Raw genomic sequence first — 64599 nt, forward strand, 5'->3', positions numbered from 1 at the left:
AAAGATTCCGGGGGGGCCTGACAAGCCCTGACAGCATTTGAACCAGGACTAAAGATAATTTTTAGTGCCGGTTGGTATTACCAACCGGGACTAAAGATCAGATATGCCCGTTACCCTTTTTAACCGGGACTAAAGATCAGGTTTTTGTTTCAACCGGGACTATCGTGGAATTCGGTCGACCGACGAAAGATGGTTTCTCCAGCAGTGCTTGCTCAATGTGCCAGCATGTGACGGCAGCTGGTTAATGTTGTTAACTAACATGCGCCAAAAGCTACAAGTCTGTTAAATTTCCAAGGTTATTCCCAGATCGAACTCGGCCCAATCAGCTCGCAGCTTCAAGAATACAGTACATGAAAAAGAAATGATGATTTGGCAGAGTGCCACCAAATGTAGTTTCGTCCTACTATATATGGCAACTTTTCTGTTAAATTTCCAAGGATCCCAGATCGAAGTCGGCCCAATCAGCTGGCAACTTCAAGAATACATGAAAAAGAAATGTTGATTTGGCAGAGTGCCACCAAATGTAGTTTCGTTCAACTATATATGGCTACTTTTCGCTGAAAAATTAAATGTCCATACTAATTAAAGCTGCTAATATTGAATTTCTTCTTCCTCAGATATATATATTTCACATCTATAGCTTGCGATTATCAAAGTCTAAGTAATGTAATTGTTCACGTTTAAAACTTTGCTAATTACTTGTTTTAATTAACTAACCTTTGCATCCATTCGAAATTTCATTAATCTTACAGAAACTTTTGTCCCGGGCTCCCGGCACGGTAATTCCTTGTGCATACATTGATAACGCTGCAAATACAAAGTGAGTTACACTGGAAAACAAAAGATCGAGATGGGGTCCTAAACAATTTGCTGCAGTTAAAAATACATGACAATACGCTAGCATGTTAATTAGTAGGAAAAAAAACTCTTGAGGTTTATTGTTGTTGCCATCCCTGTGAATGCGAAATACGCCAGCATGTTCATTGAGGATCCAGAGGATTGTTGTGAGCTCGCTGCCACAGGCGAGCTGCTTGGCATCGGAATCCCTTGTGCATCGGACCGACGCAAACATCAGAAGACGCACCCGTGCCATGAAGATATGTTCCAGCATGTCCGACATAGAGAAGTCCTCATTGTCCCGTTCTTTCAATACTGGAATCAATTCCTTATACCGGATCCGAAGGTTTTCGGTGTAGTAATGCTGATCCTTTCTCTGTATCGGTTTCTCATTACCCGACTTAGCGGCACCAAGGTGAAGCTAGTTCTGTCAGAGAGAATTATATTCTGGTAGAAAAGATCACTTGCGAATTCTGGCCTCGACTTGTGGGTACTATATCCTGGCCTCCCGCTGCTGATATTCATCGGCATCATTGGTTTGGGCTGTTCCTCCTTGTCTATTAGGAGTTGGGCGAGATTCTTCTTTCCTCCATGCACTTAACAGAAGATTGTAATTGGTTGCCCTTAATTTCGTTCAGAGCTTTGAGGGCACCTTCGTACAGGCTGCGTAGCTTAAGGCCTGGTAGCATGCTTGGGCGCACCACGACGAGGAACACCATGTAATTTGACAGCGCCTTGATCTCCCGTACATGTCACGACGATGATGCATATTCACCACTGATCAAGAGGAAGATGTCTGTGGTGATGTGCAATATAAGGATGGTCCTTTGGAATGCAGGTGCGAAGTCCAGAGCCTCTTCTAGTACCCGATGTATTGCTGGTTGCGGTTTCACCACCGACACCGCCGCTGCTGGTAGTTCCCCTTCCAATGCAGGCGCCATGGGCAGCACCTTGTCATAAATAGGTGGGTACGCTGACTTGATACATTCCCATATACATTCGAACAAAAGGTTCCTGACATCTGATGACCGGTAGCATAACATATGAAAGCCCATCGAGTTGTGGTATCTGTACTCCATCCAATGGTCATCCAGTGAAACTAATTCCAACATTGATTTGAATGTCTTCGACTTCCATGTCATGTCACGAGTGCACTCGTCAAACAAGTTGTATTGCCCACTGATTCCTAGCCACCTCCTGTAGCTAGTTGTTGGATCCTTGGAAAAGAACCTCGATGGATCTAGAGAGAGGATGGAACGGTGAATCATGCGCCATTTCCCTAAGCACAGAAGGGAATGGTGAAGACAGGAGCGTGGCCTATCATCCAAGAAGGAATAGGTCCATGTCGAGGCCACTGCTCTGAGAAGCCATTTGATATCCAGGATGACGGTGCCACCCAGTACGATATATGTGATCAAAACGTCAGGCTGCTGCGGACCTTCCCTGCTCTGAGACCAAAACAGCAAGAACATTGCAGATGTGACGAAATGGGAGGTGAAACAGATGGCATAACCACCCCATGTGTGGACCTTGACTGCCTGTCACGCCCGGAAATTCACTAGTAATTTCCGAACTAATTTGTGCATAAAATCCTCGTCCAGGAATCAGCCGAGGTACACAAACCGACAATTTAATATACCAATCCATCTTAATAATAACGTTACATACTTACAAAGAAAAGAAAACAGCAGCGGAATTAACGGTCTAGCGATGGCTTCAGCTCCATTCCCACAGGCAGCTCAACTGGGGTATAAGCCAAACGTCTTCTCCTTCTGGGTCCTTTATCTTCAACTGCGGTTTGATGATTATTGCAAGAATGAGCATATGACATACTCAACAAGCCACACAGCAAGTATGCAAGTGCACAAGGATACCAAAGGATGGCATAATATAGGCTCATTTGCAAAAGCAGCATTTAGCAAAGATTTAAGAGTAGTAAAACAGTAGAGTAATTAATCACCACTTTTAATCAACACTGAACAGCACACCCATGCTGCTCAGGCCCAACCAAACCTGAACAACCAACCCCGGTCGTACAGATCAAACCTCCAAACTAGGAATTATCCATTCCAAACCAGGAGTCAAATTAATTCTCACATTATTAACATTGATGAGTAGTGTGAAACTAATCACGAAAAACATTGCTCAACTCGCCCATAACCGCGGGCACGGCTATTCGAATAGTTTTACTCTGGCCAGAGGTGTACCACTGTACCCACAAGACACGATTCCACACATGTTGCCATGCCCCGAAATACCACCACGGCATTGCAAAGGGGGAAATCGTGACAATACCCTTTCCACAACACAACTCAAAACAGTGCACCATTCCTGGATCATAATCACCCCCTTATAAACAAGGCACGGACTCCCCAGCGACCCCCGTGGACTTCTCGCCACTTCTCAGTCTGGCGCACTATAATGAATCACCCTATACAAAAGATAAAACCGTTGCCCACGCTGGCTTGTGGTTGGCACGGTTAATGTCTCACAACAGTAGCTCGCGAACTGGTCCTTAATTGTCATGAGCACAACCATCAAAACCATATGCTCACAACCCACCTTAACCAGATTTTAATTATCAATTAATTAACATCACACGATTAATCATCGTGAGCTACCATTAAATATAACCATAATTAATAAGAATTATATAATTTAGATTTAACCCCTTTAGTTAGCTTATGTTTCTAAGCATGGCTAAGCAAACATATATATAGCATTTAGCTGAACCAATCCAATATATAAGGTTCATGCTAATCAATTTATTACCCAAGGTATCAAGGAATAGGGCATTCAATGCAAATTGGCCATAACAAAGGAATAAGTTCACACCACCCGGTGACATTCGAAAATAAATGCACAGTTGAAATAAATAGAGAATTTAAATATAGGATCAACATGCTCAAAGGATTGTGTTTAGGATCTGTGTGACTTGCCTTGCAATAATCGATCTTCAATTAACCTTCTTGATCACTTCCAACGCACTCACGAACCTTCGCAACGACGGAAACAACAAGCTAACACGCAAAACGAAGAAAAAGACTAATAAAAACCAAATAAACAATACATATAAAGTAAACAAACATGTAGATCATGATTTTAGATGAATTATGAGACTTGAACGGCCTTATTCTGACTCCAAATGAATTTATTATGAATTTTACAAGATTAAATCTAATTAAAGCCCATTTAAAAAGAATTAAATAAATTTAATTCAATTTATGGACAATTTTAATATGTAGATCTTTATTTTAGAAAAATTTAGCAACTTGAACCACCTGAAACGGAGCTACGGTTATTTAGTTATGATTTTCCGAAGATTTAATCTATTAAAAGAAATTGGAAAAGAGGAATCATGACGTCATGCTGACGTCATCATCGTCGGCATGACACGGGCGACGACCTCGCCGGCGATAGAGAGATCGGCCAGGCTATGCAAGGGCACCTACGCGTAGAGGACGACGAGACGAATCCGATGGTGCTCACCTATGCGTCCAACGACGACCGACGACGGCCGACGACGAGAGGAGGCGACGGCGGCGGCTTGGACCTCGCCGGCGGCGAGATACGGCGGTCGGCGGCGACGGGGAGGAGGCGGCCGGGCTTCCCCACCACCGTGCGTATGCAAAGGCGGCGACAGCAAGCGGCGGCGACAGCAAGCGGCGGCGACGGTGGACGCGGCGGCGCGGCGTGGCCGAAGGATGGCCGGCGACGGCGGCGGGTTGGGCGACGAGGCGGCGGCGCTACGGAGCACTAGAGACCACGGGAGAGGGGGCAAACGAAAGAGGGCGACGAGGTGGTCCTATTTATAGCCTTGGATTGAAGAGATCGGACTCCTCCCGCAAGAAATCGATCCGAGAAAATCAAAACTCGGTTTTGGAGATAAACTCGAAAACGAGTTTGATTCGGATAAAATACCCAACGATTTGCTCCGATTCTTGAGGGGAAAGATAGAGGAGGATGTGGGGATAAAAACCCCTCAAAAATCCAGAAGAAACGGGGCCGGATTGGAGCGGATTTGAGAGGAGAAGGGGGCGGCTCGGGCTCGACTAGGCCGGCCGGCCGGAGGTTGAAGAAGCAACCGACATGTGGGTCCCACATGTCGGTGACCCGAGGAGGAGGGGGTGGGCGGCGTCGGCTGGGCCGGCTTGGGCCGGTTCGGCCGCGCGAGGAAGAGAAGAGTTGGGCCGAAATCGGCCCAACGACTTAGGGGAGGATTTAAAAACTTTTCCAATTAAAATAATTTGTGAAATGATGTTTCATTTATTAAAAATACTTCCCTTGCTCAAACAATTCCCATAAAATTCTAGAAAATAGAGGAACAAGCAAAGTATTTAATAAAATTTTATCTAGCTCATTTTTATATTGAGATTTAACAAATTAAAATTAGATCTTCTCTTTTAAGCTTTTAAAATCATTTCTAATAATTCCTTTTAAACAACAATTTATAATTTAAGGATTTTAAACAAGAAAAGCACTTAACAATTATAATTAGACCATTTAATGATTAATTTAATATGTGGGTAATTACTGAAATGCTCTTTGTATGATTAAAATTAGGAATTGAGCTCCGAAAAATCCGAGAATATTCCAGAGAGTATAATTAACCATGGAGAATTTAATAAAAATTAAATCCATCCATGCTTTATATTTAGGAAATTTTATTTCCCACATTTAACTTCACTTGTAAACTAATGAACATTTAATATAAATTCTATTAATAATTTATTAAATAATTTATAAATCCTAAGACGAAAATCAGGGTGTGACACTGCCTTGGTGTACAAGATGTCGTACGTGAGGGAGAGCTCCATGTCCACCACATCGTACAGCATCTCATTCTCATTCCAGGTTTCAGGGCGAACAATCTCTTGTTTGTCGACATCATGCTCGTGCACCAAATTGTCGATGAAGGCGCCCTGATTTTTATCTTACACCAATTATTTCTATATATTCGTGGAGCTTAACTTTACCTATAAGCTATTATTATGAAGATGCTATTAAAGGATTTGTAAATTTATATTTGCTTAATATTTGGTGAGAGGTGGTGTTGTTAGACTTGATCCTTATGTCTTCATGAATACTTCCTAAAGGTATTTGGAAGTTTGTATGTGTTTAGGTTTGTGTCCAACTGGGTAAAGCTTAAGGTAGAATTGAGTTAATATGTTTTACTTATCTTTTATATTCATGAGACCTATTATGGAATGCATTCAAAATCCAAAAACACACAAAGGACTCATGGCACATCAGTACATTATGCAAATGCAAGCACTCACGAAGTTTTAGCTTTATCAGTAGGTTGGTAAGGAAAAGGTTTTAAATTATTCACAAATTTATTTATGAAAACTAGTCATAAATTTGGAAACACATTTTTATTATTTTAACGAAATCAAAATTTGAAAATCGAAATTTGGGTATGTTACAATTTCTCTCATAGCAACATACTCACCATACAACCAATTACTTCCATGTCCTGGATAGAGACTCCCATTTTAGTGCAGTTTATCTCATGAAATATTTTCATATTTAAAAGCCTACCACCGGATCTTCCATGGGTAGCTATATCCTAACATCTGAAGCAATTATATTGCCATATGTTTTAGTTCATTTTGTGCTAATGTTATATATGTGTGTGATGGAGTCAATAAAATATTAACTTTAAGAATAACACAGAAAAAATAATATATGCTATGGATTGATTGATATTTTGTGTTTGCAGGTAAGGCATGTAAATAGGCCCTGTTTGTGCATTTGACAAAAAAAATTCTGGGTTGTGTGCCCCATCAAGATCTTATTATTCTCTTTCAAAATTGTCAATGTATCAGTAGACAAACCAGCAGATGTTTAGGTGTTCGGTTATAATCTAAATGCCTGTAATGCTTATTTTGGATTGTAACATTTTTTACAGCATGTATATTGTACATTAAATCTACTGTAATATATTGAACAGAATTTGTATGTGTTGCATGTCATGAGCTCATTTCGATTCTATCCATGTCCACACGCAGCGTAGCGCGTGTCTCTTGCTAGTTAGTACTGATCCATAACGGCTAGAATCACTACACGATGGTCTAATTTACCAACCGACTTTTGTTGGCAAAAGGTCAGTTTAGACAACACATCAACTGTAGGCAAATATGTATAACAACGCCAACGCACTATGTGTCACACCCCAATCTGGTACCGCCGAACAACGGCACCTGACTGGAGCGTGTCGTAGGAAAAACTGCGCGAACCGCTTCCTATGAGACCGCGATATCGGTACCAGTCCAGGATATAGCGCTTATATCCACGGGGACAATAATAAATCATTGCAATCCTTAAATTAAATAGATGACTTATTTACCTTAACTTGAGTTGCAACTCTCGGGAAACTGACAATGCAATAGATGACACGAAAGCAGCAATAGCAGAAGCAGAGGCAACTGAGACCAACAAACTAATACCCAACACCACAGGCAACAGCAAGGAACCAGGATGAAACCCTAATCTTCACTTCACTTGAACTTCACCTTCGGAGCAGGCAAAACTATATATAGAGATCAAGGGTGAGTACTTACGTATTCAGCAAGCCAGGGGAACTTAGGTGGTTAATGCAAGTTTCAAGGGAAGGCTGCTATTTTGCAATCGGTTTTTTAATACCCAAAAAATTCGACCAATAAAAGAAATTCTAAAAATGCGGACCTTCGAAAACTTTATAAATAAATTGCATCATGCCGATTTTGTTCGATGATTTTATTAGATTTTGATCTCGGAGTTCATAGAGGAAAAATTAATTAGGAATTAACCCTGAAATTAGCTTGGTTAAAGAAATAAATAAATTATAATTTAAAATAAAGATTAGGTGTGGATTGAAATAAATAAAATATTACCACGACCATATTTGTATCAATTAAATTTAAATGCGATGGAATAAGAATTAACCCTAATTAAAAATTCAAATAAATTATATAAATAAAATATGGGTAATATTAGTCTAGGGTGAATTCATTAGTTAAGATAACACAAATATTGAGTAAAATCCATATATGCAAAAACTAGGAATTGTGGAATCAAATTTATAAAAGAAATAGACTAAAATGAGAAAAATAGGAAAATGCACTGTTCATTGCACTCTAGGTGGTCGACGTGGTCCCCCTAACCCAGCCCCCTCCTCTGCCGTCGTCATCACCGTCGCCGTCGCGCCGCGCACCATCGTGTTGCCGCGCATCTCGTTCCCTAGCCCTAGCCCCTCCTCTACCAAGCTACCTCGCGCCCCGTGCGCCGCGCGCCGCTCCGCCTCCCCTCTGCCGTCGCCGACGCGTCTTGCCGCCACTGTGACAAATGCTTAGAAATGCTATTCTAGAATCATGCATACTCATATTTATCAAATGCTATATGCTTGGGCAATTGCCTTTGGGAAGGTAATTGAGATGCGGCATGTGGAGACATGAGCACCACATTGCCATGATATTGATGACATGATTTGCGAAAGGAGAAATAAAACTAAACAACTGTTTTCGACTGGGGCGGACGGAGGATTTGGGTGGTATATGGAAAAGGCTAGTACCGTCCCCGGTCAATTAAGGACCGAGCCATGAAGTTAAGCATGAAACGACCCCCGTACAACCGCACTTCTCGTATGGGTATAGACCTAGTGGATTAGATAGCCGAGCGGAGGCAGTATCTCTGCATAGATGGTTCACCCCTGAGTGAGGCAGGTGCGCTACGGTGGGACAGCCGTTGAGGTAGGGCCGAGAGGCGTGCCCTACATCGGTGTCGCCATTGTTAGGACTGCCATGAGTGTGTGTGAGAGAGAACTTAACTTGAACCATAATTTAATATGTGTGTGAGACTTCTCTTTCCCGGGAGAGCCAGAACTCCTCTCACTGCTAGAAACATGGACGCCTAGAGTGCATGAGGATTTAGGTTCATGGAGCGGGTACTGCCATTGCAAGGTTATCGAAAAGCTTTGCCGTGACGAGTCTCATGTGTTGGGACGAGGCTCATGTGTTGGGCAGTCGTGGAGTGTGGGTAAAGTGTACATCCACTGCAGTGTGAATATCCTCTTAGCATTACCGGTAAGCCGAGCAAGCGTGATCAGCGCTTCTCAAGGATCATGAATAAAGATCCAAATTGCACTCCCATGGCTACGCATGGTTCTTGAATAATGTAAACAGAACATCCGGAATAATGAAACATGAATAACGTCATGAGTTTGAATATGGGTCGAAACACGAATAAGTAGCATAACGTCATAGCCATACAATCAGTAATAACAAGCAATTGAATAATAATTATGCAAGTAAAGCCAAACAAAACAACTCAGTTTTGTCCATCACATAAGTTCGTCTTGTACTTGCCTTAACTCATTCGATACTCCGACTCAACTCCTCCAACGTTGGAACCCTCCACACCTGTGGAGCAAAACTACACATAAACCACTATATTCAACTAACGATGGTTACAGGGGATATTTACTAAAATCGAAACCTATAACATATAAACCTTTTACCGATTTGTATTAAATAACCTATAGCTGTTCCATTACTGTTTTATGAGTAACTCACAAACCGTCTAACGGAAACTAGCAAATAATACAACTTCGGACATCTAGACAAAATTGTCTACAACTTTCATGCTGAGCACAAAAACAGATTATGCCTCTGAAAATCCCAGATTAAGGAAAAATGAACTGCTGTCCTGATTTCAGGACCCGGTCAGCAGTACTGTTTTTGCTGTTTCTCCTAAACCGTTTATCGGAATCGAGTGAAACTAGCACCGTTGGAAAGATATTGACAATGACTACAAACTTTATTTAGGACAACTAACCTGATTCCTGATGGTTTAATACCAAATTTGAAAATACGGTTTCTGCCTAGCGTTCGATATAAAATAAATTCGAAAAAACCGGAAACAGATCGTCTTAAATATAAATTAGAAACAACTATAGACTAAAACGGATTACCTAGCAGTACTAATGTATAAGGAAAACGAAGAATTTGGAAATATTCACCAAATTCCCCAAATTTCCCTTCTATCAAATTTCCCCTTCTTTCCTTCCTTCCTGTTCTTCTCTGCCTTCTCTCCCTCCTTCCTGTTCGTTGCAGGCCAACAGCAGCAGCAGCAGAAACGAATATCGGCAGCAACAGCAAGCCGTGCACCACCAGCAAGGAAGAGATCAGATCGGCAACAGCAGGGTTCGGCAGCAGCAGGGAAATTAACAGAAACAACAGTAGCTCACCCACGAACCGGCTGCGGACGACGACGGCTGTGGCGACCGGCGACGGCTGCACCAGCGGCGGCGCCGGCGAAGAGAGGAACAGCAGCGGTGGCGGCAGAGCGCAGGAGGTGCGGCGGCTAGGGCTACAGGAGAATCGCTCCTGTTTCTTTTTTTTTTCGTTTGTTTTTTTTTTGGTTTGTTATATAAAGAGACTAAATAAGATCTAACGGCTCACATCTATTCAATCCTCGGGACTTCGTTCGGACTCCGATTACTATAAATTTATAGTCTATTTTGCACTACTCGGCGAGCTCTAGGCATCCACGGTTCCCGATCGCCTATACGAACAATGGTTTAAAAGTTGAACTTTTACGCGTTTGCTCTAATATTCCGCAAGATATATTAATTTAAAACTCGGGGTATTACATTCTTCCCCCCTTCGATCGAATTCGCCCTCAAATTCGCCCAATCATACTCTAGAACACGGGATATTACATTCCTCCGTCCTTCAATCGAATTCGCCCTCGAATTCGTCCAGTTATACCTCGGACAAGTATAGAAAGGAACTCATAGGTAGGACTTATATAACTCACCAGACGTGAATAACTCTGGATACTTCTCCCGCATCTGTGACTCAAGTTCCCATGTGGCCTCTCGCTCGGTCTGGTGCGTCCAGAGAACCTTGACATACTTGATAGTTCTATGCCTGAGCACCCTCTCAGATTCCTCTAATATTCTTACAGGATGAGACTCAAATGTCAAATCTTGCTCAATGGTCATCGGCTCTACGGCAACATGATGTTCAGGGTCTCTCAAATATTTTCTCAACATGGAAATATGGAATACATCATGTACACCTTTCATGGACTCTGGTAACTCAAGGCGATACGCTAGGATTCCAACTCTTTCCACTATCGAGAATGGACCAATATACTTAGGGCTGAGTTTGCCTTTCGTTCCAAATCTCACAACACCTTTGGTTGGAGATACCTTTAGAAGTACTTGATCGCCCACTTCAAACTCTAATTCTCGTCTTCTGACATCGGCGTAGCTCTTCTGCCTACTTTGAGCTGCAAGCATGTGTTGTCGTATTTCTACTATCCGTTCTGTGGTCTGTTGTACCCAATCGGGTCCTAAAATAGTTCTCTCCCCTATGGAATCCCAACACAATGGGGATCGACACTTTCTTCCATAAAGTGCCTCATATGGTGCCATTTGAATGCTAGCATGGAAACTATTGTTGTAAGCAAATTCTACAAGCGGCAAATGATCCTCCCAACTGCCTTTCCATGAAAGGATACATGATCTCAACATATCCTCTAAAGTTTGAATAGTCCGCTCAGATTGACCATCAGTCTGAGGGTGAAAAGCCGTACTGAATTTCAATTGAGTATCAAATGCCTCTTGCACAGATTCCCAGAACTTAGAAGAAAACTTAGCATCCCTATCATAAACAATCGAGCGAGGCACACCATGTAACCTCACTACCTCGCGTGTATAGATCGGTGCCAAGTCACTCGCAGAATAAGTGGTGCGGATAGGAATGAAATGTGCCACCTTACTCAGACGATCTACAACCACCCAGATGGCGTCCTTTGCTCATGGAGTTCGAGGTAGCCCAACTACGAAATCCATAGCAATATCATCCCAAGTCCATACAGGAACTTCCAATGATTGCAACTTTCCAGCAGGACTCTTATGTTCAGCCTTTACTCGCTGACATACCCCACATGACGCCACGTACTTGGCCACATCCACTTTCATCCTCTTCCACCAATAGATCTTCTTCAGATCATGATACATCTTGTTCTCCCCAGGATGCACAGTATATGGTGTTCGGTGTGCTTCTCGCAAAATCTCTTCCTTGACTTTAGCTTTTTGTGGAACACATAAACGCCCATGGAATCGCACAGCTCCCGAGGAATCCAAAGTGAAATCTCCAGTTTTTCCTTACTTTACACGTTTCTTAACTTGTTGCAGCAACCGATCGTGTTGTTGGGCCTCTAGCACTCGTTGGGGTATGGCGGACTCAAGAATGACTCGTGACTCGGTACTTGCCACTCCAACATAACAATAGGAGATATCCATCCGTTCAAAATCAGTTATCAAACAACCCATAGTTGGAGGAACGACCTTATGGCTTAGAGCATCTGCAACCACATTCGCCTTACCCGGTGTGTATTGAATGTTAAGATCATAGTCTTTAATCAACTCTAGCCACCTCCTCTGCCTTAAGTTCAAATCCTTCTGAGTGAAGATATATTTCAGACTCTTATGATCAGTGAAAATATCACAAGATTCTCCATACAGGTAGTGCCTCCAAATTTTGAGAGCAAAGACCACTGCTGCAAGCTCAAGATCATGAGTGGGGTAATTCTGCTCATGCTTCTTTAACTGCCTAGATGCATAAGCTATAACATTGCCCTCTTGCATAAGAACACAACCAAGGCCTACTCGTGAAGCATCGGAATAGACAGTGAAACGTTTACCAGGTTGGGGCAAAGTAAGCACCGGAGCTGTTACCAGCCTCTGCTTCAATTGTTGGAAACTACACTCGCATTGGTCCGTCCACTGAAACTTCACATCCTTATGTGTGAGCATCGTCATAGGTTTAGCGATAATCGAGAAATCCTTCACAAAGCGTCGGTAGTACCCCGCCATACCCAAAAACTCCTCACATCCTTAACATTAGTCGGCCTTTCCCATCCGACAACAGTTAAAACTTTGCTTGGATCAATCGAGATACCTTGCTGATTAATTACATGCCCTAGGAAAGCCACTTCAGGAAGCCAGAACTCACACTTCTTCAGTTTAGCATAGAACTTGTTTTCTCGTAGGGTCCCTAGTACCATCCTCAGATCACGCTCATGCTCCTCTACATCTTTGGAGTAAATCAGAATATCATCAATAAACACCACCACGAAATTATCTAGAAAACTATGCAACATGCTATTCATCGCCTCCATAAAATAGGCCGGAGCATTGGTCAGCCCAAAGGACATTACTCTATACTCATAATGCCCATACCTCGTGGAAAATGCAGTCTTCTCAATATCCTCTTCTCGCACTCGAATTTGGTTATAACCAGATTGCAAGTCAATTTTAGAGAACACCTTCGCTCCCTTTAACTGATCAAACAAATCTTCAATACGAGGCAATGGGTACTTGTTCTTGATTGTCGCAGCATTTAAGGCCCGATAGTCCACACACATACGCCAACTTTCATCCTTCTTCTCAGTAAAAATAACAGGTGCGCCCCATGGCGACACACTCCATCGGATTAACTTCTTAGATAATAGATCATCTAATTGTTTCTTCAACTCTTCTTGGAAAGGACGAGCTAACCGGTACGGGGCTTTGGAGATAGGTTGTGTACCAGGAACAAGATCAATACGGAACTCTACATCACGCTCAGGTGGCATCCCTGGCAATTCTGCGGGAAAAACATCAGGATAATCTCGCACTACAGGAACATCTTCAATCACTAAAGGCTTGGATGACTTCTCGGCTAAGGCCCATAATAACCCCGTCTTTACAGCACGCTGCCCAGGAAATAACCTTGACATCACGAAAAGAGAATGCGGAGGCGCGCTCCCTTGGAAAACCATATCCTCGCCTGATGGAGCTTCCAAGGTAATAGTCTTCCAGAAACAAGAGATTACAGCACGATATCGGTTCAACCAATCCATGCCCAAGATCACATCAAAGAGCGGTAAGGGAATCACAATTAGATTTGCCACAAATTCCTCCCCATCAATAGAGATTGCACAACCTAGACATACTACTGAACTAGAGATTATACCCCCTAGAGAGCTGACTTGGACAGATCGAGAGACCTCTTGACTAAATAGATTAGCTCTTTTTGCAAACTCGATTGAAACAAAAGAAAATGTAGCACCAGAATCAAACAGAACTAGGGCATCATGCGAATCAACTTAAAGTGTACCTGTAACGACATCCGGGCGACCAAGGGATGAAGCTGCAGGCATGTTGTAGACTCCAGCCATAGCTGGGGTAGTAGAGGCTGAGACCTGCTGGTGAGGTGGAGCTGAAGCAGAAGGATGCGCCATAGGCGGTGCAGGCAACTGGAGTGGAGCACGTGGAGCAAAAGATTGAGGCATGGGCCAATACTGTCCTGGTAATGGTGGTGGTGGGTAATTATGTGTGAACTGCTGGTAAGGAAGTGGATAAGTTGTCATCATCTGAACGGCACCACGGGGAGTACTAGTGGATGAACCTGAACCTCGAGGATAGCTAGCTGTCGAAGAGGTTGCTGAATAGGAGCTCGGCTTTTGCCACTTGATGATAGAATTTGGGTTACGCTTACATACCAACTCCATGTGTCCAGCTTTGCCACACCCACGACATGCCCTAGTAAACCCACACTCTGCTGAATGGTGATTCTTTCCACACTTAAAGCAAATTAGCCCTTGCCCTGGAACAGGGCGAATCAACTGAGACTCCGTTGGACGTGAAGCTGCATTAGGCTGAGAACCCCACTGCCTAGGTTTAGATGATGGTTGAGTGACCTGATTTTGTTTGTACTTCTTGAAAGGTGGTCGCTGTGAGTTCTCACCCCCTTCCTAATGAGCTCTCTTCTGCTCATTACCAGTGACATTGCCAGAACGATTCTTCTGCGCAGTAGTAATTTGGAGCTCAACCTCCATCCCTCGAGCCTCCTCAACTGCATTGAGGTATATAGTAGGCGGGTTTCTTCCCATCACTTCTCTATACCGAGCATTGAGCCCTCGAAAGAACTTCCTAGCCTTCTCACGCTCATCACTTGCCACGCTAGGCACAAAGCGTACAATACTGCTGAACTCCCGTTCATACTCATCAACAGTCTTGCTTCCCTGTTGGATATTGTTTAACTCATCACTCATCTTGTCCCTAAATGATTCTGGATAATACTTAGCTCTGAACTGCTGAAGAAAAACTTCCCAAGTAATAGCACCACGATCAGGGTTCCACGCTTCAACAACTCCATCCCACCAAATGTCCGCCTAACCAGTCAACTGAAAAGGCATGAAAGTAACCTTCTCCTCAGGAGTCATTCTAGATCCCCTCATATACTTCTCCATCTTGCATAACCAGTCTGCAGCATTAACGGGAGTACCAGACCCATCAAATGTGTCTAAGCGCATGGATGTCCATCTAGTGAGTGTCATCCCCCGAGCAGCTCGAGGAGCATCATCAGAGACAGCAGCTGAGTGGCTACCACCCTCCACCTCTTCCATGTGCTCATCCTCCATCTGGTTCGAGGATGCTGCCTCATTATGGAGACCTCTACCACGACCTCTTCCACGGCCTCCAGCACGGCCCCTACCACGACCTCCACGATTAGGAATAGGGGATTCAGCAACCGAGTTGTTCCCAACCTCTTTATTATCCTGAGTATTTTCAACTTCTTCATTATGGTGGCCCCTACCACGACCTCTACCTCCGCCTCTCCCGCGCCCTCTGTTAGCCAACCGAACACTCACTCTAGGCGGCATACCTATATCAAACACAAGCATTTACACGTCATTAGTTTAACAATAGGTTAGACAATGGCATGCAAGGAAACACAATCATACACATATATATGCAGCAGAAACATAAATGCTAGGAATGACCCATGCTCCCATTCCTATTGTGCACCAGTGTGTCAAGTTTTTTTAGATGTTTATATATAACCCAAGTTCTACTCTTATTATTTCCTACCCTAAGAGAAAATATATTTTTTTAATTGGTTAGGAACTCTAGTTCAAAATTTTATGTTGATTTATATATCTCATTACCCAGTCACTTCCCATGGACCTACCGCCCGCTCTGATACCAACTGTAACACCCCAGGTAACCACGTACCTAGAATGCCACACCAAATTACACTCAAAAACTAAGTCCTAAAATTATTAGAAATTTCGGCAGAGTCTCCCCTAAAAATACGGACATCACGACAGGCAGTTATAAGAAAGGTCAATACCGATATAAACCACACAATCCAAACCATTCTAGCTCCACAAATCCCACGTGAAAAATAAGGATCAGAACCATAAATGACCTTTACAAGTTCTATGCAAAACTTATGCTGAGCAAAAATTATAGTCTAAAACTAATTTCAATTGTGCGCAATAATAATGTGTAGTCCAAGGGTGCTACTCCCGCCCCGTGCCGATCGATGTCATTAGGTACCTAAAAACCAAATTAAACACAAGAGTGAGTAAAGAATACTCAGCAAGTACAATCTTGAACTAGTAAAACATACGCATGATTTATGCATTAAGAAACCAACATGAAGGGTTGGATTTACTTTATTTTTAAACCAAAGAAGTCAAAAGATAGTAGTTCCCTCCCGGGCAGGTGTGAATATCCTCTTAGCATTACCGGTAAGCCGAGCAAGCGTGATCAGCGCTTCTCAAGGATCATGAATAAAGATCTAAATTGCACTCCCATGGCTACGCATGGTTCTTGAATAATGTAAACAGAACATCCGGAATAATGAAACATGAATAACGTCATGACTTTGAATATGGGTCGAAACACGAATAAGTAGCATAACGTCATAGCCATACAATCAGTAATAACAAGCAATTGAATAATAATTATGCAAGTAAAGCCAAACAAAACAACTCAGTTTTGTCCATCACATAAGTCCGTCTTGTACTTGCCTTAACTCATTCGATACTCCGACTCAACTCCTCCAACGTTGGAACCCTCCACACCTGTGGAGCAAAACTACGCATAAACCACTATATTCAACTAACGATGGTTACAAGGGATATTTACTAAAATCAAAACCTAGAACATATAAACCTTTTACCGATTTGTATTAAATAACCTATAGCTGTTCCATTACTGTTTTATGAGTAACTCACAAACCGTCTAACGGAAACTAGCAAATAATACAACTTCGGACATCTAGACAAAATTGTCTACAACTTTCATGTTGAGCACAAAAACAGATTATGCCTCTGAAAATCCCAGATTAAGGAAAAACGAACTGCTGTCCTGATTTCCGGACCCGGTCAGCAGTACTGTTTTTGCTGTTTCTCCTAAACCGTTTACCGGAATCGAGTGAAACTAGCACCGTTGGAAAGATATTGACAATGACTACAAACTTTATTTAGGACAACTAACCTGATTCCTGATGGTTTAATACCAGATTTGAAAATACGGTTTCAGCCTAGCGTTCGATATAAAATAAATTCGAAAAAACCGGAAACAGATCGTCTTAAATATAAATTAGAAACAACTATAGACTAAAACGGATTACCTAGCAGTACTAATGTATAAGGAAAATGAAGAATTTGGAAATATTCACCAAATTCCCCAAATTTCCCTTCTTCTATCAAATTTCCCCTTCTTTCCTTCCTTCCTGTTCTTCTCTGCCTTCTCTCCCTCCTTCCTGTTCGTTGCAGGCCAACAGCAGCAGCAGCAGAAACGAATATCGGCAGCAACAGCAAGCCGTGCACCACCAGCAAGGAAGAGATCAGATCGGCAACAGCAGGGTTCGGCAGCAGCAGGGAAATTAACAGAAACAACAGTAGCTCACCAACGACCGGCTGCGGACGACGACAGCTGTGGCGACCGGCGACGGCTGCACCAGCGGCGGCGCAGGCGAAGAGAGGAACAGCAGCGGCGGCGGCAAAGCGCAGGAGGTGCGGCGGCTAGGGCTACAGGAGAATCGCTCCTGTTTCTTTTTTTTTCGTTTGTTTTTTTTTGGTTGGTTATATAAAGAGACTAAATAAGATCTAACGGCTCACATCTATTCAATCCTCGGGACTTCGTTCGGACTCCGATGACTATAAATTTATAGTCTATATTGCACTACTCGGCGAGCTCTACGCATCCACGGTTCCCGATCGCTTATACGAACAATGGTTTAAAAGTTGAACTTTTGCGCGTTTGCTCTAATATTTCGCGAGATATATTAATTTAAAACTCGGGGTATTACATTCTTCCCCCCTTCGATTGAATTCGCCCTATCATGCTCTAGAACACGGGATATTACAGCTATCAACCCCTCAACGGAGTATTCCTATCTCTTGTGTTTGAGTGCAGTACCGAAACCTCTCCAAGATGGAGGTAGTTTCGCAATAATGCACCCGGCCACAAATTTGTCGGGTAAGACACACTTAAGGAGTTCGAGTTCCTTAGTCATGGTTTGTATTTCATGAGCCTGTTCGACTACAGAACGGTTGTCAGCCATATTGTAGTCATGAAACTGCTCCATGATATACAGATCATTGCTAGCATCAGTAGCACCGAATTTAGTATTTTGTGCATCCCATGACTCCTTAGCGTCGGTCATATGCATATACACCTCGACCAGACGATCGCCAAGCATGCTAAGAATGCATCCCACAAAGAGAGTAGTGGCCTCATCGAATTCTTTCTGCTGATCAGCATTAAGAACGCCCATAGGCTTGTCAGTACTCACCCAGAAGCATTTCATAGCTGTCAGCCACAGAGTGACCTTGATCTGCCATCTCTTAAAGTGCACACCGGTAAATTTATCCGGCCCCAGTGCATCGGCAAAACCAGCCATAGTAAAATCGCAGCGCCTATAATAAGCAGTAAAACATGAACAGATCAAATATGCGCAACATGTCGAACACGTACCGAGGTGGCGGAAAGACCGGTTGCTCGGCAGGAACTACTCGCGGTTGCGAGCGTCGACGAAGGCGCGCAGCATGCGAGCGGAGAGGAAGGCGAGCCGTCGCGGACGAACAGGGAGCAGTTGCGCGAAGCGCTTCCCAAAAACCTTATTGCCGCCTTCTCCCGGTGCAGGATGTCGAAGGCAGAGGTTCCGGAGACCTGCTCTCCCGATCGCCGGTGCATACTGGCGAGCGGGATGGAGTAGTCTACGAGCGACGGTGCAACACAGAGGAGGAGGCAAACCCTAGATTGATTTCGCATGTGTTGCGTGAAGGCGGCGGCTCGGTTTATATAGAGATAGGTCGCTTGATCAGGGCGCCCGCACGATCTCCACTTCGCGTAACCGAACCGGATAAATCGCGCGTAACTTATCCGGACTCCACGCCGTTTTCACGCACCGGATTTTTCGGAATGTTTCCTACGGTTTATATAGAGATAGGTCGCTTGATCAGGGCGCCCGCACGATCTCCACTTCGCGTAACCGAACCGGATAAATCGCGCGTAACTTATCCGGACTCCACGCCGTTTTCACGCACCGGATTTTTCGGAATGTTTCCTACAACTTATCCGGACTCCAGGCCAGGCGAGGCGAGCGAGCGCGCGCGTGTGTTCCCCCTCTTCTCTCCACCACACATGCTTCAAGTGGCTAGGAGGGCATCCTCCCTTTTAAGGAGGTCCCTCTCTCCTAGAATAAGTAAGGTGGTACTAAACTCCACATGCATGCCATCCCATGAGGTGGGCTTTTGTGATTTTCCAAAGAATTAATCTTCGAGTGGGCTAAGGCCCGTCCATTAATTCCAACACATCATGGGGACGATGCGGAGGATGAGAGTTTGGGACTGCATTCTGATGGAGATGATTATCATCGCTGTCCTCAACAACCTTTCTGCCAAGGTCCAGCTTCTATGGATAAGGTTTGTTATGTTCACCTTGACAACCGGAATCATCATGTTGCTCGTGTTCCATTAGATAAAGGGCTTTGTAAGATGAAAATCTCCAGGTCTTCTTTCTCAGGTTCTCGTGATTCTAAGGATTGTCTGCAATGGGAGATGTGTTGTGATAAGATCTTTAATAGTCACAACTTTCGGAGGATGAGCAGGTACGTGATGCACCCATTGAATTCATATATTATGCTTTGTCTTGGTGGAATCCATTAGTATGTGTTGGTCGTCCACATACTTGGCAATATATAAAAGAGGTTATGGCTTGCCATTTTGTTCCTGAACATTGTACTATATCATTGTATTCACGCTTGTAGCAACTCAAACAAGGTGATTTTAGAGTGGATGCTTATTATAAGGAGATGGAAGTTAATGAGCCGTGTTTTGGTAACAGAGAATGATGAAGCTATTATTTATTGATGGTCTCAATGATGATGTGAGAGATCATGTTGAGATATCATATTATCATATAAAGAGTACGATGCAAGCAGCAACTAAAAAGTTGTCACACTAGCCATTCCCGTTATTTTCAGTGAGACAGTGATGGATGTGTTGGTGGTAAGTCGGTCTATTTCAAGCTGACTACTCCATCTAGGGATGTATCTAAACCTGCTGCTATTTCGATGAGTAAATCCACATCTAAAATTGAATCTACTACTGCATTTGGTTCTAAATCGCGATGTGTGAAGTGTTATGCTTGTGGGAGAACAGGACACTATATGAGAGGTTGTCCTAATCTGAAAAGGGTGTTGATGACTTCAGAAGGTTATATTTTTGAGAGTATATTAGAAAATTCAGAAAAGGGAATAGCTTGATCATACTCTAACTACAGTATATTGATATATTGATGATTTATCAACGGATGATGGTATTGAACAGAAGAATGGTTTATCTATGGTTGCACGTGCAATACAATGAGATAGCTCTTACATTGATGCAAAGGGCAACACTGCAATATTTTTCAGTCAGAGTGCAAAATTCAGCAGAAGATATGTAAATTAATAATTGATGGTGGTAGTTTTACTAATGCTATCAGTTTAGATTTAGTGCATAATTTCTCTTTGTCTACGTGGAGGCTTCCAATGCCGCGTTATAATCAATGTACGAATCAAGAGGGCACACTTAAACTTACTCATAAGTTAAGAACTACATTTTCTATCGGAAACTATGTTGATTAAGTAGAGGAAGACCGTGCAGTTTGATCATAATGCAGCACTCGAGGGCCGAAGTAATCACTATTCTTCTATGCATCGTTGTGTTAAACATCTGCCGAAACCGTTACATGATAGTTCTATCAAGTTAGTAGTATTTCCTATCGTAAAGAAGAAGAACTTCTTTTGAAAAGAAGAAGAAAGAACTATCTCAAATTAATCTAAAGCCAAGGATGGATTTGTTCCAAGGGAGGGAGGATAACGTGAGCAAGAAAAAACTAATATGTTTCGTTGGTGTTTTACCCGTCGTCGTGCATCAAAGCATGGAACATGGTCAAACTTCGAGAACTGTGGAACAGAACCCAGTAAAAAGCAAACCATGTAGGCTACTAAGTATATATGTGTCGGTTAATTTATTCTTGTTGAGTTAGCTTAGCCTGGTTTCGAGTTAACTAGCCAAGGGTCATTAGTAAGGTTATTAGCGACTAGATTATCAAAGTAATTAGTATATTTTATTTTTTTATTTGTTGAGTCCGAAAAAGACTTCATCTGAGCCTGCCTGATCCCTTTATTAGGGTTGATTGACTGTGTAACAGAAGGGTTCTTTTGGTGTCATTCTGTTGAGAGTTCTCCAGGAAAGCTGATGGTGATCCCATATACGAATTGAGATTATTGCCGTTGCCGTGAAGGTGCGAGAAGAAGCTATATTTCCTTGATCTTGTTACTTGGTAAATGTTAGTGCCCTCTCTTCTGATCATGTTAGAAAGCACGGGTAGAAGATTATTTTATCTAGGATTTGATGTTCAACTATTGTAAGCGTAGCTCTCGATTATTTGATTTGTTTGCTGCTGAATTCTATTTATATAGACAAGTCTGATTTAATTCGTTGAGTTAATGATTTCACGCTGCCTGACAATTTTAAAAAGTTAACTTGTTTATTTGTTATTGGTACCACGGAAGAGGGACATATTCGGGTACTCGCTGTCGGTGCTCATCATCTATGTTCTTTGCAACTGTAAACAAATATGGGCATGCATAGAATCTAGTAGGTAAAGAAGTCGTATATATAAAAAGTGCTAGACCAATAAGGTGAGTATACTGATAGTTGGATTAACCCAGTTAGAAGGAAAAGAATGTGTGTTGCTAATTTATTGACATTGGTCCCCATGCTGGTGGTTATAAAATTTTTGGCCATCCCCTTTGTTAATGGGTATGTTCAATCTTCTAATACAATGCATGCACCTAGGGATTTGAATTATATCTTATGCTTGATCATCTACGAAGAGGCTCTTGCAAACATTGAACAGGTAATGAATGCCCAACAGAACATTCCCTAGATCTGCGTGCAGCTTCTCTTTTCTGTCCTGCTCAAGATAACGATGGCGAGCACTTGAGCGCTCAAACATGAGGACGATGGCCTCGACCAAGGTAGAGAACACAAGCAGCACCCTGAACTTGCATAATGAAAGTTAGCAGGTGGCACAACCAGAGCCTATTGTCCTCCTAGGAATAATCTGTGGTGTTGTCTGGGCCACCCAGGTGAAGCAATAGGAATGTTGTCCAGGATGCAATCAGCTGGTGCTCACCTGAGCTGCTGCTCGTGGTGATGGATAGCCGGCCAAGCATGCAGATTGCAGTGGAGCAGCAGATACATAGCAAAGCCAGAGGAGGATCCTTCGCAGTGTGTAACCTTTGCGCCGACGGATCCATGACAAGCGGAGGACGATAACTTGTAGAGCACAGCCTAGGATGACTAGTATTTGGATATGCCACTCTTTCCAAAGCTAGCTAGCTCTGCAGCCATCGCACCTCGGCTTAACTGCAAACAACATCACATTAATGAAATACTGAATCTAGAACCGGCCAGCCTTGCATCATTAGCTAAAATGCTCGTTTTTTTTTGTGGAGCTAAAACACTTGTTGTTCCCTGAAAGGAAAGAGGAACATTCTAGTAGCAATTTTTTTTAAATCAAATCAAAATAAAGTTTTGTGAGCTCTGAGCGATGTTTGAAAAGAGAATCCAAGCGCTAAAGATAAATATTTCCTTAAAATTTGAAAACTTTGTCAATCCATAATTTATTAAAAATTTTCTATTAATAAATAAAAAGGATAGAATCTAAGTTGAAAAATACTGTCATAATGTTATAAGTTTGTTATAATACAAATTTAACTATCAAAGATTTAAAAGCTAAATATTTTTTGGCTGGATATATAAAGTACTCCCTCCATTTTTATATTGTAAGATGTTTTTGTTATGTCCTAAATCATACTTAGGGTAATTGACTAAGTATATAGTAAAATACAATAACATCTAAACCATTAAATTAGGTTAATTAAAATCCATAATTGAATATGTTTTGATAATATATTTATTGGGTATTATAGAGGTCATCCTTATGTATAATATATTTTTCTCAAAATTTCAGTTAAGTTCAGAGTTGACTTAAAACATACTGTAACTACCTTATCGTGTTATCAATATATTTTTAGAAGGTGTCGCTCTAAAGTGTTACTAAATGACAACATATGTCCAACGAAATATATATACAGCAGCTTGCACGAGAGCTGGTAAAGTGGAAACCACACACCCAGTGGCGCGCCTTCGGGCGATCGGCTTGCTAAAGAACACCACTGGTCTGCTACCTTCCTGGAGCACAGGGCCCATGTATGTTCTCGAAGTCGCTCTCGACGATGAAGTCCATGTTGAAGTCTGGTAGTTGAAGCACTAGGGTGGTCATTTGGGCTAGCTGTAGTGCATGGAACGCAGTTCCGCCGCCTCTTCCTAGCTGAAGACCTCCTTGCGGAGTAGTGTTGTGAGTTGCGTGGCGATGGAGCCAAAGTTGCGGATGAAGTGACGGTAGTAGCCTACAAGCCCTAGGAAGCCACGCACCGCCCACGCCATCTTGGGGATTAGCCAATCCTAGAAGGCCTGGATTTTCTGGTGGTCCATCGGCACACGGAGCTTGAGATGACATGGCCAAGGCAGGCAATGGTGGTGAGGCCGATTTTGCACTTGGAGCGTGCGAGGTGGGAATGACGATCCTGCAGGGTTTGGACCATGTCGAGTTGTAGATTAGGATGTCATAAAAAACCAACATGAACCGTCGAAGGAACAGAAGGAGTATGTTGTTCATGAGCGTCTGGATGGTGGCAGAGGCATTGGTGCGGCTGAACGCCATGACCAAGAACTCGAAGAGACCCAGATGCATGCAAAACATCATTTTGTGGACATTGTCGGGGTGCACGACCACCTGGTGGTAGCCGAAGCGCATGCATGTTGAGCTTGGTGAAGAATTTTGTGCTGCGCAGTTCATCGAAAAGTTCTTGCGCCATCGGGATCAGGAACTTGTCCTTGATCATCTTGTCGTTCGGCATGTGGTAGTCGACGCGAAATCACCATGAACTATCACACTTCTTGATCATCATGGCCAGCAAAGAGAACTCCGACGCACTTGGACGGATCACACCTTGGAGGAGCATCTCGTTGCATTGACGCTCCAAATCGTCCTTTTGGATGTGGGTGTACTGGTACGGGTGCACGACGACGGCGAACTCCATGTGCTCTAGGCGGATGCTGTGGCACATGTGTTGTTCTGATGTTAGGCCTTGTGGTTAGGCAAAGATGTTGATGAAGTCATTGAGTAGTTTGTTCATGAGTTCGCCAGAGGTGCCGTCGATGGCCACGGAGTGGACGGGTGGTGGCAGAGTGTCGATGCTCACCTATGTGACGCGGTTATCGACTGGGCTAAAGGCGAGCAATTAGCAGGAGAATCCCACAAGATGACCCGAGCGTACCGAACCATTGTGCACCCAGGACGTTGTCATAGCCCCCAGTGGCAGCACGTAGAAATCTATGTCGAAGGTGCACCCAGGACAACTGTTAATTTTAACGCGCTGGGGCGGACACCGACCGGGCGACGTCACATGGTCTCCATTCACCATGGCGACACTGAGGCCGAGATAGGGGTGGAGCGGAACGTTCGCCCGTCATGCCGTGGTGTTGCTTATGAAGTTGTGGGTGGAGCTAAAGTCTAGGAGGGCGACGAGATCTGTCGCACCAGTGCGAGCAAGGAACTTGATCGTGTTGAACTTGGGTGAGTGCACGCCAGTCAAGGCATGCAACGATATGCTCGGTTCACCCACCGTGATGAACTCAATGACGAAGGACTTCTAGCAGCAATGTCTGGCGACGTACTTCTTGTCGCAATTGTAGTAGAGGCCCTCAGAGCGGCACTAGGCCATCCCTGCTAGGGAGAGACGCTTATGAGGGAGGGCAGTCACCAGGGGTTGCTTGCCGATGTGGGCAGAGGACGATGTGTCGGCTGGCGCGATCGCCATAGGCACAGCCACAGGCGCCGCAGGGAGTGCAAGCGTGGTGGCCGGCCCGCCCGTGTGGGAATGGGATAAGTGTGGACGCATTGTTCGTAGGCCCAGGCTAGCATGATGGCGTAATCCAGGGAGCGAAACCGACAGAGCGCGACATCTATCTTGAGCGGGTTCACAAGGCCTGCCATGAAAAGTTGAACGTGTTGATTCTCCGAGAGCGTAGCGTCGCGGTACACCAGCGCAAGGAAGCTATTGATGTAATCCTCCACCATGCCAATGCGCTACAACGCCATGAGTTCGCTAAGGGGGGCATCTATCATTGCTGGGCCAAAACGGGTGTGCACCAATTGGACAAATCGCCGCCAGGATGGGGCGCCGGAGTTGAGCTCAAGCCTGTAATACCACAACTAGGCATCCCCGATTAGATACAACAACACGTATCAAACCTTGCGATTCTCTAGTGTTTGTTGGCCGCGGAAGAACCTGTCGCAGCGGTTGAGCCACGGGAGCGAATGACCCTTGCCGTCGTACGTCGGGAATTCCAATTTGGTGTGGGGCAGGAAGTTGTTGTCGATAGCGGTGTCACCATCAGCACCGGTGGGATGTGCCAGGAAGGTATAACTGTGGAAGTGCGTGTCATTGTCCCCGGGCGGTGGGCAGCCATCTTGCACCATGTGCGACGCCGAGCCAGAGGAGGCGTTCGTTTGGGGAAGTGGCACGCGTTGGGAGGCCTCTATGTGCTCGATGGCGAGGTTGAGGGCACACACTTGCTCCGAATACTCTAACTCATTATCTCTGTGCTACCCCTTCTGTTATTGCCGATCTAAAAATCGACAAACATACTCCTCCTGGACCTCCTCGATGCATTCTGGCTCATAGACTCATCATGCTGGAGATAAAGACGGTAATGTTCAATCACCAACATGATAGCTAAGCTCTTATTTTCATAAGTAAACACAAACCCTGATGTCGTGGACCCAGTGCACGACTCAGAAAGGCGATAAGATGGTCGTTTTGCATCAGCACAGCCGCAATATCTTTATGGGATGCATCTGTCTCAACCACAAACAACTGAGAAAGATAAGGCTTAGGGCATAGCTATTACAGGAGCTGGAATGAGTTCCTGTTTTAGGGCTTGAAAGGCCTCTGCCACTACTAAAATAAAATGCTTTTTAAACAAAATTATTTTACCCCTTTTTAGATGATGAAAAGATTATAAATATTTTTTTTGCGGGAAAAAAGATTATAAATAATTAAAGTCTATAAGGATGAATTAAGTACGATATACTATGTTAGAAAATTATAGAAACAATACTGATAAAAAATAATTGTGGACAAATACTTTTGAAGTGTGGTAGGTGTTGTCTCGTTAATACACCATATTTATAAATGTCAAAAACTCATCCTACAATATGATACCCAAAAGACCCGCATAAATGTATCGACGAGACTACGGGTCGGGTGCCTCATAAAATTGAAAAAGTTGAGCGCCCTTCTCCGTGCTGCAATATCTATTTGGTGTAGCCGTCTCTGCATGCTTGCATGCTGCACTCCTTGTTCTCTCCTCTCACTCTCTCTCTCTCCTGTCTTCTCTCTCATGCGTAGGTTTGACGCACATCCATGCAATCTCTTTTATCAATTTTTAAATGATATTTCTCCTAAATTATTGATCTAATTTACAATCCGATTATACCATTATATTTATTGTAATTAAATCCTTATAACAATATCCCGCATGATCATATTATGAGTAAAAATGATTATATTTTTAAGTAAAATACTTTTATATACTATATAAAACATCGAGGTGCGATGGTTGAAACATTACGTAATATTTACTGAAACATTCATATAATACAATGTGCAACATTTTCAAATGAATCAATAAAACATCGGACTAAGTCACATCCACGTAACACACCACATGCAACATTTGATAAAAATTCATTGGAACATAAAAAGTTAAAATGTGCAACGTAGTTGGATTCCAACTGAAACATAAAAAGATCTTGTTTTGCAGATTTAATTACAATGAGTTTGGTGGTGTAAGTAGATTGAAGATTGGATGAGTAATTTCAGAGAAAAAGTATTTAAAACTTGCTAATAAATCTATCTTTTACACATAGCAAAGTCCTAAGGGCTTTCATAGCACGTCACAAAGTTTTGGTGGGCTTCACATGCCACCTAGACCAAGAACAATGTTAGCCACATGTTCCACAGTGCAAGTTCCTTATAGTTGTTCCCACCAGTACTACTTTACTTTTCACTTTTCCCCTTCCCTCTCTCTGAAATTTTTACATTTTGGTCCTTTTTAAAAACTTATTTTACAAATAGACCCCTGGGAAAACTTAAACCGGAAATGGTCCTTTTCGGGGCGCCAGAGTGGCTGACGCTGTACCCCAACATGGCGGCGCCAGCCATATTGGCGCCGAGCCCGTGCCACCGTGGCACTAGGGCTGTCGTGGAGGTGCTGACTAGGCAGAGGGGGGCGCTAGCCAGAGTGGCGCCGCCCCTCACACCACAGCGCCAGCATGGCTGGCGCGCCCCTCCTCTGCGGGCCCCACCATCTTCCCCCCCCCTAAAAATTTTCGCCAAGTCTATTCTGCCTCCGGGCAACGGCTAGCGCCCCCCCAGACCGCGGTGCCAGGGTGGCTGGTGCCGCCCTCCTCCCCCGCCCGAAACCCTTTTGCCTCCGGGCCTCGGCTGGCGCCGCCTCATGGACCACGGCGCCAGGGTGCATGGCGCCGCCCTCCTCCCCCCACCGAAACCCTTCTGCCTCCGGGCCTAGGCTGGCGCCGCCCTCATGGACCACGGCGCCAGGGTAGCTGGCGCCGCCCTCCCCCCGCCCGAAACCCTTCTGCCTCGCGGCACTGGCTGGCGCCTCCCTTCCCAGCCACGGCACCAGGGTGGTTGGCGCTGCCCTCTGCCTCCCTGCAAATTGAAGATCCATATTGCACAAATGTACCAATTCACAGTTCGCAATTCAAATCACAATTCACAGATTCATACAGACTAAAACAAGTTCCAATTGCACAAATCACAATGCCAAAAGTCCATCATATAGTCCTCACATAGTCCATCTCATATTCCACACATCAAACAATGCCAAAAGTCCATCACATATTCCACACATCAAACAATGCCAAAAGTCCATCACATATTCGACACATCAAACAATGCCAAAAGTCGATCACATAGTCCTCACATAGTCCATCACCTTTTATATCACATAGTGCACCACATATGTCATACTACCAACAAATAGATTAACTTCATACAAATCACTTCTTCCATTGGCGCCGAATTGCTTGCGAGCCCGGAGTGTACCTACATTTGAAAATACAATGTTTAAAACATATTAAAAACAAAATGAGGGAAATCAAATAACATTTTAGAATGGTAAGCTCATTTTACCTCTTTTTCGCTGCCCGAGTAGATCGCAAGTTGTATTGCGTGGGTTGCGTCCCCTGAGGTGCGTCGGGAAGCTACGACATGTCTATCTCCTCAGTGTCTGGTGCGACGTAGTCCTCATCCTCGTCGTCGTCGTCGTCATCGTCATCGTCGTCGCTAGGTGGAGCCGGCGCCTTCCCCTTTCCCCTCCCTTGCGGAATGCGTGACGATGATGAGCCACCAACTTCTTCACGCTCTTCTATCCTGATGGAGTGTCGAGCAGTACTTGGACGCGCGGATTGAGGTAGTGGTGGTGGTAGTCTCCACGGTTGGTACACGTCGTCCAATCCAACCGACCTGCAACCTAATCTTGCTACAAGTTTCCGGCACCTTTGACGAACTTTCTGCATTTCAAAAAAAAAAGAAGTTTGTTAGGCATAACTCAAGTAATGCAAAGTGCTAAATAAATTTTACCTCTAAAACATTGCGGAGTGTGTTCTCCGTGTCCTCACCAATAAAAAGGGGTTCTAGGGTTACCCTTCGATCTACAAATTCAACCAATAAAAACGAAAAAAAAGAGGGGGGAATGGAGGAGTCTACCTTTCTCTTCGATTTCTACAAAAAATCCCGCGAAAAACGAGTTCAAATGTAGTGGATTTGAGGTGGGGAGGTGAGGGGGAGAGAGAGGGGGAGAGCTGCTGCTACTCAGCTTGGGCTGGTGCTTGGGCGAAAATGGGAGTGGGGAGGAGAAAGGTGGTGGGGCCCACGGGGTTTAAGGGATCGGCCCACAGAGAAGGGGCGTGCCAGCCATGCTGGCGCCGTGGTATGAGGAGCGGCGCCAGTGTGGCTGGTGCCCCCATTCTGCCCAGTCAGCACCTCCACGACAGCCCTAGTGCCACGGTGGCACGGGCGCGGCGCCAATGTGGCTGGCGCCGCCATGTTGGGGTACGGCGCCAGCCACTCTGGCGCCCCAAAAAGGACCATTTCTGGTTTAAGTTTTCCCAGGGGTCTATTTGTAGAATAAGTTTTCAAAAAGGACCAAAATGTAAAAATTTCAGCCCTCTATCTCCCCCACAGAGAGCCGGGCGGAGACGGCGCCGGGCCGAGCAGCGACGGTGGTGCGGCCTAACACTCGCTGGAACACCACCCCTCCTCCTCCTCCCCCTCCCCTAACCGAAGCTCGGCGGCGTAGTACCGTTGGACGGCGAGGTCAGCTGGCGGCCGTCTGGGTCGGAGCACCACCTCCGCCATGCCTCCCCTCCTCCTCCTCCTCCTCCTCCGGCGTCGCGGATCGACTGAGAGCGCAGCCTCGACCTCGAGCTACTCTCCCTCTCCCCTCTCCTATCTTCGCCTCTGCCCTCTCCTCCACCCCCAACGACCGCGGCGGTGGCGTGGCCCTCGAGCTCTCATCTCCCCCTCCCCCCTTCTTCACCCTTTCCGGTCCTCGTCCGCGGTGGCAGCATCGCCATCGCTGGCGTCAGCCCGGTCCTCGTCCGCGGTGGCTGCGCCACCGTCGCCGGCGCTGGCCCGGTCCTCTTTCTCTCTCTTTCCGACGAGCTCAGTGGTGTGCATGCCTCTCCTCCATCTGTTTTTTGAAACTTAAACATATATTGTACAACGCCAATGGGTAAGGCTTAAGGCAAAGAGCCAACAAAAACCGCAGAAGAGAAGACTGCATTAAGATCACAAACTTCGTATTGAAACTAAGCAGCAGAGGAGGTGCAAATCGACAGGGAGCTGCGGCAATGCCGCGACGATTGCAACCTTCGGTCTCCTTTGGCGTGCAGACTGCTTGACAAACCTGTAATCCCCTTCAGTCGCCTCCACAGAAACTGCACAAATTGGAGATTTGATGTTGAGCCGTAGATTTTGGTGTAGGCTTCACCGGGCTCAACCAGAATTCACCATGGAGTTCGCCGTTGAATCTGAGGAGCTTGAGCTCAACCCGAACAACAAACCCTGCATGGAAGCTGCTACAAAAAGAAACTACGAGAATGAAGGAACCCAAATCTAGCCACTCAAAGGAAGTTAAAAGTTCAACTAATGGCGAAAGAACTATTGTCTTCTTGGGTCAACGGGCAAGGTTGGGGAAGAGGAGACCTGCAAAAGAGGGCTTGAGGAATATGGCTTGGGAGGGCTATCAACCACTGAATCTTGAGGAGATGGGTGGTGGAGGTTGAGCTTTGGGTGTATCAGAGGTGGGGTCAACAATGACATCGTCACAGCAGAGGGCGACCCGAGCCACAATGGCATCGTCACAGGGGGCGGCGAGCTGCAAGAACGCCGCCGCCGTCCCAATCTACCCGAACCACAAGCGGATCAAACCTCCTCCACACGGGCCTCCTCTAGCTTGGCCTCCTTCTCATTCTCCACGCTAGTCTTTGAGGTATGCAAGAGATTGAATATCCGGCAGCTGTAACGCCCCGATTTTCGTTCGGGATTAAAATCATTTAATAATGCATTTTCTAGAATTTAAATAAAAATTAAATCAATTTAATCAAGTGAATTATTGAGGAAATTAAAATTTCCTTTAAAAATCATTGGCTGGGAATATTTTGTAATATTCTTTGTGCCCTAATATACTCTCTGAAATTTTCCGCGAATTTTCGCAGCTCAAGAAGTAATTTTAATAGCACAAAGTTCATTTAATCAATTAAAATATAAAAAAAACCAAATAAATCTCTCCTTCCTCCCTTGGGCAATTTTCAGCTCAAGCCCTCCTTCTCTCTCCCGCGGCCCGCGTGCTTCCTTCTCTCGGGTCGGCCCAGCTCGCTCCACCCTCCAAATCTATTCCCCCCCTCTCAAACCGGCCTCTGCTCTTCTCAGGACGACAGGTGGGACCCGTGGGCCCCACCTGTCATCCCCAATCCCCAGCCATCCCAAGCCCAACCACGCCATGCCGCCATACCGCCCACGACGCCGCCGTTTTCACGACCTCTCGCTTGCGCGCTCGCATCCAAACCGAGAGCAACCGCAACCCCTCCACCTCCTCCACACTCTCCCCACATTTCCCCCAAAAATCGCACCGGGCGAGCTCCATTTCACCCACAATTTCGCCCACGTCGCCGGCCGTTGCCGCCCCAAAACCGCCACTCCTCGACCTCCCTGTTGCTCCCTCGCGCCATAAAGAGCCTCCCCGTGCTCTCCTCTCGCATTTCCCGTCTTCCCCGCGCCCTCTCCCGCTCTCCCCTCGCCAAGCCGAGCCGCCGCCGCCCGCCGGAGCTCCCCAGCATCGCGTCGTCGCCGCTTCCGCCGCCTCTGCGTTGCGCCAAAGTCACCTCTGGCTTCACCACTCCACGCCGCACACCGGCTGCCCCACCGCCTCCCTACACCATCCTCGCAGCACCGTTTCCACCGTGCACCCAAGGCCGCCGCCGCGTTCGTTGCCTCTAGCCGCGCGACTCCGCCTCTCCGGTTGACCCCACTCCGCGCCGCCGCCACCTATAGCGTCGCAGCGCCTCACCACAGCTCAGCGTCCCCCTCACTCGAGCTCCCATCGCCAGTGCCTCTTATGTATGTATTTACGCTTTATTTATGTTTGGATCTGTTTATCACTTGTTGTATTGTGTACCCTGGTTGGTTCTGGACAGGGATTTAATACATATAATAGTCTTGAAATATGGGTTAAATTTCTGGGCGTGACAGCAGCGTCAGCAGGACTGCTCCTCCTGCCACTCCTCTTCAGACTTCGGATCTAACTTGTCAACCTCGTCCTCAAGGTTCAGGCCGACGCTGACGTCAGCCGAAACCTGGCCCCAACCAGCACCGTCACCATCACCAACTCCGGCAACCATGGGACCTAGCCGGCAAAAACTTAACATGGGAAAAACCCTACTTGCAGGAAGAACCTGACAACAAGGAACTAATCTAACAACACTATACTAGTAGGTAAAGGTGGATGGACCCCTCCTCCAAGCTTCGCCGGTGGCGAACTGCCGGAATCGAAGGTGGAAGAGGGGACAGAGGGGAGGATTTTGGAGATTTACTGTAGCAAGGGGAAAGGGGAAAGGGGAGAAGATCAACCGTTGTTCCTCTCCTCCAATCCTCTCTCTCTTCCCAGAGGACACGGGACACGAAATTGTGTGGGCCTAGAGCAGTAGTTTTGACGAGGAACAAGTAGCATATTTTGGCTTTCCGTGTTTGGTGAATCAACCAAATGTGCTGAGGTGGAGGGGAATCTACGAGTTGGCCGGTTGAGGCTGAATGATACCTCAGTGCACTGTGAATGGCCTAACAGCAAAGAGAGAACATATGCAACATGAAAGAGAGAAGCACGCTAGCTAGCGCACGCTGCACGTGTTGTTACAGAGAAAAAGAGACTAGAGAGTAGAGTAGGAGAGCGTTCGAGTTTTTTTCAACTTGCATTGGATCAGTTGAACCGATCTGAAGTATTCTCCTAAGTGCACAGGTTACTTGGCAAGTTTTTTTTTTTAAAAAAAAAGGCAATTACATGATAAAGTGACAATATGAGAATGTGCACTCAGCACTCGATCAGCAGCTCTTGTAAGAACCAAGCATGCGTGCGTGCTTGCTTACGAGATATTGTCGAAGTGCTGGTCATGCATGGCTCATTGTATTGTGTCCCAACTCAGTCGATCGTGACAAGCATAACACTCACCCTGCTACCCTGGAATCAGCAGTGGTGCCTCATCACAGTCATAGCGATTGCCCGCCGCCGGCGCACTGGAGGCGTCTTCCTCTGTCGTTGATGCCAAAGTAGTGTTGACGACGATCAAGCTGTTAAGGTCAGGCAACGGTCCGTCACGCTCCAGGACATCCATAGCTTGCCGCATAGAAGGTCGGTGTTGAGTCTGCAAAGCAGAGCACCAGAGCCCCAATACGATGACACGCTCTATCTCCCTCATATCAAGGCCACCACCCATGGTTAACCTTGTATCCGCCGCCTCGACAACATTGCCACCGCTTCGGTATAGGTCCCAGATTTGCTCCCTGTGCCTCCTTGCACAGGCGATCTCGAGAAGGGCAATGCCGAAGCTGTACACGTCTGAGCTACGCTTGAATGGGACCTTACCATGTTTCAGACACTGTGGATCAAGGTACCCTTCCGAGCCTATGGCAGTTGTCAGCAACGTCGCATTGTCTTGGTTTGCCATCCTCGATAGGCCAAAGTCGGCGAGCTTGGCGTTGAAATTTTCATCCAGGAGTACATTGCATGGTTTGATGTCTCTATGCAGGATATGTGGGTCGCACTCGTGATGTAGGTAGAGCAGGCCCGATCCAATGTCCTTGGCTATTTTGTACCTGTTTGATCATAGTTAGATAGCTACATAGATTGGCCATAAACATTCTTAGTTAGTTAATTTAATGCCAACAGAAACCATACTTTCGAAGCAACATATTGTAGTTGATTTTAATGTTGTATTTGTCGATTTTTTAAGACAAGCCATGGTAGGATTGTAATTTATGATTTGTTAATAAATTTGTTGAGTGGAAGCTGCATTATTTAACTTTGACAAATCGGTGTGTATCCTATTTGGAAAAAAAAAGAAAAAGATATGATTACCTAAAAAGTTTTGCATATGATTTACCTAGACATTGTAATGTTAGCAAAAACACACAAGATAATTGATAAACGAACAAACTGAGTACAACTCCATACATATTAATTTAGAACTTTAAAAATTATTATATTATGAGGCATACTTAAATATGAGTGGTTCCTAAAATCTTGCATGCATTAAGAAGTGTTCCTCTTTAATAAAGAAGAGGGCACGAAAAGAAAAAAGTCATTAGCACGTGATTAATTAAATTTTAATTTCTATAAAATTGAAAAATATATTTATCTTACATTTTAAAACAATTTCTATACATATATAATATTTTCACACGAAACACGTTTAGTAATATGACAAACGTGCTAACAGAATGTAAGGTGCAGTATGTATTTGAGGAAAAGAACACCAATCTTAGGTGGCTGGTAATAAGATATAAGGGACCTAAGTGAACTTATTCCTATACTTATTACACTAGAAAAACGGTTTTTACGAACACCTCTAATTGATTGCAGGTAGGCTAATAGAACTTTTGTTTGTAATAAGATTTGGATGGTGTCTAGTAACAATTCATCAGTGAAAATGAACCTATTTTTCACATACAGGTCTCTAGTCAGGTCTAGTAAGAGATCCGTAGGTGAAAACCATTTCAGAGCACACGTCCTTTGCCATTTTTTTCTTTTTTAGGTCCTCCTCACTCACTCCCTTTCTCCCTCGGCTTCTCGTCCTACTCCCTCCACCTCCGCCTCCTCTCTCAGCCCCTCTCCTCTCCTCCATCTATCCCTCCTAATGGCCAAAGCGAGGCGAGTAGTAGGCGGATGCAGGGCAACGCCAAGATTGAAGCACCGGTGGGTGCAGGGCGTGCCGTGATAGGAGAACTGGGTCGGCGTGGGGTGTGCCGCGACGGGAGCAACTGGCCGGCGAGGGTCAACAGCTTGTCAAGCGGATCCGTCACCTCCGGCCCTGTCAGGGTAGATCCATCGCTGACAGCGAAGGGTTGGGGTGGCAAGGGCGGAGGGCAACCACGAGGATGATGGAGGGCTCAGGGGCGGTGGGGTGGTGCAGTCCACCGCAGCCAGATCCGACGCCGACAGCATAGAGGTGGGGGCGATGGGGCGTAGGGCGACCAGGATGACGGCGGAGGGTTGTGGGATGGAGGGGCGGTCCTTCAAAGCTAGATCCACCACTGCCGATGGAGCGGCGGGAATGATAGGGTGCCCCAAAGATCCCATGCAGGCGGCCTCGCGATGGCTGGATCCCATGGCTCCAGCACTTGGACTGGTTGATCCGCGTGGCACCAATGATGGCATCTTTGGGGCAGTGTTGTATTTTTCTTATTACTAGAGATGGGATATAGGGTTTGTTGGAAATGGGAGCTAGGGTTTGTGCATTATTTTTTTTTTTGAAATTTATTTTGCCAATTTAAGTTTTGCAGACGGGCAGCATAATGTACTCGCGTGCGAAAATCCCTTTTTCGCACACGGTTGTGTAAAAAAGAAAACCTTTTCTGCTAACACAAGCAGTTGCTTTGCCCACGTGAAAAAATGTGTTCGGCACGCGTGGAAAAATTGTTTCTCTAGTAGTGTTAATTTCAAATGTGAAAAATAATAGTTTAAAAAGGGAACTTAAAGCAAAGACGATTTGAAAAGATGAAAACAACAGAATATATGTTAGGATGAATATAGTATATTTTCTAAAATGCGCCGATGTCACCTTGTTTGCCAAGAAAGTACTTCTGATGACTCGCTTTTGTACAAGTAGTCGTTGAGGTTGCCGTTCGTCATCAATTCATAGACAAGGAAGAGCTCATTGTTCTTCTTACTCCAGAAACAGCTGCACATGAAACGGAGAATGTTCCAGCTGTGTCCCCGGGAGCACCAACCAAAAAACTTGACGAGATTCTTGTGCTTGGCTTCGCTGATAGTGCGGACTTCGGCGAAGAAGTCCTTGTGTCCTTCGCTGGACTCCCTCACAATTTTCTTCACAGCAACTTGATGGTCCAGCAGCTTCAGGTGTCCGCTGTACACTGCCCCAAAGGCGCCCTGCCCAAGCTTGCGATCCTCCGAGAAATGGTCGGTCGCAGCTGCCAAATTGCGGTATTCGAACCTCCTGGCGCCGCCTGTTCCCTTGTCGAAGACATTTCGAATCCTTTTCTGCTCCCAACAAGAGAGTAAGAACCACAAAACTAGCGCAAACACTAGAGCTCCTCCAATGATCAGTTCAACCAGCAACCGTGCTATATTGTGTGTATCTGCACATGCAAATCAATAGCAGTATATAAATTTCAATCAAGCTAAACATATTGGTAAGTCCAAAATTTCAGTGCTATGTTTATGTGCAATTTCAGTTTTCATTTGATCTGCAATTCTGTTATTGTCTATGGTTTTATTTTGTTTTATTATAAGCTTGATTACAACTACATCATCATCTAATTGTTTATCAATTGTAAATTTATTTCATGCTTAAGTTAGAATAATTTATGCTCAACTTTAACCTAAGAAGAATAGAGTTTGTTTATGAAGAGAATGTAGGATATGATTAGAGTTATTTGATTTTGATCCAATGGATGAGAAAAAACTAGTGCAATTTTCAAAATTTTCATTGAACAAAAATGTGGATAAGAAATAAACATTAATTCAAAAATAGGAAATAAAGGGGAAGCAGAAAAAGAGTAAGAGATAAGAAAATGCACATTGAAAAAAAAGGAGAAAAAAATTCTAGCTATATAGCACAAGGATCCCATCTAAATCAACTAAAACCACCAATAACTTAGAGTACCAATTAATTGTTTCCCCAAAAAGAACTAGGACTTCTCATCAATACCACAAAACTGTGTATTTTTTCTCTGAATTCCTCATTTGCCCTTACCTCATGTTCCTATTTGTCTTTCTTATCCCAGAATGGAGAAAGTATTTTGGTCCTCGAGTGAATATTCTGTCGCGGGATCAAAAACCGTTCCAACATCATTATAAAAAATTCCAAAACAATTTGGCAACATTCATTCATGGTCATTTTAAGCCTAAACTCAATTCACTCATTGAGATTAAAAAAAAGGACAATTCCATTTTATCTACAGTACTGCGCGCGCCTCTCTATGATAGGCCGATGCACCCCCATATACAACCACCATCTCACTGTTGATCTGGGCGACTCCGTGGTTGGGCGTGCGTGGAGCTCACGGTCGGCATGCTGCTTAATAGTGGTCACACGCACGACAATAGCGGCATGCTGGTACAAGCAGGATTTGAAATTTTGAAATCAGCTTTTCTGCCGAGGGGAGGGGAGAGGGGGGGGGGGCAAAAGAACCGAAATTTCGAAAATTTCGGATTTTTTTCGTCCAAAATTTTTTGAAATTTTGACTGGTTTTAAATGAATTTGAATAAGATTTGATAAAATTCACAAAAAAATGCAAAAAACCGAAAGTTTCGGGCGAGATGTGAGCATTTTTTGGGGGGGGGGGGGGGCCGAAATTACCGAAATTTCGGAAATTACAGAAATTTCAAACCCTGTGTACAAGTCCAGTAGCTATCCGAGGCCTCATGGCCGGGCAACCATGCAGTGGCGCTGGGCTCGGTTGACATCTCTTCATGCAGAAATTATAAGCTGCTTAATAGTCGCCATAGAAGTCTCCATGGATCTAGCATGGATGTAATCTGGTGGAGAATAGGCTTAGTTGCTTTTTCTATTTTGTAAGTCCTTCCAAGAAATTTAGCCATCTTAAAGGAGCCTCATTGCAAAACTGCCTGTACTTGTACTTGATATGTATCTAATTATTTACGATCAATAAAATGTAGTTCTAAAAGAAGACCTGGTGGAAACCTGGACTAGAACGAAAAAACAAAAAACAATCGATTTGTTGTCAAGTCAAAAAAAAAAGGGGCTGAATTTAGAATTTTCGTAATATTAGTCAGGATTTCGTCGGTTTATCAGCGGTTTCCGTGAAATTCGTTCGTGAGTGGTTTTTGATTCAATATCGGAATTATGAACCCTGAGCACGATGAAGAACCAAACGAGGATGCTTGCGGCTAGTCCAAGATTAATGTCATCATGTCATATTTTTTGTGTTCTTGGATTGAGGTGAAATATCTGTTACCCATGGAATTCTCTCGACAAGAAATTGAGCCTATATATTACTACCTCCATATTTTAATGTATGACGCCGTTGGTTTTTTATCCAACGTTTGATCATTCGTCTTATTCAAAAAATTTATGTAATTATCATTTATTTTATTATAACTTGATTCGTCGTCAAATGTTCTTTAAGCATGACATAAATATTTTCATATTTGCACAAAAATTTTGAATAAAACGAATGGTCAAACGTTGGTCGAAAAGTCAACGGCGTCATACATTAAAATACGGAGGGAGAATTATCACGTACCTTGGTGTATTAGCGGAAGGCTTGAATTGAAAGACCAGGACAGTATCTGGCAGATCTCCACGCATCCGGCGGTGGCTGCAGAAAACCCCACAGCAACCTGCGGGCCGGGCGGAGGTGTGCCCTTGAGATGTTCTGTCAGGTTTGCACTCACCACCTGAGCGTGGGCCGCGGATGATGGATGGTCAAGAAACCGAAGGTAGGCGACCAGCATCCCTGTGCTGCTGTTGAAGACGATGTCGGCTATCATTGTCCCATTAAGGGTTACGTTCTTTGGCAAGTATGTGGTAATGGCAGAATCCTTGACAGAGTTGATGTCGATGGCGATGTGGTCGGTCTTTTCCTTCGGGTCATTGTCAAATCCGATGCCGATGTCGAACTCGACGGCGATGAACCGATCATCCGGGGCGATATTGCTAGTGGTCGTCTTATCAGTGATGAGTCCGAGGTTGCCCCCGGCCGACCTGTACGGCACTTTAGAAGGGAAACTGGCGAGGAAGAAAGCCATGCCATCACCTCTGCATGTACCGTTGCCTTCGATGGGCCTGATGGCGAAGGTGAAGCTCGTGGAGAAGCTGGCCACCTTGCTAATGCGGCCGTTGGCTGCTAATTGGTAAAGCTGCACCGGATGAGCATACGACATCCGGCCACCGCGCCTGCAAACCTGGTCGTTCCAGGTGCAGGTGAGTTCTACCGGCGCCCCAGCTTTCTGCGGCTCGATCGCGTCGTCCTGGAATACGAGATCTTGGCGGTACGTGGATGGGTGGTCGGCTGAGAAGTTGAAGCTGAACACAGGTGGCGCTGCTGCTGCTCCAGCGATGAGGTGATCAGAAGCATCAAGCAGCATGGAGAGTAAGAAGAGGAGGAGGCCGAGGTAGCCAGGGCGGAGGAGCTGCGACATTGCTACAGCTAGCAACAAGAGTACGAATTCGGCATTAATGTGATTGATGGTCTAATTAGCTATGGCGGCTTGGCCGAGGGTACGTACTTTTATAACCATAGACAGATGGAATCCCACCTACTCTCCTGTCCTAAAATTAGTTAACTTGGTACAAAACGTGATACACTCTATTATTATGGATCTGAACAGGTCTAGTAGTATTAGAATTAACGTTATATCATATACTCCATCCGTCTCAAAAAATGAGCATTTTTATAACTAGAAAGATAGCCCGCGCACATGCATGGGCTTTTAATATAATGTTGTTTGAATTTTTGTTAAGAATATTTGCACGCGGGTGATTTTTTTTTCTTGAAATATTCTTTGATTCTATTCTAAACCTGTTTGACGTAGAACTTGCGCCCATCTAGGATTTATGCATCTGTGGCATGCACTCTGCATTTCTACTATATTATTAGCACAAAGGTTTAATGCATGCCATAGTGGATGCCAGCGTGATCAAACCTTTTCAATCATCCGCCTTATTCTAAGTTACAAGGATATACTAGCTAGGTACGCACTGCATGCATGTGCTTTAATTTGTAGCCATGTAATAGAAATAAACTATGGGAATTAATTAAAGGTAACGCACTCTCATCTATAATTGTTTTGTACAACTATATCTGAGCACCACATGAGCATCACTACCATTCCAGGGAATGGGATAGATCCCCAGTTGCTTCTGCTACATCTGGATTTACTAAAAGTGCTATAGCTCTTCCACATGCTCCAAATGAATGTAGGTAGTTACTCCTTCCGGTTCAGGTTATAAGATAGTTTGACTTTGGTCAAAATCAAACTGTTTCAAGTTGATTAAGTTTATATATAAATATAGTAATATTCATAATACTAAATTAGTTTCATCAAATCAATAATTGAATATATTTTCATAATAAATTTGTCTTGGCCAAACTTAAAGTAGTTTGACTTTGACCAAAATCAAAACGTCCTATAACCTAAAACGGAGGGAGTAATTTCCATTGAAAGATGCCATCTTCATAAGATGGCCTAATAGCAGAGAAAACACAAGTATAAGAAAATATTGTTATTGATTTCATATACATTGTTTTATTAATTATCTCGTAGTATTTTAAGTTATGTCATCTTAATTGACCCCAGGCTGTATTCAGTATTAAAAAAAAATTGAAAACATTACAAGGGGGTCAAGAAATAGAACTGAACTTTCCACATACACAAAAAAAGAAGAAATCTGAACATATTTTACTCCCTCCATTCCAAAATATGAGGCACAACCACCCTTAACCCAAAGACAAAAAAATAATTATTATCATCTTGTAGTTTGGATCATCCTACTAAATATAATGCATGCGTCCAATAGAATTAAATAACATGAGAGTGGAGGATTTTAAAAAAGTAATAATTTAATGGAGAAAATGTCATAGTTAATTGCATGCTTGCATGCATGCCTTATACTATGGAACATTTAGAAAAAGTGGTTGTGGCTTATATTATGGAATGAGGAAGTATAATTTTGTAGAAATCTGAAATAGGGAGCCGTTATAAATTAGGTTAATTAGATCTATGCCATTAAATTTTTTTTGGTTTTGAAATATACCACTACTATTTGCGTATTTGTAACGATGCCACTGCTGCTTTTTTTTAATTTGAGTGGTGCCACTAAGATACGTATTTTACATGTATTGAACAAAAATACCCTCATCTTCTACCTCTCTTCTCTATCTTGTCCCTCTCTCTCTTCCCGTTGCTTCTTGCTCCGCCGCTCGCTGCTGCTACCGCCGCCACTTGCCACCAAGCCGCTCGCTCCGCCGCTTGCCACCGAGCCGCTCGCTTCGCCGCTGCTGCCTGCTGCCGCTCGCCGCCGCCGCCGCTGCCGCTGTGCCGCTTCTGCCGCCGCCCGCTGCCGCGCTGCTGCTCCACAGTTGCCATCGAACAGGAAGAAGGGAGAAGAAGGGGAGAAAGAAGAAGATGGGCAATTACGTTTTTTTTATCCATTGCAATTACGTTGTTTTTTTAAGCCAACATTCACCTCCCGTGCGTTGAATGAAAAAAATAAACACGGGAACACTCATTCTATTTCGCGCCAACGGTAAAATGGGATGCGCCAAATTGAGCTGGACGTGCCTCAAAGATATCCGTTCGTGCCAATGAGAAAAATAATATTCGTGGCAACAGAGTTCGACGCGCACAGACAGAACGTAGGTGGATTTCGGTGTAACCGTGAGTCCTCTCTAAGACACGGTATGCGCTTGATGATTCCCGAGTTTATTGCTCTACGCACGGTAAATTACAGTGTGACACCCGGTATTCGCATGCACACGGGAGCCTTCCCTTCACCATTAGTGTTGGTTGCAAGCCGCATGGCATTTCCAAGGGCTCGCTTTACATAATTTTGCTTAAAGACCGGCTTTACGCTCCCCTTCTAAGCCAGGATTTCGTCTAGTCTACCAGGATAGCCATTGGCATCGCCCGCATGGTTCGACAATGTCTTGTAAGTTCGCCTGTAATATACTTGTGAAGGTCGATGCCAGGAACCATCGTTGGGTGTTTCACCATGAGGAACAGGAGGTAGTTGTGTTGGATCGTAATGGGCTAGCCAACCTTGCGTGAAACGATGGTGCCGCCGGGGAGGAGATAGTCATGGAATTGCCAATGCGGAGAGCTCCTTCTTCGGAGAAGAAGCCTATGCGGCTAGGTGGCCACACCACTCCCTGACTCCTCTTTGCCAGAAGCCTTCATGGCAGCTGTTGAGAGAGGTGCTCATGCACCTCAGATGGGGATACGCCAAGCATCCTTATCAGGGAATTGCTATGGCAGCTATAAATTTTATAGCTGCCAGCAGATGGGGATACGCCAAGCATCCTTATCAGGGAATTGCTATGGCAGCTATAAAATAAGGATGCTTGGCGTATCCCCATCTGAGGTGCATGAGCACCTCTCTCAACAGCTGCCATGAGGGCTTCTGGCAAAGAGGAGTCAGGGAGTGCTTTCTTCCAGAAACAGATTGCCGGACTAGCGCCGGTGCTGGGGTTGCCATGGGCAACCCTTGCAGCGAGCAACACCACAATGAAAAGATGCATGCTTATCGATGGTGTGTGGGATTTGATGAGAGGTGATGGAGGTCTTGCGTTTATATAGCCTCAAGGGAGGTTGTGGGTGCAGGTGATCCTTAGCGATCATATTAGATCCTAGCTTACACCTCCTTGTCACCCAGTAGGACTAAAATAATTAAAGGCCTGCAGCTCAACCGTCATACTTCCGGTATTTGATAATCAGAAAATAAAGTGTTGGTACTGTACCACTGAGTTGGCATCCTTATGTATTGATATAAAAAATGTATAAGTGGCCAGCTAGCTATTGCGAAAAAATAAGTAGATATATACAAGTCATTATATAGCTAGTAGTCTTGTTCCTAACACCCTATTCCTGCTAGAGTTTTTGTGACTGGCCGTCATAGTAGTGTACTTCTCATTATTATTTTTTTAAGTGATCCGTGCAAGACAGTGCGAAGTTTCATATTGTTATACCAGAAAAAATTATAAGATTATAATCCTGAAAGAGACAAACAAACACACACCACCTTTCCTTGCTACTAGCTTCTCACACGATGTCAAAAACAAATGAATAGGCACTTGTACAAAACCGGCCACTGCTAAGCATGACCGATCACCGCAAGACCTACCTAGCTAGCCGGCTGTCGTCCAAGTGCTGTCTCCTGGCTAGCCCCTACAACCTAACAAGTCGGCACCGCTGCCTCCAACTTTGGACTGCCCTTTGCGCCTCCTGCCTTCCGTGCTGCGCCGTCGAGGGAGGCCTTGCCAAGCACCATCGGGGAGGCCTAGCCACAGGTTGTCCAGGCCGCGGGAGAAGCCACAGACGCCTGCTGCAACACTCTACCTGCCTTCCGGCACTGCCGGTCAGGTTCTGTCCGCCAGAACAACTCCCGTGTCGCTTGGATGTGCTCGAGCTGGCTACACATCTATCACTGCCCCGACTTTCACTAGTGAGCCACCGCCTTCCCCGTCGCAGCATCGTGTTGTCGTCCCGAAATCCTTGACATCTCGCATGAACCCTAGAGGCGGTGGTAGTGGTGTGGTGGCAGGGGTGCAACGGCAGGGATTGCCTCCCATGTCGCCGCAGCCCTAGGTTCGACACGGGAGCTTGGCTAAATAATTGGTAGATACCCCTGATTGATTATTTTCACTTAATCCAGATGGTTCTACGCCGTCAGGAAAACCCATTTTCTTGTAATGAAGAAGCAAGCAGTGTTGCATTAGAATATATTATGCAACCAATGATGAATATAAATACGTTATTTGACATTGGAAAAGTGAGATGCGAAGGGCCGGATATCACTTGTTCGCTGGTTAACAATTCTGATTCTGTCACTAGCACGTAAATGAACAAGCATGGGAGGTTTTCGCAGCCATGAGCAACGATCCTCTTTGCACCCAAAAAGAATGACCTGGCCATCTGCTTGCATGGTTTTCCACCAGCGAAATAGATGTTGACAGTTAATGTACGTATACATTTGAGAGTTTCGTATTATAGAGATCTGGATTTGTTAATTGTCCATTTGCCCTGTAATATTTTTTATTTGGCTTGGATTGGAGAAGAAAATACAACATTTTATGTTCTTCATTGGCTTGCTATTAATTGAGCAGTCGCAACTTTAATTTTATGATGATATTAAATATATATATATATATATATATATATATATATAGTAAATTTGTTTGGTGCTCCATGGTGCCCGGGCACCATTGTTGAAATTGAGTATATACCCAATTCAAATGAGTATGAATCTTTTTCAATTACTTAGGTATTAACATTAACTACTTTACTAACTAATTCAAAGCAAGTTTGAACTGAATTTGAACTTGTTTTTGTTAGATTTTGATTCTAGGTATATAGCATCCATACATATAATTAGTTAGGTATGTAATCATGGATTGTGAAATAAAGTTAAATTTGAGTTGTTTTGTTGATAGGTATAGGTATGAATCGAATTATTATAACTAGGTATATACTCACAATTTGAAATTTTGAAAATTTTGAGTGATTTTATACATTAGATACCATGGTGCCCGGGCACCATGGTGCCCCATATGAGTGTCCTATATATATATATATATATATATATATATATATATATATATATATATATATATATATATATATATATATGACGAGGTAACTATTGCACACAAAAGATGTGTATATATAGTAGTCTTACTCATAACACGATCTTTCTATTAAACCTATCGTGACATTGTCTATTGTACTCGTGATGTTTTTTCACTTAATCCCGATGTTTTCCCGCCATGAGCAAAACTGTTTTCGCGTAGTGATGCAGGGAGTGTTTCATGTTAGAATATATTATGTCACCGATGATGAAACTAGCAGATACGATCGATATTTAGCATTGGAAGAGCAAGATGTTTTCGGTTAGTGATACAAGGTTTCGATTTGAGTTTCAAAGTTGAGAAAATAAAGTATATACATTTATGAAGCAAACAGGGGCCGATCGATCTAGCATGGGGGTGGCGGGGTCTCAAGCCCTCACTATTGGCGTGAGGACCATGGAGCCCGCACGAAGCCCTCGCTAAAATTGTTTGCTCTATGCAGATTTAAAGAGAGCTATAGCTTTGTTTAGTTTGTTTAGATCCGTCGCTGGAAGCAAATAGTGTTGCGTCAGAATAGATTATATATGCAACCGATGATGAAAATTATGTTATTTGACATTGGAAAAGGGGATATGCAGAGGCCTGGATATCACTTGTTTGCTGGTTGGCCAATCGATCAGATTCTGTCACTAGCACGTAAATGAACAGGCATGGCAGCTTTCGAAGCCATGAGCAAGGATCATCTTTGCACCTAAAAAAAGACCTGGCCATATGCATGCATGGTTTTCCACCAGAAATAGATGTTGACAATTAATGTACGTATACATTTGAGAGTCTTGTATCATAGAGATCTGGATTTATTGTCCATTTGGCTTGGATTGGACAAGAAAATACAACGTTGTTTTATGTGCTTCATTGGCTTGCTATTAATTAAGGAGTAGCATCCTTAATTTTATGATGATATTAAATAGGTCTATATCTCTGCTATTATAAAAATTAAAGAAATATAGATCTGTGTTTGAGTATGTCATCCGTGTTTGAGTCGGTTTTTAAGTTCGTTCGCTTTTAGAAATATAGATCCGTGTTTGAGTTGGATTTTAAGTTCATTTGTTTTTTGGAAATACAAAAGAGTCGTATAAGAAATCTTTTTAAATAAACTCGCATGCTAACTTGAGATGAAATATAGACTTCTAATTGAAGCCTATGATTTTCTTAAAAAAAATATCCAAGCGAATTCCCCCTAGCTAAACCATATAACAACAGCAAAATTAAAATGGTATTTACCCGTTGCAACGCGTGGTATTGTTTCTAGTGTACCCCCTCCCACCTCCCATCCGTCCCCACCTCCCTCCCTCCCACGCCCCCTCTTCCTCTCTCCCTCCCGTCCTCCCGCGTCCCCTCTCCCTCCTCCCATCGCTCCTCCCCTCCCATCACTCTTCCTCTCTCTCCCTCCTCCCCTCCCATCGCTCTTCTTTCTCCCTCCGTCCTCCCACGCCCCCTCTCCCTCCTCCCGTCGCTCCTCTCTCCTTTTCTTCTTTTTTTTTCTCTCCCTCCTTCTTCTCTTTTTTAAAAAAATTAAAAATAAATTGGTGAATTCAAGACTTGAACCCATGATCTCATGGTTCATGGCGAGCACTTCTAACCAAATCACCATATGATGATTTGTTAACAAATCAATTATGTACCTGTAATAATCATACCTTGTTACTATGATTCGACAGTAACATTATCGCAGAAGGGTAGTAACATCATATGTTACTGCAAAAATGTATAGGTTGTTACTGTAAACTTTATAGGTTGTTACTGCACTTTCAGCAGTAACAGAGAACATGCATAGTAACAGTGGCCCTATAGTAGTAATGTTTTTTAGATCTAGAGTATTTTAAATATCAATCTTTAGAGAGTACTAACGTACATGTCATGTCTTATTTTTCTAACTCATTTGCATCATGGCGTTCATAAAAAAAAAGTTCTTAACGAAACTAGAACCATAATAACTACTTTTTAACGTTGTTACTGCGAAAAACAGACGTGTTACTGCATATTAGCCGTCGTGTTAATACGCTGTTCCAGTGAGACGAGGACTAAAAAAGAGATAAATCTCAATCTTTAGAGAGCAATATCTCTCACATCATATCTTGTATTTCCAATCCGTTTGCACCATGAAGTTCATAAAAAAACGCTTAACGAAACTAGATCCATCATGGCTACTTTTTGACGTTGTTACTGCGATAATGTTGTCTTGTTACTGCAAGATGACCGTCCTGTTACTGCACGATTCCTGCAAGACGAGAGCAGCAAAGTGGTGGGTAGGGGAGGGAGTGGTGGGCGGGTTTGACCGGCGGGAGGACACTTTGACCAAGGTGGGAAAGGGGTTTTGGGCCCTAGGGAGGGTGGGGAAGGTGGGATTGGCCCATGGGAGGGGGGTTTACAATAGTTATTCTAGGGGAGGGGTGTACAATAGATTCACTATATATATATATATATATATATATATATATATATATATATATATATACACTAGCAAAAGTGCCCGTGCGTTGCACCGGGTGATTACGGAGTGTGTATATTGACCAAAATTGTTGTTTAGTTTAGCAAAAGTGCCCGTGCGTTGCACTGGGAAGCGCACAGATCAGTAAAAATATGCAAATTAATTAAAATACAAATTCGCTGAAATATTTAGTATTTTTAAGTAGGTATGTGTATAATTAAATAAATTTACAAGTAAAGCAAGTGCGAGAAATAAAATGACATTGTTAAATTTAATTTTATTAAATTCTCCATGATTAGTTACGCTCTTTGGAATTTTATTGGAATTTTCAGAACTTAATTGCTAATTTTAATAATACAAATATCATTTAATAATTATTTAATTGGAAAAAGAAAGAAAATCCTTCCTTTTAGGTTTGCTTAGAAATAAACACATTTAATAACTATAATTATAAATGCTTCTGAAAAAATGAAGCACTAACTTCTCTTTTTTTTTTCGGCCTGAGGGACCTAATACAGACTTATTTCTGGCCTGAGGGACCTAAAATAGACTTATTTCCGTCCCTTCCGGTCGGCCCACGGCCTTATCAAAACCCTAACCCTCCCCACCCCTCCCCCCCGCCCCCTCCCCAACTCATTCTCCTCCCTCTCCCACCGCGAGTCGGCGAGTGGCGGCGGCGGCGGCGGTAGCGACCGGCGATCTCGCGGCCGAGGCGAGGCGGCGGCATACCTGCCCTACCGCGGGCAACGACTGGTGGCGGGGGAGGCGGGCGACTGGGGGGAGGGGGAGAGGCGGGAGAGGAGGGGAGGGGGCAGCGCCGCCGGAGAGGGGGGAGGGGGCAGCGCCGCCGGGGGGGAGGGGGAGGGGAAGCGACGCCGGTGGCGGGGGCGGCTGCCAGCTGGGGGGAGGGGGGAGAAGCGGCGTCGGCGGCGCGACGGCGGATCTGCCGCGAGAGGGAGGCTAGAGGGCCGCCGCTTCCCCACCCCCAGCCCGCCGGCGGCGCCGCCCCCTCTCCCCCTCCCCCCAGCCGGCGGCTTCCCCCGCCACCGGCGCCGCTTCCCTTCCCATCTCCCTCCTTTCTCGCCGGCTCGGCGCGGCAACGGCGGGGTTCGGCGGAGACGGCGCCGTCCCAACGGCGGCGACGACGGCGTCCGCGGCGGCCGCGCTCCCTCTCCCCCCTCCTTCCCGTCTCGTCGGCTTGGCGCAGCGACGGCGGGGTGCGGCGGAGACGGCGGCGACGGCCGTCCCTCCCCCCCTCTCTCTCCCCGTCGGCCTCGACGGCGACGGCGCCCTCCCAACGGCTGCGATGGCGTCGGCTTCATCCGCGTGCGGATTCGGCAGCGGCGGCTCCCTCCGGCGGCAGTGGTGGCGTCGGCGGCCGCCCTTTTTTTTTTTTTGCAATTTTTTCCATGGCTATTGCTAACCGAATAGGATTGTGCATGGACAAAAGATGGACGAAAATTAGATGTCATATAGATTTTTTTTCTAGATCGGACTTCTTTTTTTTTCGCACTTTTTTACGTCCGGTTATTTTGGATCGGAAAAACCTGGTTTTTTTCGCCCGGTTTTTTTTTTTCACCTTTTTTGTTGGATCGGACTTTTTTTCGTCCGGTTTTTTTGATCGGACAAACTTGGTTTTTTCTACCCGGTTTTTTTTCACCCGGTTTTTTTGACGGACGATGGAAGCACCTCTTATTTTTTAAGTAGTAGTAGAGTAGATATAGATATATATATATATATATATATATATATATATATATATATATATATATAACTACTATATGGCGCTATAGGCGCCACGTATTAGATGGCACCACACACACAACCAACCACCCTGTCCCACCCCCACGCGCACTCAATTTAAACAGACCATGTAGTTAATTTTTAACTCAGTGACCCACCACCCCACCCATCCCCACGCCAGTTATTTTTTAACTGTTAGCGAGATAGCCAATGTGTGTCTTGTGATCCAACGGTGTTTGCACAATGAGTTATTTTTTAACTCAACGTACAGACTTTATATAGTATATATATTACGGATTTCCATCGTAGAAACCGTCCACCCACTTTTTCCTCTCCGTCTCCACATTTTATGGATCGTTGATGGCTTGGCGACGAGGAGGAGCGGCGGTGGCGGCGGTTCGGGGACAAGCAGAACCGGCGTCGTGGAGGAGCGGCGGTGGCACGTCAGGCCTGATGGCGTCGCATCCATGGCGGGCGCGGCATCTGCGGGCGGGGGGTGGATCCGGCACGGCACGGCTGCGACAAATATTCAAGAACAGCACATACCATTTTGCTTCAGCTATGGAATGAAACAAAAATGAGAAGGAAGTCAGAGATAAGTGCAAGATTGAACTAGCTAGTTCTGAATATTTGTTCTGCTTCAAGCACAACATCTCCATGTGTTCTGAACTTAAATACTGAGATTCCTGAAGAACAGATTCTGGAAGACGAGTGCATTCCATCTGAATACGCGGTTTGCAGACGTCGGCTCGGTGACGACACATGAGTCAGAAGCAAATCAGGATTCGATAACGTTCATGCTTTCCTTGACTTGACCTATAAAGTAACGTCCTTATTACTCCCGTCAATGAATATGTATATCGTCGTATTAAGAAGATAGTGCGCTGCATCATGCACCTAACCGGCCTGATGTTCTTTTTCAATACGGGTGAATCCGAAGAGAATGATGACTCTCTGAATAGTGGATGAATTATTAGATCGGAGGGATTGTGGTTAGGGAATCTTTTAAAACATAGACACTATTTTACAGGATTTTTATAGAAATTAGGAAGCAATCACTACTTAAAAAAAGCATTTTTGCCAACGTTGGGTCTCTTTTTCCGCAGACGGGTATGACCCTCGGAGCCAAATATCTGTTAGAAATTTAATCATAATTCGGCATATTTTAATCCAAAATAACAAGATAATAAGCATGTTATTTACAATGAGCATGCTTAACATAGCATGTAATCAACATGAGCATGCTTAACATAGCATAACCATCAACAATCACATAATAACGCAATGTTGACATTGCGATGAATATTAACGGTACAACTTCTAATTGAAATAATGTAAGATGGTTATACCCCAAAAAAGGTCCTCCGCTGGAGTTTAAGGCAGTATTGCCTCTGTTGGTGTTGACAGGAGCATCCTTCTCCTTGTCTCCAGCGTTGTCGTTGTCTTTAGTGTTCGATATGTTAGTGAAGACAAAGTAGACGTTGACGAACAGTCAGTAGTCGCACCTTGCGCTCCCCAAAAACCTGATCGCCCACCCGTCCATGCAAACGTCGTAGCAGTGCGTGGTTTCGGAGGCCTATTCTCTCAAAGCGTGTGCACACACTCGTCGGGATGGGATTACCGTAGCAGCAAAAGCCTTGGAAATGGATGAAAGTGTGTCTCACTTCTCCTTAGGAAGATAAAATCCATTCTCATTTTATAGGAGGAATGGAAGATGAAGAGTAAGAGTCATGGAATAGGAAGAGAAATAGAGTAACTAATTCTCATCAATTACCCATCAACCATCCTCTATTACACAACCATCAACCAACCATCAATTAGGAGTAATTGATGTAGGTTACCAACGGAATAGGAAGAGCAATAGACCAACTAATTGTCATCAACTAGCAACTAGCCATGAACCATTCTTCACTCCACAAGTATCAACCATCCATCAATCAGGAGTAATTGATATAAGTTACCAATTCACCAATCAAATGGATTAATTATCAAAACTCTTCATCCCATTGATATCCCATTAAGAGAATGAATACACATGAATTCCTAGCATAATGAGCCTTGGAATTAATGATTTAAATGAATCAATTACTCAATTAAATCTAACAATATTCACTTATGAAAATGTAAACCGAGGTGGATTTTCATCATTCGATTGCGAAAATAAATTTTTCCAAGCGAACCGCTTAAGAGGTCCGCCTGCGAAAATACCTTTATTTCTATGATTTTTGCAGGCGGAAACTTATGTGCTCCGCCTAAAAAAAATCATGCCTACATGAAAAAAAAAACTAAGTCCTATCTTATCTTCTCATCTTCCATCTTATCCTCTCCCCACCACTCATTCCATCAACTCTCTCTCTCTCTCGCGGTTCCCTCCGGCTCCCTCCCCTCCGCTTCCTTCCTTCCGGTGGAGGCGCAAGCGAAGGGCGTCACCATTGCCGGATCCACCGCCCCCATGCCACCCCACTGCTGCCGACGCCACCCTCCTCTCTAGGCGCACCACTGTCGATGCCCATCCACTCCATCGGATCTAGGAGGGAAGCAAGAGGAGAGGGAGGGGAGAGGTCGTGCTGCCTCGTCCGCGCTCTGCCGGCGGTCCCCCTCCGGCCATGCAGGGAGGGCAGGAAGGGGAGGGGAGGGGAGATAGAAGGAGAGGGAGGGGAGTGGCCGCGCACGCTGCCGTCGAGAGGGAGGCAGCCATCAGGTTTATACCATGTTCGCTAACGGTATGTAAATAGGTTCACCTAATTTGTCATTGTTTATAGAATCAACTGATTAAAAAGATAGATCAGGTTAGCTTCGAACGTGAGCTATAAGCCTGTTGAGCTAATGAAATGTAAAGCACATGCATAGACGCTGATTAAATGTAAAGCACATGCATAAACTACACTACCACTAAGTTCAGATCTTGTCCCGTGTTGTTCTTTCAGTTGTAGCTTCCAAGCTGTGCATATCTCAGGCCTAGTGTCCGTCAGTGATCAACTGCAAGGCGCTGCATACTAGCCAGCAGATTCCAAGAGCGTTCGGTACGCCCTGTCTATTTCACGTACTATCTGGTTTTGTGTAGTTTTTTTCATTGATATTAATTCTTGCTCAACTAACACACATGTGTTAGCATCAGACGATGCCTGGATGGATGGTTCGCACGGTGTTCTTGCTCAATTCGTGGGTAATCCGGACGTTGGTAGTATTCAGCTTCGCAGCGCATGTCACCATCGTCTTCTTGGCAGGAGTCCGCCGTCATAAGGCTATCGGCTTGCCGATAGCCATCCTGTGGGCGGCGAACCAGCTGGGCCGGTCGGCCGCGACGTACGCGCTCAGCAAGCTCGCCCTCGGCAGCACGCCGCAGGAGCTGCAGCTGGTGACGCTCTGGGGGGCGTTCCTGCTGCTCCATGCCGCTGGTCCGGACAACATCACCGCCTACTCCTTGGAGGACAATGTTCTGTCGACGCGCCAGAAGGTAGAAATGATCTTGCAGGTATCAGGAGCAGCATTTGCCATGTACAAGAATATAGTCATCAGAAGCGGGTCCGGTACGATGGTCTGGGTCTCCTCTTTCATGTTCATCATGGGCATTTTTAAGTATTGGGAGAGGGCGAAAGCTATGCAGCTCGCCAACCTAGAAAACTTGCGAAGCTCAATCAAGAAGAAGAAGGAGACAAGGAGACGACGAAGCTTGAGAAATATTAGGCGTCCAAGCAGTTCAAAGCATGATAATGACAAGGAGGCACTGCTGGTTGCTCATGGCCTGCTCGACATCACCAAAGGCACCTTCGTCGATTCTTCAGTCAACGAGTTGGTATCAGAGCGAGTTCTCACCCCCTTCCTGATGAGCTCTCTTCTGCTCATTACTAGTGACATTGCCAGAACGATTCTTCTGCGCAGTAGTAATTTGGAGCTCAACCTCCATCCCTCGAGCCTCCTCAACTGCATTGAGGTATATAGTAGGCGGGTTTCTTCCCATCACTTCTCTATACCGAGCATTGAGCCCTCGAAAGAACTTCCTAGCCTTCTCACGCTCATCACTTGCCACGCTAGGCACAAAGCGTACAATACTGCTGAACTCCCGTTCATACTCATCAACAGTCTTGCTCCCCTGTTGGATATTGTTTAACTCATCACTCATCTTGTCCCTAAATGAATCTGGATAATACTTAGCTCTGAACTGCTGAAGAAAAACTTCCCAAGTAATAGCACCACGATCAGGGTTCCACGCTTCAACAACTCCATCCCACCAAATGTCCGCCTGACCAGTCAACTGAAAAGGCATGAAAGTAACCTTCTCCTCAGGAGTCATTCTTGATCCCCTCATATACTTCTCCATCTTGCGTAACCAGTCTGCAGCATTAACGGGAGTACCAGACCCATCAAATGTGTCTAAGCGCATGGATGTCCATCTAGTGAGTGTCATCCCCCGAACAGCTCGAGGAGCATCATCAGAGACAGCAGCTGAGTGGCTACCACCCTCCTCCTCTTCCATGTGCTCATCCTCCATCTGGTTCGAGGATGCTGCCTCATTATGGCGACCTCTACCACGACCTCTTCCACGGCCTCCAGCACGGCCCCTACCACGACCTCCACGATTCGGAATAGGGGATTCAGCAACCGAGTTGTTCCCAACCTCTTCATTATCCTGAGTATTTTCAACTTCTTCATTATGGTGGCCCCTACCACGACCTCTACCTCCGCTTCTCCCGCGGCCTCTGTTAGCCAACCAAACACTCACTCTAGGCGGCATAGCTATATCAAACACAAGCATTTAGACGTCATTAGTTTAACAATAGGTTAGACAATGGCATGCAAGGAAACACAATCATACACATATATATGCAGCAGAAACATAAATGCTAGGAATGAACCATGCTCCCATTCCTATTGTGCACCAGTGTGTCAAGTTCTTTTAGATGTTTATATATAACCCAAGTTCTACTCTTATTATTTCCTACCCTAAGAGAAAGTATTTTTTTTAATTGGTTAGGAACTCTAGTTCAAAATTTTATGTTGATTTATATATCTCATTACCCAGTCAATTCCCATGGACCTACCGCCCGCTCTGATACCAACTGTAACACCCCAGGTAACCACGTACATAGAATGCCACACCAAAATACACTCAAAAACTAAGTCCTAAAATTATTAGAAATTTCGGCAGAGTCTCCCCTAAAAATACGGACATCACGACAGGCAGTTATAAGAAAGGTCAATACCGATATAAACCACACAATCCAAACCATCCTAGTGTAGACCCCCGATTTTGGAAATCGGAAATCTTCTGTGTTTATCCGTACCAATCCCTGGATCAGTAGTTGGTACACACATACATAGTTGGATCACAACATATCACGAATGAATTTAGACTAAAAGAGTTAAATACTTACATTAGGGCCAGGTAGGCCAACAACTATCAGAGAACAACAGCGGAAGACAAAATAATATAAGGGCCCGGTTAACATGCCACAGGCAGTCGACTGGGGAACGAGACCTAGAACAAGACCGCACTCCGATCATCTTGTGGGATACGCAAGCGTACCGACAAGGGCTTCTCTTCAACACTCTCCTAAAAGATATATAAATAGCAAGGGTGAGTACCAACCGTACTCAGCAAGCCACCACAACAACAATGCATATGATAGAGGGTATTTCAAGGAATGGCTTCAGGTTCTTTTGGATAAAGCTAATTTTACAATTCTTTTCACAAGCCTAAAACCTAGCATAGACTGATCAAATTTTAGTACCAGTGTTCACTTTAAACAACGACGGTTCTGTCCACCATCCATTGTGATCCCAAGGATAGCTTCCCGCCATTGAATCGTCATGGTTTTCTGAGGATGTCCACCTTCCCTCCTCTCGGGAAGTGGCTCCATCAGCATAAAATTCATCATGCAATATCCCATTCCCCACAAGTTAAGAATTTAGAGTCTAGCCAAGTGTAATACATGTCCCGGTGCTCAATAACCGCGAGCACGGCTATTCGAATAGATTTGGTTTACTCACACTGCAGTGGATGTACACTTTACCCGCACTCCGCGACTGCCCAACACATGAGCCTCGTCCCAACACATGAGACGCGTCACGGCAAAGCTTTTCGATAACCTCGCATTGGCAGTACCCGCTCCATGAACTTAAATCCTCATGCACTCTAGGCGTCCATGTTTCTAGCAGTGAGAGGAGTTCTGGCGCTCCCGGGAAAGAGAAGTCTCACACGCATATTAAATTATGGTTCAAGTTAAGTTCTCTCTCTCACACACTCATGACAGTCCTACCAATGGCGACACCGATGTAGGGCACGCCTCTCGGCCCTACCTCAACGGCTGTCCCATTGTAGCGCACCTGTCTCACTCAGGGGTGAACCATCTATGCAGGGATACTGCCTCCGCTCGGCTATCTAATCCGCTAGGTCTATACCCATTCGAGAAGTACGGTTGTACGGGGGTCGTTTCATGCTTAACTTCATGGCTCGGTCCTTAATTGACCAGGGACGGTACTAGCCTTTTCCAGATACCACCCAAATCCTCCGTCCGCCCCAGTCGAAAACAGTTGTTTAATTTTATTTCTCCTTTCACAAATCATGTCATCAACATCATGGCAATGTGGCGCTCATGTCTCCACATGCCGCATCTCAATTACCTTCCCAAAGGTAATTGCCCAAGCATATAGCATTTGATAAATATGAGTATGCATGATTCTAGAATGGCATTTCTAAGCAATTGTCATAATTGACTAGGGACTCATACGTAATCATGGTTACAAGGATTTTAAGGGTAAACAATAATCAAGGCATGGCATAATCACAAGTAGGATGTTCATCATTGCATGAAATTTTATTTGTAAACAAAACAATTTCGCAATTAGGATCAACATGTTCAAGGAATAGTGATGACTTGCCTTGCTCAGGATAATCCTTATTATTGCTATAATCTTGATCAACCTTCACCTCCTGTAAGTTGCAGACGTTGCCTCACGACTAACCGATACACAAGGTCTATAATACGCGAGAAAAACCAATATTCAAACAACAATCAAATATGCGCAACAAAATGTACTATTCGTGTTTGCTAATGGATCCCAATCATGCTAAGGCTAAAGTTTCTTAATCTTTCTATTGTCATCGTGGCCTATTTAGGAGTTAACCAACATAGCATTTATGGGATACATATATATTTGGCTAATCAGTGGTTTAGTCTATCAAATGGCTATGGAAGGATTTTGGCTATGTACGCATCTATCTAAATAGGACGGTTATATACTAGAGGTTCTGTTGCTAGATGGATTTAGGATCAATCAAACAATTACAGTGATTCATTTGTATTATTTATTTTATTGATGGAAGCTTTACTTTAATTATGAACATATTTTACTTGCCATTATAAATTATAAAAGGGCTAATAATTATCCCTGCTCTATATGTTAAATTCGGGAAGTTTATAATATTATATTTACAGATTATCTCTTAATGAACAATCCGGATTTACAATTGAACTATGAACATATGAGGTCAAGATTTATAATTAGTACTTATCTAATATACATGTTTGTCAAAAGATGGGTTATTGTTCCTATGTATGATTTTAAATGGATTGTACAGTATATGTGATCTAAGTGGGTTGACAAGTGATTTTACTGTTTGGGTAATTATTGGATGTTAACCGACTCAACCTTATTTGGGTGGTTCTATCATAACAACTCTGTTCCTATTCCTCATAAATAAATTAAAGACTCATCTATGTGTATTCATGTTTGATTTACCTAATTATAAGGCTAACTTTACTATTTAAATAATCTATAAGTCATGGGTTTAATAATACAACCATTACATAGTGCTAGTATCTTCCAATACATTAGTTTGAGACATTATTTAAAATTAGTTTGTGTGGTTGTTACAGTGACAAAGCATGTTAAAGGCCTATATCATTACATCTACTCTATTGTACATTATCAAATCTATTTATTAGCACATTTTTAAGTTGACTACTATGCATCATCTTGATATTAATTATTTAGTAATTAATAATATATTTTCTTAAATAATGAATTATATACCATTGGAAAGCTTATGAATTTAGATGAATTTAGGATCAAGTTTCATTCAAATCGGAGTTAAAATGAATAAGTTATGCTAGTGTAAGGATTCAAATTCGAATAATTGCGAAACAGTACTGTTCACATCCGATTTATTTTAATCCGAAACCTATCTACAGCTCAGAGTCACTGACGGGTGGGGTCAGGGGTCTTATTATCTTTTCTACCGAATTATTTTTGTTAGAGAAAAATGGGGAGTGGGCCCGGCTTGTCAGTGGCTCGGCTGCTCTCTTTCTCTCTCTCGTTCTTTTCCTATCGTCTTCTACCTCCAGACCGTGCGGGAGCAGCAGGGGCGGCGCAGCGCGCGCGGCAAGGCCGGCGGAGGGCGACCCGACGGCGACCAGGGGAGGGAGCGGCAAGGCTCCGGCGTCCACCTGCCGGCGGTCACGGCGTAGGACGGCGCGGGGGCGAGCAGCGCCGCACGGCCGCCATGGCCGGGCACGGGTAGCTAGGTGCTAGGGCGATACGGAGGGTTTCCGACCAAATTGGTGCGGGCGTGAGCATCTATGACGTGTGAGGGTTCCATTTTACTTATTAGATGGCTAGGAAGAGCTCCGGGATGGCTTGTCCACGGCAAGCTCGCCGGCGGCATAATGGTGGCCGGGCCAGCACGGCTACGGGCGCTAGTCGCCGAAATTGAAGGAGGCTCGAGTTTCTACGGAACCAGGAGAGACCTGAGGAGCGTGGACTTACCGATAGACGGCGGGACGACGAAGATCGGGTGCAGTGGTGGAGCGGAGAAGAAGGTGCAGCACGCCCACAAGATGCTCGATGAAATGTATCCGAGGAAGAAGAAAAGGAAGAGAGGGGAGGACGAGCTCGTGGGGGCTGGGAGGTGTGGGGAGGGAAGGGGAGGCATGGGTTTATATAGGGGGCGGAGGGGAGAGGTGGCCGGTGCAGTGATGGCGGATGGGACGCGCGCGGCGTGCGGGGCTCGAGGCGAGCGGCGACGGGACATGAGCGCAGGCGCAGCGCGGGGCTCGGCGCGATGATGGCGACGGCGCAGCAGCTGACGGCAGCGGCGCGGGGCTCGAGACGAGCGGTGACGCGACGGCGACACGCGGCGACGCGACGGTGACGGCGACAGCGCGACGGCGGCGCGGGGCTCGGCGCGGCGAGAACGACGGCGACGCAGCAGCGGCGCGATGGGACGGCACGCGGCGCGGCAGTGCACGGGGCGCGAGGGCGCGTAGGCGGCAGAGGGAGGTGGGACGGGCGCGCGGCGGGGCAGGGGCGCGGGGCGCGAGGCGACGACGTGACGGCGACGACGATGGCGCGCGGGGCTCAAGGCGGCGACGGCGACTGCTCGACGGCGACGGCGATGGCGCGCGGCGCGGGGCGCGAGCTGGCGCGCGGCAGCGGCGCGGGCGACGACGATGGCGACACGAGCGGCATCAGGCAGGAGGAGGAGGAGGGCTAGGACGGCTAGGAACCAAATCGAACACCTAGGGTGCTAATGAACAGTGCTAGCCGGCTATTTAACCCTATTTTAGCATATTTCCTATATAAATTTTATTCTATAAATCCTAATTTTTACACAAATGAAGTTTACTCAATATTTGTGTTATTCTAACCAATGGATTCACCCTAGATTAATATTACCCATATTTATTTATTTATCGCACAAATGAATTCTTTTTAGATTAATTTGAGTTATTGGCCCTAAGGTGAACTTGTATATTTTTGAAGACTTTGGGGTACTATTACATTTAATATATCGACTTGTCATGATTAATACATTAGCAGATTGGTCAAGTTTAGTTGTATAGCAATATATTTTACACGGATAGGTTCAATCTATTTATTCTATAAATAGTAAATTGAGACTCGGTACAATATCAATCTAATTGTTTAATTAAAACTCACATATTCTTATTTATATATAAGCTTAATGTATTTATATGACCATCATTTTATATGAGTGAATTTTATGCCCAGAAAGATATGTTAAATATTAATGTAAGTATTCCAATGAAATACTCATCTACAAATAGGATTACTATAGTGGTGATCATCATTTCATGTGGATAGGTTGTCCTTTTAAATCGGTTTTACCTCTATATGAATCATTATATTTTAATATTTGACCTATAAATTAAATTAGTAATTAACCTTCTCTTTGTATGGCTTTGTTGTGGTGCGTAATTATTTATAGAGTTCATAATAAATATCTTATTTTTATAATTGTTACTCAGTTGTATAGCTTTAGCTTAATTTTCAGTGGTGACAATTTATAGTTCGGCAAGCAATAACAACCATAACTTCCAGCATGATGCAAAAGTTTTAAAAAGTTCAAAATTTTAGTGATTTTTATTGTCTTGAATTTTCAGGATGTTACACCTAGCTCCACAAATCCCACGTGAAAAATAAAGATCAGAACCTTAAATGACCTTTACAAGTTCTATGCAAAACTTATGCTGAGCAAAAATTATAGTCTAAAACTAATTTCAATTGTGTGCAATAATAATGTGTAGTCCAAGGGTGCTACTCCCGCCCCATGCCGATCGATGTCATTAGGTATCTAAAAACCAAATTAAACACAAGAGTGAGTAAAGAATACTCAGCAAGTACAATCTTGAACTAGTAAAACATACGCATGATTTATGCATTAAGAAACCAACATGAAGGGTTGGATTTACTTTATTTTTAAACAAAAGAAGTCAAAAGATAGTAGTTCCCTCCCGGGCAGGTGTGAATATCCTCTTAGCATTACCGGTAAGCCGAGCAAGCGTGATCAGCGCTTCTCAAGGATCATGAATAAAGATCCAAATTGCACTCCCATGGCTACGCATGGTTCTTGAATAATGTAAACAGAACATCCGGAATAATGAAACATGAATTTGAATATGGGTCGAAACACGAATAACTAGCATAACGTCATAGCCATACAATCAGTAATAACAAGCAATTGAATAATAATTATGCAAGTAAAGCCAAACAAAACAACTCAGTTTTGTCCATCATATAAGTCCGTCTTGTACTTGCCTTAACTCATTCGATACTCCGACTCAACTCCTCCAACGTTGGAACCCTCCACACCTGTGGAGCAAAACTACGCATAAACCACTATATTCAACTAATGATGGTTACAAGGGATATTTAGTAAAATCGAAACCTAGAACATATAAACCTTTTACCGATTTGTATTAAATAACCTATAGCTGTTCCATTACTGTTTTATGAGTAACTCACAAACCGTCTAACGGAAACTAGCAAATAATACAACTTCGGACATCTAGACAAAATTGTCTACAACTTTCATGTTGAGCACAAAATCAGATTATGCCTCTGAAAATCCCACATTAAGGAAAAACGAACTGCTGTCCTGATTTCCGGACCCGGTCAGCAGTACTGTTTTTGCTGTTTCTCCTAAACCGTTGATCGGAATCGAGTGAAACTAGCAGCGTTGGAAAGATATTGACAATGACTACAAACTTTATTTAGGACAACTAACCTGATTCCTGATGGTTTAATACCAGATTTGAAAATACGGTTTCAGCCTAGCGTTCGATATAAAATAAATTCGAAAAAACCGGAAACAGATCGTCTTAAATATAAATTAGAAACAACTATAGACTAAAACGGATTACCTAGCAGTACTAATGTATAAGAAAAACGAAGAATTTGGAAATATTCACCAAATTCCCCAAATTTCCCTTCTTCTATCAAATTTCCCCTTCTTTCCTTCCTTCCTGTTCTTCTCTGCCTTCTCTCCCTCCTTCCTGTTCGTTGCAGGCCAACAGCAGCAGCAGCAGAAACGAATATCGGCAGCAACAGCAAGCCGTACACCACCACCAAGGAAGAGATCAGATCGACAATAGCAGGGTTCGGCAGCAGCAGGGAAATTAACAGAAACAACAGTAGCTCACCAACGACCGGCTGCGGACGACGACGGCTGTGGCGACCGGCGATGGCTGCACCAGCGGCGGCGCCGGCGAAGAGAGGAACAGCAGCGGCGGCGGCAGAGCGCAGGAGGTGCGGCGGCTAGGGCTACAGGAGAATCGCTCCTGTTTCTTTTTTTTTCGTTTGTTTTTTTTTTGGTTGGTTATATAAAGAGACTAGATAAGATCTAACGGCTCACATCTATTCAATCCTCGGGACTTCGTTCGGACTCCGATTACTATAAATTTATAGTCTATTTTGCACTACTCGGCGAGCTCTACGCATCCACGGTTCCCGATCGCCTATACGAACAATGGTTTAAAAGTTGAACTTTTGCGCGTTTGCTCTAATATTCCGCGAGATATATTAATTTAAAACTCGGGGTATTACATTCTTCCCCCCTTCGATCGAATTCGCCCTCGAATTCGCCCAATCATACTCTAGAACACGGGATATTTCTTGAAAGGAGTACAACTAAATAAATCATGTGATAATTCACGGCGGAAGATTGCTTGTGATAATATTGTTGTGCTTAAGAACGAAGGAGATGCACACCTTGGTAAAAAAAACGAAGGAGATGCACAATGTAAAAAATGATGATACAGTACAGAAGGTTCCAATTTGGCCTGCCACACGGACCCAAGTTGAAAAGGATGCCCATTGATTCAAGGTTTCGTTTGGGTGCCATGCAATGGTATATTCGATCTGGCCTCAAAACTAAATTTAATCTGGTGGACAGCACTTCCAAAAAGAGTGCCTACTTTTTTCTGTAAACGAGTGCTACGATCAAACCTGCATACATGCCATATGGACTACACGATACTATTTCTTGCAGCTTATTCTTATGATTCTCCTGTAGCCTTCTCCAGTTATGTATCAATAAGACAATTATACTTTTCCCCTAGACAAACAGACAATCCATATTCATCTCTGAGGAGATTGATTATTCTCTTGCTTGGTGAACAACGGATAATATTATTATCATTTCTTTACTATTACAGGCTTGATAAGCCGATCAAACAATTGGCTTGCAATTTGCCTCACAGGCTTGCAAGCTAGGGTAGCGTACATTTCTACAGCAGACCTTCGATGGGGAGAAAATGTTGCATGGTACGGGTACCAAACCATTTATATTGACATTGTTGCGTCCTTCATTCATGGATGCACTCCTGGTGTAATCTAGATTTTTACCTGAAAAATAAAAAATATTTTACTAGGAAAGCATGAAAGATAAAGAAAAACCATATGCAATACATGGATATGTGAAGATGGATGTCTAGAAGAAAAATGGAAACACAAATTTTACTCTGAAAGATATGTTTCTATAATACATCGTGATTACCACAGAATAATTGAATAATTGTGAAATCGAAATAAACCTTGGATTCACCATTGAGATTCAATATTAGATAGTAGATTACCATACAGATGGCCAGGAATGCTAAAACAGCCTAGAAGGGCCAACAACAGAAGCAGAAGTCCTCGGCTACAGTTCGGCATCTGCTTGCCCATTTGTGTGATTGCTTTGTATGAAGCTGTGGCTTGTGTTTCTTCTTTGTTTTAGGATGGTTATATAGACAGCACAACTGAAATAAATAGACAAAAGTAATCCAATGATTAATAGTATCCAATTATAAGGCTTATCGTTAACATATGTACAGTTTTGTTATAAATTAGTCAAATGAAGTATGGTGGATAATCTTATCTAATCTTACCATCTGCAGTTTACTCATATTGCTAAACATGGACGGTGGCCTATGTAACGTCTACTAGACACTCAATGTGATAGCTAAATATTTGTTAATGTGTTTATTCTGCACAATCTATGCGAAGTTATTCCCTCGTGTAAGTAATATATGCTCTTTTGCACGATGACATGGTCTGACATATTAAATTTTACCACTAATATTCTTTCCAATATACTCTGTGAAAAGTCACTAGAATTACAATATTATAAGAAGATGATTGTAAAAGTAGTTAAACATATTTTACCAGCTCCTATAATCTCTACCTCCCAATGAAAATTTTAAAAACATTTACGTGTTGTTTGGTGATAAACCTGTTTTATGGTCAATGCAAATTTCTTTGTATTATATAATCCCTTATTTTCCATATGTTACATGGTATGGATTTTTCGTAAAAAATAGCTATGGATGTTGATATATTTTTCGGAATAGATAATGAATATAGGATTGGTGGATAATCGTTCAGATGTATTTGTTGGTCTATTTTTGTAAAGTATTCTTAACGGTTAAAGCGTCAAACATTGTACGCTGAACTACTAGGTAGTTGGAGGTGGAACTAGACATCCTATGGAATTTTACTTACATCGTATAGAATTGTACCAACTAGAGCAGGTTGTATGACCCGAGAGGTTTCATGTTTGATCGGGGGGAGAGGGTGCGACTACAACCTTAGGTGAGCATGATTCCATGCATAACTCTTGAAAATGGACAAGAATCACTTGTACAACCAAACTTGGATGCAATTGTCCGAGGTATACGACGTGAACCACAAGGTATACCACGAAAAAAAGGTAGAGGGAAGATCTCAAGGTGACAAAGATGTAAAGTCAACAATACCTAACCAGGACACCCACTTTTTACAATCTATCACGCATAGTGAAATTGTATTGAAAACCAAACACATCCTTGTGGTTACCGCGTTTACAAAATTTGTGGAAACAGGTTAGTCCAATGAAATTGATGCATGGAATCTCTGTATTACCCATTTTATTAGAATAGGTTTGTAGTTGAAATGGGTAAAAATGGGTGACAATGGTGTCTCCATAGTGGATACTAAACTGGTGATACAAGGAACAATCACACGAGCTCATGCCTGTTCACTTCATTATCAGGCAGTTTCGTTCTTAAGGTTACAATATCATGATTTCTTTAAAGGGGTACAACTATAAATAAAATCCTGTGATAATTCACGGGGGGGAGATTGCTTGTGATAATTTTATTGTGCTTAAGAACGAACGTTATGCATACTATGGTAAAAAAAAACGAAGCAGATGCGCACAGTAGAAAATGATGATACAATACAAAAGGTTCCAATTTGGTCTGCCAGTCAGACCCAAGTTGAAAAGGTTGCCCATTGATTCAAGGCTTCGTTTGGGTGCCATGAAAAGATATTTTTGATTTATCCTCAAAACTAAATTTAATCTAGTAGACCGCACTTGCAAAAACAGTGCCTACTTTATTATGTAAACGAGGACTATGATCAAACCTGCATACATGCCATATGGACTATACGATACTATTTCTTGCGCTTATTATGGTGTTTCTCCTGTGGCCATCTCCAGTTATGTATCAATAAGACAATTATACTTTTCCCCTAAACAAAAGGACAAACCATGTTTAACTATGAAGAGATTGATCATTCTCTTGATTGGTGAACAACGGACAATATTATTATCATTTCTTTACAATTACAGGCTTGATAAGCTGATCAAACAATTGGCTTGCAATTTGCCTCACAGGCTTGCAAGCTAGGGTAGCATACATTTCTGCAACAGACCTTCGATGGGGAGAAAATGTTGCATGGTACGGGTACCAAACCATTTATATTGACATTGTTGCGTCCTTCATTCATGGTGGCACTCTTGGTGTAATCCAGATTATTACTTGAAAAATAAAAAATATTTTACTAGGAAAGCATGAAAGATAAAGAAAAACCGTATGCAATACATGGATATGTTAAGATGGATGTCCAGAAGAAAATTGGAAACACAAATTTTACTCTGAAAGATATGTTTCTTTAATACATCGTGATTACCAAAGAAGAATTGAATAATTGTGAAATCAAAATAAACCTTGGATTCACCATTGAGATTGAATATTAGATAGTAGATTACCATACACGTGGCCAGGAATGCTAAAACAGCCTAGAAGGGCCAACAACAGAAGCAGAAGTCCTCGGCTACAGTTCGGCATCTGCTTGCCCATTTGTGTGATTGCTTTGTATGAAGATGTGGCT

General features: G+C 44.0%; 2 protein-coding genes and 4 long non-coding RNA genes across 8 annotated transcripts; 1 reads left to right on the plus strand and 5 right to left on the minus strand.

The window, feature by feature from the left end:
* Positions 1 to 708: 708 nt before the first annotated feature.
* Positions 709 to 4931, minus strand: LOC136356366 (uncharacterized). 2 transcript variants are annotated; one of them, XR_010741104.1, is made up of 4 exons: positions 4327 to 4931; positions 3777 to 3857; positions 2510 to 2628; positions 709 to 2285 (listed from the first exon to the last, which is right to left on the minus strand). It is a non-coding gene; the product is annotated as an uncharacterized lncRNA (long non-coding RNA). The 2 variants fall into 2 exon arrangements; XR_010741102.1 differs by lacking the exon at positions 709 to 2285 and having other exon boundaries at positions 2328 to 2628.
* A 3949-nt stretch (positions 4932 to 8880) lies between these two features.
* On the minus strand, positions 8881 to 17716 carry LOC136356367 (uncharacterized). 2 transcript variants are annotated; one of them, XR_010741106.1, is made up of 5 exons: positions 17577 to 17716; positions 17298 to 17429; positions 10064 to 15539; positions 9788 to 9916; positions 8881 to 9236 (listed from the first exon to the last, which is right to left on the minus strand). It is a non-coding gene; the product is annotated as an uncharacterized lncRNA (long non-coding RNA). The 2 variants fall into 2 exon arrangements; XR_010741105.1 differs by lacking the exons at positions 8881 to 9236; positions 9788 to 9916; positions 10064 to 15539 and adding an exon at positions 15908 to 16216.
* Positions 17717 to 32813: 15097 nt separating this feature from the next.
* LOC4335015 (L-type lectin-domain containing receptor kinase IX.1) lies at positions 32814 to 39341 on the minus strand. The gene is made up of 3 exons (XM_015780499.3): positions 38385 to 39341; positions 35717 to 36254; positions 32814 to 33752 (listed from the first exon to the last, which is right to left on the minus strand). Exons 1-3 carry the CDS (start codon positions 39280 to 39282, stop codon positions 33113 to 33115), a joined length of 2076 nt encoding a protein of 691 aa, XP_015635985.1. The 5' UTR covers positions 39283 to 39341; the 3' UTR covers positions 32814 to 33112.
* An 11681-nt stretch (positions 39342 to 51022) lies between these two features.
* Positions 51023 to 52771, plus strand: LOC107280582 (uncharacterized). Its single transcript, XM_066309470.1, has 3 exons — positions 51023 to 51383; positions 51588 to 51683; positions 51779 to 52771. The coding sequence occupies exon 3, from the start codon at positions 51782 to 51784 to the stop codon at positions 52769 to 52771; it is 990 nt and encodes a 329-aa protein (XP_066165567.1). The 5' UTR covers positions 51023 to 51383; positions 51588 to 51683; positions 51779 to 51781.
* A 1098-nt stretch (positions 52772 to 53869) lies between these two features.
* Positions 53870 to 54182, minus strand: LOC136356410 (uncharacterized). The gene is made up of 2 exons (XR_010741196.1): positions 54036 to 54182; positions 53870 to 53951 (listed from the first exon to the last, which is right to left on the minus strand). It is a non-coding gene; the product is annotated as an uncharacterized lncRNA (long non-coding RNA).
* A 5324-nt stretch (positions 54183 to 59506) lies between these two features.
* On the minus strand, positions 59507 to 60745 carry LOC107280770 (uncharacterized). Its single transcript, XR_003242113.2, has 3 exons — positions 60606 to 60745; positions 60327 to 60458; positions 59507 to 59775 (listed from the first exon to the last, which is right to left on the minus strand). It is a non-coding gene; the product is annotated as an uncharacterized lncRNA (long non-coding RNA).
* Positions 60746 to 64599: the final 3854 nt, after the last annotated feature.

This window comes from Oryza sativa, chromosome 4 (assembly GCF_034140825.1).
Source record: "Oryza sativa Japonica Group chromosome 4, ASM3414082v1".
NCBI lineage: Eukaryota > Viridiplantae > Streptophyta > Magnoliopsida > Poales > Poaceae > Oryza > Oryza sativa.

What these genes read in the sequence shown, in the direction of transcription:
- LOC4335015 (XM_015780499.3), bottom strand. Translation starts at nt 39,282, where the DNA reads ATGTCGCAGCTCCTCCGCCCTGGCTACCTCGGCCTCCTCCTCTTCTTA. An exon ending in CCTTCCGCTAATACACCAAG is followed by an intron (nt 36,255 to 38,384) that starts GTACGTGATAAT and finishes TTGCATGTGCAG; the next exon opens with ATACACACAATATAGCACGG. An exon ending in GTACTTTCTTGGCAAACAAG is followed by an intron (nt 33,753 to 35,716) that starts GTGACATCGGCG and finishes ATGATCAAACAG; the next exon opens with GTACAAAATAGCCAAGGACA.
- LOC107280582 (XM_066309470.1), top strand. Translation starts at nt 51,782, where the DNA reads ATGCCTGGATGGATGGTTCGCACGGTGTTCTTGCTCAATTCGTGGGTA.